Here is a 70,367-nt window from a genome sequence, read left to right on the forward strand (position 1 = left end):
ACCTTGATCCCAAAACCATACAAAGACCCCATCAAAAAAGAGAATTACAGACCAATATTTTTGATGAACACAGATGCAAAAATTCTCACCAAAATGCTAGCGAATAGGATCCAACAGTACATTAAAAGGATTATTCACCATGACTAAGTGGGATTTATTCCTGGGCTGCAAGTGTTGCTTCAACATCCACAAATCAATCAATGTGATACAATACACTAATAAAAGAAAGAACAAGAACCATATGATACTCTTAATCAATGCTGAAAAAGCATTTCACAAAGTACAGCATCCTTTCTTGATCAAAACTATTCAAACTGTGGGAATAGAGGGTACGTACCTCAATATCATCAAAGCCATCTCCGAAAAACCCACAGTAGATATCAATAAAGAAAAACTGAGAGCTTTTCTGGTAAGGTCAGGAACATGGCAGGGAAGTCCATTATCATGAGGGCTATTCAATATAGTACTAGAAATCCTAGCCTCAGCAGTTAGACAACAAAAAGAAATTAAAGTCATCCAAATCAGCAAAGAAGAAGTCAAACTATCACTCTTTGCAGATGATATGATACTTTATGTGGAAAACCCAAAAGACTCCACTCCAAAACTGCTAGAACTCATACAAGAATTCAGTAAAGTGTTAGGACATAAAGTCAATGCAAAGAAATCAGTTGCATTTCTATACACCAACAAAAAGACAGAAGAAGGAGTAATTAAGGAGTCAATCCCATTTACAATTACACCCAAAAACGTAAGATACCTAGGAATAAACCTAACCAAAGAAGCAAATTATCTGTACTCAGAAAACTATACAGTACCCATGAAAGAAATTGAGGAAGACACAAAGAAATGGAAAAAATGTTCCATGCTCATGGATTGGAAGAACAAATATTATGAAAATGGCTATGCTACCTAAAGCAATCTACATGTCTAATGCAATCCCTATCAAAACACCATCGATTTTTTTCAAAGAAATGGAACAAATAATCCTAAAACTTATATGGAACCAGAAAAGATGCTGAATAGCCAGAGGAATGTTGAAAAAGAAAGCCAAAGTTGGTGGCATCACAATTCCAGACTTCAAGCTCTATTACAAAGTTGTCATCATCAAGACACTATGGTACTGGCACAAAAACAGACACATAGATTGATGGAACAGAATAGAGAGCCCAGAAATAGGCCCTCAACTTTGTGGTCAACTAATCTTTGACAAAGCAGGAAAGAATGTCCAATGGAAAAAAGACAGTCTCTTCAACAAAGGTGTTGGGAAAATTGGACAGCCATGTGCAGAAGAATGAAACTGGACCATTTCCTTACACAGCACACGAAAATAGACTCCAAATGGATGAAAGACCTCAATGTGAGACAGGAATCCATCACAATCCTTGAGGAGAACAAGGGCAGCAACCTCTTTGACCTGCTTTTCCCTCTCCTGCTGTGATCTCTCTCACGTTTGCTCTCTCTCAAATAAAATCTTTTTTAAGAATATTTAAAGGGCTAGCATCCAAAATCTATAAAGAACTTATCAAACTTAACACCCAAAAAATAATCCAGTTAAGAAATGGACAGAAGAGGAGCACCTGGGTGGCTGAGTGGGTTAAGCCTCTGCCTTCAGCTCAGGTAGTGATCTCAGGGTCCTGGGATTGATCCCTGCACCAGGCTCTCTGCTCAGTGGGGAGCCTGCTTCCCCCCCCCCTCTCTGCCTGCCTCTCTGCCTATTTGTGGTCTCTGTCTGTCAAATAAATAAAATCTTTAAAAAAAAAAACACACACACACAGAAAAAGAAATGGACAGAAGATATGAATAGACACTTCCAAGTAAGACATCCAGATGGCTAACAGACACATGAAAAAATGCTCCACATTACTCATCATCAGGGAAATACAAATCAAAACCACAGTGAGGTATCATTTCACACCTTTCAGAATGGCTAAAATTAACAGCACAGGAAACAACAGGTAAGATAAACATCCTTTATCTGCAAGGATGCAGATAAAGGGGAGACCTCTTACACTGTTGGTGGGAATGCAAATTTCCAGAGTGCAGCCACTCTGGAAAAGAATATGAGGGTTCCTTAAAAAGTTAAAAATAAAACTAACCTATGTATGATCCAGCAATTGCACTAGTAGATATGTACCCAAAGGACACAAAAGTACAGATCCAAAGGGGTACCTGAACCCCCATGTTTATAGCAGCATTATCAACAACAGTCAAACTATGGAAAGAGCTCAAAAGTCCATCACCTGGATGTGATATACAGAGAGAATGTAATACTATTCAGCCTTCAAAAAGAATGAAATCCTGCTATTTGCAGTGATGTGGACGGAACTAGAGGGTACTATGCAAAGCAAAATAAGTCAATTAGAGGACAAATACCACATGATTTTACTCATATGTGGAATTTAAGAAAAAAAAAACAGATGAACATAGGGGAAGGAAAAAGCAAACCATAAGAGACTCTTAACTACAGAGAACAAACTGCGGGTTTCTGCAGGAGAGGCGGGTCAGGGTTGTTCTAAATGGGTGGTGAGTATTAAGATGGGCACTTGTTGTGATGAGCACTGGCTGTTACACATAAGTGATAAATCACTAAATTCTACACCTGAAACCAATTTTATCATATATGTTAAGTAAGCAGAATTTAAAACTTTAAAGAAAAAAGAATTTGTTCTTTCTCCTTATAAAGAGAGATTAAACTAATTAGGCTTCTTTGATATGTTATGTTACATGGGAAGCATTGTTAAGTAAGGTGTAATGCTAAACCTTCTTTATGTTTTATTTATACAGGTATATGTAATGTGTTCCAGAAATTATATGGAATTCCTGGGAATCTGTTATCAGTAATAATTTTTTAATCTTTTTTTAAAAGATTTTACTTATTTATTTGAGAGACAGAATGAGAGAGGGAGAGAGAGAGAGCATGAGAGGGGGGAAGCTCAGAAGGAGAGGCAGACTCCCCGCTGAGCAAGGAGCTGATACAGGACTCAATCCTGGGACTCCAGGATCATGACCTGAGCCAAAGGCAGTTGCTTAACCAACTGAGCCACCCAGGCACCCCTATCAGTCATAATTCTAGTTGTTATACTAAAATTTTGTATATATACAGAAATAGCTATATTTCCTTATCATTTGAATTCTCATCAGATCTTTAATAATGGAAATTTTTTAGTCCTTTGTCATTTGCCGAAAGTTATTGGGTTTTTTTCCTAATGTTTTTGCAAAAGTGAGATTCCTAGAAAGGACTTTACCAGCTGTTCTTGTCCACTAACATTGTGAAACAAAAGGCACTGAACCTTGGGTACAAATCTCATAGCTGAAGAATTCAGCTCTACCTGACATCTAGCCCTGTGAAATCCTAGAGACCTCCAACTCAAATTGATATGGAAGAGAAGTACCTGACATAGCGGGAGACTGCTTTCTCCCAAGATAACAAATCAAGGCTTTCCATTTTAAACATGAAACCCTTGAGGCACTTGGGTGGCTCAGTGGTTAAGTGTCCAACTCTTGACTTTAGCTTGGGTCATGATCTCAGGGTTGTGAAATTGCGCCCCCATGTCAGTCTCTACACTCAGCATGAAATCTGCTTTAGATTCTCTCTCTCCCTCTGCTCCTCCCCCCTTTCACACTCTCCCTCTCTCAACAAATAAATAACATCTTTTTTAAAATAACATATTTTCTTCTTTTCTCTTTCCCTGATTCTGACATTGGCTTGGAATGATAATGCCATTGTGCATATCTCCCAGGCCTGCTAAAGGCCATTCAGTCTTCTGGATTTGTCATCAAAAATTACAATCTGACTGAAAGAGATTATATGAGTGAAATAAGTCAAGCAGACAGAGTCAATTATCATATGATGTCACTTATTTGTGGAGCATAACAAATAACATGAAGGACATGTGCATATGGAGAGGAGAAGGGAGTTGAGGGAAATTGGAAGGGGAGGTGAACCATGAGAGACTATGGACTCTGAAAAACAACCTGAGGGTTTTGAAGGGGCGGGGGGTGGGAGGTTGGGGGAGCAAGGTGGTGGGTCTTAAGGAGGGCACTTATTTCATGGAGCACTGGGTGTGGTGCAAAAACAATGAATACTGTTACGCTGAAAAGAAATTTTTTAAAAAAAACTTTAAAAAATAAAATAAATGATTTACTATATATTTAAAAAAATTACAATCTGTCTATATTGTACCCTTCTCTTTTTGCAGCATTATTTACAATAACCAGGATGTAGAAGCAGCCCACAGATGAATGGATAAAGATATGGAGTGTGCTTTTTACACACACACACACACACACACACACACACACACACAATGGAATATTTCTCAGCCATCAAAAAGAATGAAACCTTGCCATTTACAGCAATATGGATAGACCTAGAGGTATAATGCAAGTATAATAAGTCAGTCAGAGAAAGACAAATACCATATGATTTCACTCATATGTGGAATTTAAGGAACTAAACAAATGAACAAAGAAAAAAAAACAAACAAAAAACAGACTCAAATACAGACAACAAACTGGTGGCTGTCAGAGGGGAGGTGGACGAGGGAATGGGTGAAATAAAGGAAATTAAGAGTACACTTACTTTGGGACACATGAGGCGGTTCAGTTAAGTATCTGCTTTCAGCTCAGGTCATGATCCCAGTGTCCTGGGATTGAGTCCCATATCAGCCTCCTTGGTCAGGGGAGAACCTGCTTCTCCCTCTGCCTGCCATTCCCCCTGCTTATACTCTCTCTCTAACAAATAAATAAAATCTTTTTAAAAATTACATTTATCTTGAAGAGCACTGAGAAATGTGTAGAACTGTTGAATCATTATATTGTACACCTGAAACTAATATAACACTTTATATTAATTATACTTCTGTTAAAAACAAGCAAAAACCACCTGAGATCTGTCCATGATGCTAGAGATCCCCTGGTTCTCCCTGTGACCAATTTTTCTTCTACCCTCAGTGTCATCATAAACTAAAACCAACCCCTCCTATAAGTCACTTACAGGACTTGACTTTTATGGCCAGAGCACCCAGTGCTTCGTTTTTACCTTACTCCAACTATAACTGTCATACTTGGCCAGTTAGACACAACCTACACAAATTATAGTAAATTTGCACTCCCATGTTCTTATTATTATCTAAACTGGACTACCCCCAATCATGAAAAGACCTTTCCAGCAGCACCCATAGTTTGCAAGGAATTTAGAACAACCTTTACTTCAAGCTCAGAGATTCATTTCCTGAATACGTTGAAAATATAACTAACTCCTGGCTTGAATGGACAAATCTGTTGTGAACAAATCTATTAATTGTGCCACCTTAGTGGGAATGGTTTGTGCCCCAACAGAATTTATCCTTGTCTCAGGTGGTTATCATTTTCCTTTGGCCTATGAACACCTAGATGGCTGGCACATAACTGAGCAATGCCTTTTATATTATCTAATTGTGCCCCAACTGTTCACAATCAGAGACACTCATTAGTAAATTTCCCTAAATTTATGTCATCAAGTTAGAAAGGATATACCAGGAGACATTCATAAGTCAGGATTTACTTCCTTTGGCAGGTCCTTACTTCCTTGGTTAAGAGTATGAATGAGCTATAATCAGGAAACTTTCAACTCTTGAAAACACTCCAGATACTGTTAAAGCAATCACTGCCCCCCAAAATTTATTAGACTCTCTGCCCAAAATAGTTCTTGATGATAGGACAGTTCTTGACTATCTTTTAGATGAGCAAGATGCCTATGGTATAGCTAACACCAGTAGCTGCACCCAAATTAATGCTTCTGTGCAAGGTAAAACTTAGCTACATCAGGTCACTAAACAAACCACTTGGCTTAAATGAGTCCTTCAGCGGGATCCTTCTTTGACTTAATTGATCTTAATTCGTCTGAGCCTTGGGGACCAAGGCTCTAAAGTTCATCTCAGACACTGGGAATTATCCTGCTTATAATAATTATAGTAGTCTCCCTGGAACATTGTATTCTCTCAAAAGCTTTATAGTCATGTTCACCACCACTAACCACCAAACAAATGATCTCCCTAAAACTGGAATGTCAGAAAATGAAGAGAATGACTGATTTTAAAAATGTTAACCTGAAGTTGTGACCTATGAATACCATAGAGATTCAGCAGAAAGATGTCAAGGCCTATGAATACCACACAGAGGATCAGCAAAAACTGTGAGAACTTCAGCAAAGTAGCTGGGAGGGACACTAATGCCTTAAATTTTGATCACATCTCTCAGTTAAGGGGGGAATTGTTAAAAATAAAACAAGAGACCCAAAATAGAGTCACTTATGTTAGTCCCCATGTCAGCAAACTGAGACTCACTATTTAACTGCGCTTTCAGCCTCTCCCAAGAATGGAATCTTAAACCAGTCCAATCAGAAATTACCCGTTCAGCACTAGTGAGGCAATCCACAGGACAGATCCCTGCCATTCCCTAAAGAAGGTGACCTTGCCACAACCAATCCATTTTTTGTTAGTATCGCTTCCTTGTCCTATTCCATTCTGTCCATAAAATTCTTTCGTTTTGTTCAGTTCCTCAGAGCTCCTTTCTATCTGCTAAATGGGATACTGCCTCGTTCATGAATCATTGAGTAAAGTCAATAAGGTCTTTAGACTTTACTCAGCTGAATTTCATTTTTCTAACAACTCATTATATGGTTCTTATTATTAGATCTCAAACACTGTTGGAGTCAAGACAGGGTGGGGCATGTCTGAAACAAGATTTATCAGTGATTTCCCTGACATCAGAACCATAAATCTCTACCCGGCAGTCAGCTGCAACTCCAGGAATAGACCCACACTTAGCAATCTTTTTTTGTTTGTTGGGGGGAGGGGTTCCACGTTTTTATTTAAATTCTAGTCAGTTAACATATAGTGTAATATTGGGTTCAGGAGTAGTGATTCACCACTTACATAAAACACCCACTGTTCATCCTCAGTACCTCCTTAATACCTATCATCCATTTAACCCATCCCCACCCACCTCCCTCCATCAACCCTTTTTGTTCTCTGTAATTGAGAATCTCTTGTAGTTTGCTTCCCCCTTCTCATATGTTCATCTGTTTTGTTTCTAAAATTCCACATATGAGTGAAATCATATAGTATTTGTCTTTCTCTGACTGATTTATTTCCCTTAGCATATTCTCAAGCTCCATCCATGTCATTGCAAATTGCAAGATTTCATTCTTTTCAATGGCTAAGTAATATTCCATTGTATATGTATGCCACATCTTCTTTATCCATTCACCTGTTGATGGACATCTGGGCTCATTCCATATTTTGGCTATTGTGGACACTGCTGCTATAAACATTGGGGGGAATGCATGTATCCATTCAAATCAGTACGTTTGTATCCCTTGGATAAATACCTAGTAGTGTAATTCCTGAGTCATAGGGTAGTTTTATTTTGCACTTTTTGAGGAACCTCTGTACTGTTTCCCAAAGTGGTTCCACCAGTTTGCACCTCCACAGTGGAGGTGCATCCTCACCAAAATCTATTTCCTGTGTTGTTAATTTTAGCTATTCTCAAAAGGTGTGCAGCCCACACCTAGCAATGCTGAGACAGGTCAAGATAAGGGAGAGCGTTAATATTTGACCTGGACTCAATGCCTAGGTACCTTCTGAGCATTTCTGGTACTAGCTCAGTCACCTGGATTTTCCTCTTCTTATCTCAGGTCCATCCCTCCAGATGACTACATACATCTTCATGTCTCTCTTCCTTCTCTACTTCTTTCACTTTCTCCAACTCTTGTGGTTCCTCTAGTTACAGAGTGTTTTCTCTCATTCCTCCCCACCTTTTTATGCTTCCAGATGAATTTGCCTATCTTTGAGATTCTGCCTTCTTGTCTTGTCACTTTCTCCCTGGAAGCATCTTTTATATTTTTTAAGGAAAACTAATTCAATTCAGAAATAAATAAATATCTAAAGTGGCACACGAACATACCTGGTAGCGCTTTTTAACTTTGCATTTGTGTTGGTGCCATGAAGACATAGCTTCCTCCCTCTCTAAAGGAAACAATACCAAGGTCTCATGTACTGTCTTGTTATTGGCAGGTACCCCTTCCAACTGGGTAGATTTATACAGTGTTTTCCACTAAATGCAACTGTTTGAAAAAGGAAGAGTTCGTGATCAGAGGGGCTTAGGAAATCATGTCCAAAGTGGAATTGGTGGTTGGGTAAAGATCAGCTGGAGGAAGGCCAAATGGGAGAACAAAAACCCATACTCCCACCCTGTGGTGCATGGGCAGGTGCACTTCTGGCCTCTCTCTCCAAGGAGAGTGGGAGGCTGAAACCACAGCAGTACTACTGAAGTCAGAAGGAGAAAGGGGTGACTTTGAGAGACCTTCATTCTCCCCTAGCCAGCAGCAGCCTCTGCTAGTCCTGCAGCTCAAGGAGCTTCATACCAGGAAACCCTCCGCTTCCACTGTTTCCTCCACTCCTCTTTCAGTCTCCCAACCCCTGTAAGAGTTCCTGCCTCATCTCAGGAGGACAGGCCCTGTTGGGTGTGGAGAAGACTTTTCCTATTAGCATGTTATTGCAGAAATCACAAGGAGAGGGGAAAAGGGACAAGGTGGCCTAGGACATCGCAGCAGCTAAGAAAGCATGAATTGTCTGCTCTTGACAAACTTCACAGTCCTTATCTCCATGCCATCCTAGATCAAAATGTTGTCTCAAATGGGGAAGAAACTTGTTTTTATGCCCCTCCTCCCAACGATGTTGATGAAGAAGTCAGCTGGCCTATCTCCACTGTGGGTGATAACCACTTGCCTGCCCTGAGGAAGGAAAAATCACTGCCCAAGTTCTTTGACACCACCTCATGTCCAAGCAGAAATGTCTAGCAGCTCTTTACTGCTTCCAGACTGGGCCCTAACCAACTGGACTTAGGAGTCCTCATGCTCAGACCCCATAACTCTCTACAAACACATCCACCATCTGACAGCCTTCACCAAAATACCTCTCACAGGCCCCAACCTCCTCCACCAGCCATATCATCTTAGTGCTTTTGATAAACTGAGATGGTATCTACCCAGTCTGGCCCCCCTTCTTGAAGACTGGAACACCAGAGCCCAGAGGAGCTAAGTTCCTCATCCATATGCACACACCCTTGCATGACAGGTCTCTCTAGACAGTACAGTCAGTGCTTTTCAGTCCTGGGTTGGATCTGCCCCCTTTCACACTCAAGTGTCCCAGTTTAGACTATACATGATGCATGCTCACCCTATTTTGTAGAATGTCTATTGTGCCAAGTTAAGTGTTGAGTGAGATGGAGTCAGGGACGACACCAGGAGTGAAACTGAGCCAGTCCCACAAGTCAAAGGAACCTTGGGGATTTGGTCCGAAGTCCATGTGAGCTGGGCCTCAAACCACAGGCAGAAGTCTAACAGGTTAAGCAGGGAGAAAAGTTGCACCAAGAGTAGCACAAGTATAAGCAAATCAATGGACAGATGTCTGGTGAAAAGTATCCCATGCCATACACTGAAAACACCAAGATAGGTGTGAGCCACAAGATGTCCTGTGAGCCACAGGACCTGAGCAGAGGAGCCTAGGACAACTTTGGAAGAGTAAGGCATAGGGGCAAGAGGACTGGTAAAACGGAGTGCAAGGGGAGGATTCTTACCACCACCTCTCCAGTCTGAGGACAGGGGCTGGTCCAGAGGTTCAGAGAGTAGTTCTCTGCTCAAAGTCCTCTGTTCTCTTTCTTAACTTCCCAGACCTCTCCTTAACTACAGCCCTCTTAAATTTATCTATTTGTCTGGGACACCTGGGTGGCTCAGTCGGTTAAGCATCAGACTCTCGGTTTCAGCTCAGGTCATGATCTCAGGGTCGTAAGATTAGAGCCCCAAGTCAGGCTCCAAGCTCAATGGGGAGTGTGCCTGAGATTCTCTCTCCCTCTTCCTCTGCCCCTCCCTCCACTCTTTAAATAAATAAATCTTTAAAAATAAAATAAAATAAACACCTATTTGCTTAATACCGTGTATGACCTGTTACCTATATCCACCTGTGTTCCTTAACTGGATGTCCAACCCATGATTATTATACTTTCTGGTATTCCTAACAAGCCCTACCGCAGTGTTTGCAACTCTAAAAGATACTGCTAAATATTTAACAAACTACACACTCTTGCCAGTCAGCAAAATGGTCCCCTGCTTCCCTTAATTCAGGGTATGGTGCTGTATGGCAGCCCAGGGCTCATGAACGGTGGACAAAGGGGAAGCCCAAGGCTTATGAGTTGTGGTAGAGGGAAGCCAAAGGGACTTCCCAAGAGGGGAATATGCAAGAAGGTGGAGGAAGGGTAGAGGGACAAGGCACTAAGCAGGACAAAGAAGGAAGTGAGTTGTGAGAACAGGACATCAAGAAGCACAGAACATCTGGCCTCAAATGACCTGGTGCTGCCCAAACCTGAAGCAGTTTCCACACACAACAGACCATCCCAAGCACATCAGGGATGCAAGACCACGTGGGGACAGACAGGGTTGCACTCTAATGCATACACCCCATCTCCTACCCCCTCCGGGTTCCCAGGACCATCTGCCAAGTGTGAAGGAGGCAAACCTCATAGGCCTGCAGGAAAATGAGGACCAGGACCCCGCTAACTCAGATTGCCCTCCATTCATTCACTTTCTGGTGGCTGCTGCCCTCTGCTGACGGAGCGGGACCATGACAACCGGAAAAGCCAGTCTTCACTGCACACGAGGAAAAGGGAAGGGTGACTACCAAAACTACAACCGGGCAAAGAGGTAAACCTAAACTTCATCAGGACCTTTATTTTAAAAAGAAAGAAGGGGAAGGGGAAGGGGGGAAGGGGAGGGAGAGAAAGAGAAAAGCCGCCTTCTCTAGCACTAGACCAAAGGAGGCCTCCTAATGTGAAGCTCATTTCATCTGGAAGCTAATATGGATCACTGTGGCTGACACCCACAGACCTGGCATAGGGTCAGGTACACCCAGATTTTCTCATTTTACAGTAAGTTGGAGCTTAGAGAAATTTGAGAACGACCCGTAGAGACATGGAGATATAATCACAGGGCTGTGGATACAATGCTGACCTCCTAGCAACAGTCTAACAACGTAACTTGGCATAGATTTGGACTGGGGGAAAAGAGGGAAATGGAAAAGTGTTTACTGAACATTTAGTGCCAGGCATGTATTATGTGCTGGCGAGACTGAAGCCCAACCTCTCACTTGGGAAGGACATAACTTAGAAGAAATTATTATTACCGGTCGTGTTTTGACATGGTACAGGAGTGGGGGAAATGAGACAGACAGCCCCTCAGTTTGACCATCTCTTGCTCATTTCGAAACAAAATTCCTCAAGCTTCCTGATACTTCTCACTTCCCCTCCCCAATAACACTTCTTGAGAGGTGATTCTGCCCACTCCACTTTGTCACCCCTGGTCCCTGTGGACTCAAGTCCAAATGCCTCCTTTACCTTCTACAAGGCTGGGGGCAAATTGGGCATCTCCACCTGTACTAGCATCTGTGAAAAGACAATCATGGTGCTACCTACCTCCTAAGGTTGCTGTGGGAACAGGTAAATTCATATCCTGGCACGAGTCACAGTGGGTAAGTACAAGATGTGGTGAGCCCTGCGCCTGAAAGGGGTTAATCTGATCGAGCAAAAGGCTCTCAGGTCACCAACCTGATTGAGCAAAGGCTCTCAGAGCCCCTTCAGCCAGGACACCGCATCAGGTGCACAGTCTATAAACGGCTGCCTGCATCTTTTCCCGATTGGCAGACGAACAAGGTCTGCGGTTTGGCATTGCCAGCAACACGACTGTGTTTATCTTACAGTAACACAGCCGTGTTTATCCTATGCAACTATGAACCAGGTCACTCTTTTTAGCACAAGCTCAGCAGCCCAGAGATGGTAGTCAAGGTCAAGTCACATTGCTGTGACTAAGTAAGCTTACAAAAGATGAACTAATAAACGCTATGTGGCACTCTGTGGATAATCATCCTGGTGTCCCTCTCGTCTTCTTTAGCATTCCCTTGCCCCTTGGCCCTGACACCCTTGCCGCACCGGCCGCGACAACAAGACACTTAGGATAGGGTTGGGGGGTGGGGGAGGCATATTTGCCATGGCTATTTTCTTCCACATGGAAGCAGCACCATTGGCTCTTAACTCTCCTACTAGCTCTCCATTCTTATCTAGTAGGTGATTTGAAGAGAAACTGAGTGGGCACAGCCAGCCCCTCTTTTCTGGGGCTCTTCCACACCAAATGACTTGCAGGACTGGGTAGGAAGTATGACCCTGGAGTGTCCTCTCAGAAAGCCTACTTGCCCAAGGACATAGGCCATGTATTCTCATCACAACTTTTCCAGTAATAAAGGGAATATTTTGGCACCCATCTGCCTCACTACACTTTATTTCTCAACTAGAGAGGTCAGTTGAAGGGCATTCCAATAAGCAAAATGGTAGATTAAATCCAGTGATGTTGTAATGGAAAGACAGGATCAGATACCATTTACATTGTTTATTGTGATGACGTGCTTTTGTGCTGTTATGGACTGAATTGTGTCTCCCTCAGAATTCATATGCTGAAGCTGTAACCTAGTCAGAATGTGACTGTATTTGGAGATAGGGTCCTTGCAGATGTTATTAAAGTAAAATGAGGTCATTAGGGTGAACCCTGATCCTATATGACTGGTATCATTATAAGAGAAAAATCTGAACAGACTCGTACACAGGGAAGATGAAGACACTGGGAGAAGACAGATCTGCACGTTAAGGAGAGAGACCTGGAACAGATCCTTCCCTTACAACCCTCAGAAGGAATTAATCCTACTCATGGCTTGACCTCAGGTTTTTATCCTCTGGAACTATGAGAAAGATAAATCTGTTTAATAAAAATAAAAAGTCCAGGTTGAGAAAGGTAGTCTCACACCTGGACAGTACCTGTCGAAGGGTAAACAGTGCATGTTCAAAACACAGTGGCTCCTGATGGCCCATCCGCCATCTGAGATCACCAGGGTCACTGCTCTGCCCTTCCATCCCAAATTCTGACCTTCACTCTTCCCCTCAAGGGTCTTCAAGACAACCATTTCCCATCAAGTTCCCAGTGGGTCTCCTGCCCTCCTCCCTGGCAGTGCCTTCTCCTCACCTGGCTTGAAACGTAGGCGCACCTCTGGGGCTGGGGCTGAGGGCGCTTGATCCAAAGCTTTCACTCTACACATCCATGGCTCCCGAAGTTCTCATCCCACCCCAACCTGATTCCACTAGATATTTCACAGGCTGTGGGTCCAAACACACTCAAATCCTTTGCACCCCATAACAGGTCAAGTCGTGATTTGAGTGTCACCTTTCATCTACATTAAATTTTAGATAGACAACATAAAAACTTAGTATTATGTCCTAAAAGCTGCAGGAGGCAAAAACTCTTATCTGAAATTTAAGTCTCCTACAACCCTACTTTTGTCCCTCCCTTTCCTTCATGCTCAAGTGCAGACACACCCAGGACTGGCACCTTTGTCTTTTCTGGACCACTAGAACAATGTCCTCTCCACCCTGCAGACCCCTCCTTGCCTGAAAGGGGGGAAGAGGAGGCATCTCCCCTGCCCTGACTCCCCCATCAACAGCCCCCCCAAACACACTCTGCCCTTCTCTTCCTCCCTCCCCTGACACGGACAGCAAACATTACTGATACATAAACTATTTTATTTAAATAAAATCAGGGGCATACCCTTTTTTCTCTCTCACACACACTCACTCTCTCTCACACACACACACACACTCCCCCAGCACATGCACACACGCATGCCCACGTCCTCCCTCCCTTTCTTCCCTTCACCCATGGCCACCTCAAACCCAGTGGTTCTCATAGTGACCGCCTTAGCACAGGGAGACACCCTCCATATGAAAGCCCACTCCTCCCAGGTGACGGCAGCAGCACAAAGGCCTAGGCGCAAGCTGTCCTGCCCAGAGTCCAGCTCTCAGACCTCTTAGGGCGGCAAAGGAGGAAGGACCAGTTCTCCCAAGGCACCCAGATCTAGCGTGGCTTCCCCACCTTCCCCACCATAGGGCCTGGAGCACCACCAAACACCCAGAGTTGCTCCCCATGGAGGGTGGGCCCCCTCACCCCAGGGCAACCCCTACCTACAACAGAAGGCTCTGCAGCCAAACTTGAGCATTTCCCTAAGGGATCCTGGAGTAGGTATTGTTTGGTTTGGGAGAGAGAGAGGGAGAGCAACTGAGCACCAATTTCCCTAACTCCACCCCGCAGGAGGGTGCTGAGATTCAGCTCAACATCCTCTACCCAGAAAAAGTAAACCCAACTCTGCAGCAGGAATGGCAAGGCTCAACCATCAGGACCTCATTACATGTCCACCTGCCAACATGGACCCTTGTTAGAGACCCACTAGCACCTTAGCAATGTTAACAGCCCAGCCCAGCTGGGGAAAACACCATGCACACGGGAGCCTATCTGGAGTGGGTGGTGTCCTCTGTGTTGACAGTGGGGTTGGGTTTCACCTTCTCTGACACTGGTACCCTTCGAGTCCTGCTTTGTGGCACACATAGCAAAGTGGCTTAGGTCATGAGGAGGGAGCACTGTAGGGATCAGTAGTGTCTTCCAGACGCACACAGTCCTACAGCGCATTTCAGGTTCCATATGGGCAGACCAGGACAGAGGCCTAGGGCACAGGGCTGCCAGAAGAGCTCTGTAGCATCCCTAGACCTCGGGAGATGGGGAGGTGGAAGGAACACCTATTTCCTCGAGCTAGGGCCAAGATGCCAGGACTTGGGTCCCACACCCACCTTCTCCAATGGGCTTCCCTGTGCCTTCTAGACCAAGTTCCCTGAGGGGAAAACCAGACAGATGGAAGGAAAGCAGAAAGGGGGCAGCAAAGGGCATCAGACCATGAGGAGCTAGCAGGAGAGGGCAAACGTGAGAGCCAGAGAAAAGCCTTCTGAAAGGGTAAGGCAAAGAGAGCTGCCACCTGCGAGGAGGGAGCTGGGAGGGCAGGGACAGGGAGAAATCCACCAGAGGCAAGGACCAACCTGACCTCTCCAAGGGAAGCAAGGACCTGAGGAGAGGAAGCACGGAGCCTGTCCGGCCCTACAAGGGCCAGTGGTGGTGAAAGGACAAGCCACCCTGAGCATGGACTACAGGCTGATGCTGCGCTGGTGGCGGCCCCCACGGCTCCCGCTCCGGGAACCCAGCTCCTGGCCATCCAGACTGGTGTGGTCTGAGAGGCCCCGCAGGTGCTCCACAGAGTCACATTTCTGCAGGTCCGAGGCCACGGTGCGCAGGCTCAGCAGGCTAAGCGTGTCTGTGTCGGGGGCAGCCCCAGGACCCAGGCTACTGCCCTCCTCCAGGCCCCCGCCTTCAGCCCCCTCAATGATCCCACTGTCCCCATCCTCCCCACCATCAGGCCCAGCCTCTGCCCCCACAGGGGAGGAGCGCCGCTGGCCTGGGGCATGTGGGGGCTGGCCCCGGCGCCGAGCATGAATCTGCTCGCTGATCTGCTCCAGGTTGCGCAGGGCAACTGAATAGCGAGTCTTGGCCTGGGCCACCTGCTGCTCCAGCTCTGTCACCTTGGCCTTGTGCTCCTGAGGAAGGAGGAACAGAGTGAGGTGATCAAGCACTCTGAGCCCCCTGAGCACTCTGCACAGTGCCTCCTCTCCCAGACCACCCAACACAAACCCGCAGGGCTCTACTCCACTCAGCCCAGCCCTCTTTGGTCTTCCTCTTTGGATTCCTCTTCCCCAGCCTTCCTGCCCTGCTCCTCACCTAAACCTGACCGTCTAAGACCTTCCCACCAGGTCCTCATTCCCACCCACTCCTCCTCTCCCCACTGTTCCCTTTCCCTTTCTGGCCAGTTCCTGATCCCCATTCTCCCTGGTTTCCCAATTCCCACTTTCTCTCACTTACCTCCTTTCGACTTCATTCTCTGCCAGCACCCATCCTCCAAACCCAACTCCCACTCCTGTAGGTCATTCTAAGCACCTGTCCTACCACCTGTCCCACCACACTGGTCTGGCAGATGGCCCGGAGAGGCACCAACATCCCCTCTAACTGCCCTCACTCTCCATGCCTGTCCCGTTCCTGCCTGTTCACAGACCCTCCCCCTCTCCCACTCCTCCCCTACCTCCAGAATCTGGCTGAACTGGGCCTTGAGCTCGAAGTAGGGGCGGCTCTTGCCAATGGCCCGCCGGAGCGTCTTCTGCAGGGCCTGGACCCGAGCTTCAGCCTGCTGGCACAGCCGGGTCACCCGCTGATGCTCCCGCTCACCACGAAGCCGCTCCTCTTCTGCTTCATTCACCTGGCCCAGATGGGGCAGAGGACATCCGTCACTGACCGAAGACCCATGCTTTTGCCTCTTGAGATATGATCATCCTTCAGGAGCTGGCATTTGCTGCTAGAGACTAAATGTTTGTATCCCCCCAAAATTCCTATGTTGAAATCCTAACCCCTAAGTGATGGCATCGGCTGTGGGCCCTCTGAGAGTTTGGGGGCTCAGTTTAAATGTGATCAGTGCTCTGGACCTGGAGAGCTCCCACTCATCCCTTCCACCTCAGTGAAAGCTTTTTCACCACACTGAAAAGACCTCCAGCTGTCCAGGAATCAGGAAGCAGGCCCTCACCAGATACCAAATCGGCCTGCACCTGAGCTTGGACTTCCTACTTCCTAGCCCGAAGAACTGGAAGAAATAAACTGTCACTAACGCCACCCAGTCTATGTGATTCTGCTGTAACAACTCCAATGGACTAACATCTTCACAAGGTGAAGGTGGCTGACTGGAGCTGACGCCAGGGATCCTCCCATAACCCCCTCTCTTTGAGTAGCTGAGAAATGATACACAAACTACACTTCAAAAGGTACACTAGCAAAGCCCAGACAGGACAGAGAGCAAGGAAGAGGTTTGGCCTGAAACAGAATCAAGGCTGAGGGAAGGCCTGAGTGGAGAAGAGAGAGAGGAGGCAGGAGGGCGATGGGATGAAAGGACAGCAAAGGAAGCAGCTGAACCTGGGAAGACCTGCTGACACAGCCTGGCTCACCTTGCAGGTGGCATGGTTGAGCATCTCCTGCCAGGTGGGGTCTAGCCGGTTCTTGTCAGCCATGACACCCTGCTCAGCCACAAACACCATCTCCCGGGCAGCATTGTGCATGCTCACGGCCCGCTCGTACCGCAGCGCTGCCTTCTGAGTCTCTTGCTGGGCCTGGGAAGAGAGGGCCATCAGGATGGGGAGCCCCAAGGACCCCCGCCCGCCCATGGAGACCCCGCTTAGATGAGGACAAGAGAAGGAGGAAGGCCGGTTGCAGTATCGGCTTCACTTCCCAAACTGCACTGAGCGTAAGGGCCAAAAAAGTAACATTTTACCTATAAAGAGTATTTTGTAAGGCTATGACTTAAATAAAGAAATGTAGAAACTAAGATTGGAAAATGATACTGCCACTAGAGGGTGAGTGTGTGAAATCGGCATTTGCAAAGGCCACTGGCCTTTTCTGCCCTGCAGAGAACAAAGAAAAATCCCCACCACTTTAGATGCAAGATGGTTAGTGACAAAGACCAAGTCTTACAGAAAACACACCCCTGATTTCATCAACTCCAGCCCAGCAGGCAAGCTGAAGGAAGGAAAACAAGCACTCAGAAACAGTCATCACAGCCATGCTTACCAGAAAACAATGGAAACCAACCTAAGTTTTCAGTTACAAGGAACTGATTAAATGAAAAATAATAATAAAAGGAGGAAATATTAGGCAGTTCTTAAAAATTACAGCATGGGTATATATTTTTTGACATGGAACCATATCATAATATAAGTAAAATAAAGGAATAAAAATAGCACATGCCATGTCATCTCATTTTGGCAAAATATATACCCCCGCCCCAAAAATTAAGGGGTTATCTGTGCTGTATTAAGTATGTTTTTTATTTTCTATATTTTTTGATGCTTTGAAATCTTGGGGGCCTTGTGGCCCTCCCAGGGCTAGCTAACTCCTAAAAATAGTAAACTCCCCTATAAGCACACCTCTCAAATGCAAACCAACCAATCCAAATCCCACCACCCCCTTTATCTAACTCTCACACACCAGCATTTCCCCTGCCCTGTGTTACCCCAGGGCCGGGCACCAAAACACAGAGACCACCCCCAGAGCCCAGAGCCCACGATTATTCGAGCTATCTAATTCTAAATTTGCTAAAGGTTGCCTACCACCCGGCCTTACCCATTCCTTCCCATTATAAGCACAATAAAGGCTCTAAGCCAAGGTTTCCTCTAGTACCTTCCATCCCCTACATGGTGTGGCATGTCCTTTCTTCTTGGAAATGTTAAGTAATAAACTCTCCTTTCAAGGCAGCTGTCTCTGTGTCTGCCACCCTACCATACTTGACCAAAACAAATCCTAGGTACAAAAAACATGAAACATGCACATGGTAGGATTTGGGGTGGTTTTGGTTTTCCTCTTGTCTTACAATTACGGTTACATTACAGTCTTCCAATAATGAACCCACAGTATTTGTGCAGAAAGAAAGAAAAGAAAGAAAATAAGGGGAGGGATGGGGAAGTGGAAGGGGAAGGGAGAGAAAGGAAAGGAAAGGAGAAAGAAAGAAAAAGGAGGGGAGGAAAAGGGGGAAGGAATGACGGGGTGAGCAAAGAAAGAGAAATGAACCAAAGGGAAGAGACATAAAAAAGATATGAGAAAACGTTCCGTCTCACACCCCACACAGAGGCAGGAGAGTCCAGGGCCGGGCTCTGCACACGGCCATTCTGGAATGCACACCGGCTGGCCATACCTCCTTAGCAAGCCGCCGAGCCTCATAGTAAGGCCGGGCCTTCTCGATGCAGCTCCCCAAGTGGGAGCCCTGTGTGTTGAGCTTCCTTGCTGACTCCTGCAGGATCCTCCGATAGGTGGTCCTGGCCTCCTGGCAAAGGGATAGGGACACAGGGCAGAGGGAAGGCATATGTGTGGGTCCCAGCCCCTCGCGCTCTTCATACATGCCCCTTCCCTGCCGCCATATTGAACAGGGAGAGGAGACACCTCCGAGACCAGCCCAAGGGTGTGAGGAAAAGGAGCAACACTCACATCCAGCTGCAGCTCCACCTGGTTGATCTCCTCGCTGGCCTGGTTCAGATGCTCTAGCTCTTCCTGCCGGAGAGGGGCAAAAAATTAGAGCAGTGGAAAGTAGCCTCATGCAAACCACGTGGGCTGGAAGGGCAGTGCAAGGAGGAAAGTCCACCTGACCAGAGAAGGGAAGAGATGCAGGAGGCTCTGCAGAATGGCTCCTTGAAGGAGACCTAATAACATAGTCTCCTGCAATCCTCCCCAACTTCATCTCTGCATCCGATCATTAAACCCCCATTTTAACAATGAGGAAATCAACATTCAGCAAATGGAACACACATGCACCCGCAGCAAAATGGCAGCAAGCCTGCCCTCTCTTCATCAGATCGTGTCACCTTCTCTTCACACTCCAGCCAGAGGTCTCTGCGGAGCTAAGTCAGAGAACGCTACCCCTCGCTACTCACCCATCACAGGTTTTCTACATATGCATCACAGCTCAGCATTGCTGAGACCCCAGCACTCAGAAAACAAAGAGGTGGCCACTCTCGGCCCAGTAAGCAAGCAACAGGCCTTGAGCGGTGTAAGCAGCTCTAAGAGGTGGGCATGGTGGGGGCAGCAGGGTCATCTGCCTCGGCAGGAAAGGCCAGGGCAAGATGCTCAAAGTACTTGCTCCTAGGCTGGGTCTTGATGGATACAGAGAAAAGAAAACCACCAGTGACAGGAAGGAGCCAAGAATCAGAAGGAGAACAGGTGCCTGGGGCAGGGAGCTTGTCAAGTAAGAAGCCAGCAAGGCTGGGACATACAGAAAGGATACCACAACTTTTCCCAGTGGCAGGGGAAGCCCTTCAGAGCATGGCACCACCTGGTCTGTGGTTCAGGAAGGCAAATCTGAGCAATACGAGGGACGTTTACAAGAGCCAGGGAGAGGCTGTCTGCAGTATTCCAGGTGGGCATGGACAAGGAGGATACCAGACAAATGCAGGACACAGAATTATGAGTCTGATAGGTAAGGTCAAAATTAGGGAGTATCACATGACTCAAGAGGCTTCTAGGCCTGCCTGAGCAGTGGGCTGTCAGAGACCCCAGGTCCTCACATAACAGAGTCTGTGGCAGGGAGGGAGGGAGAACCTCAGGGAGAAATCATGAGCCCACCATGCCAAGGACACTCCTGAGAAAGAGCAATGCCCAGTGAGATTCCTGACACTCAGCTACAGGATCCTCTCCCAGGGGCCTTGCAGCCCCTGGACAGAGTGATGGAACCCAGCCTGAGTCTGCTTGCTGCCCACGACCCAGACATGACCTGCACTTGGCAGTGAGTGATGCTGCCATCACTGCCCCCACACACCTCATCTGGCCCTTCCAACAACCCAGTATATGATCCCCTTTTAGTCTTTTTATTTCTATGCCTTTCCTCAACCCCTAAAAGGTTTGAGACAGCAATTAAGAATCCAGGAAACCAAATTATATGCCCAAATTACAGTGAAAGGAAGAAACATATAACAGAACCAGGAACAAGGATAGGGAAATATGCACGCCAACAACAATGCACGCCCTGCCTCAAAGAAGGCCATAAATTTGGCTCCAAACTTTACAGAGCAGAACAATCCAACAAATATATACATGAGCCTCACACTGAATTTTTAGTTTTCTGGCAACCATTTTTAAAAAATGCAAAAGCAAACAGGTTAAGTTGTTAACAATACATTCCATTTATCCCAAATACCCAAAATGTTAAAATTTTAACATGTTATCAACATAAATTATAAAACATTTTTACATTCCTTTCAATCTATGCCTTTGAAATCCTTGTACATTTGAGTCTTAGGGCACATCTCAACCTGACCAGCAGCATGTGGCTCCCACCCTGGCACTATGGGTCCAGAAGCTGGTGCACGTTAGTCACACAACCCAGTGACCATAAGATCTCATCAAAATGCTATGGAACTACAAGCAGGTGACATGGCTCAAAGGACCCCTGAAGAGGACCAGGGGCAGAGCCAGCACCACCTGACACACACAGCTCTGAGTTTCACAGAACTTTCCTACCCAGGACATCACCTTCAGTCGATGGAAAGATTCCTCAAAAACCACAGTTCTTGTCAGGATGAGAGGCAACCTCTCCCACCGTGAGCCTACTCTCCTCTAGCTTGATTAGGCCTGCAGCGGGTTTCAGGCTATCCAGAAGAGAAGGTAACAGTGCTTTCAGCAGCTCCTGCAAGAATACGCTTTCTCAGCTCATTCAAATTTGCTAGATCGGAAACAATGAAGCAGGGAATTAGGGGCAGAATTGAAACTGGACCTAGGACCTGATGAGGAATTTGGCTTTCCCGCTACTGTGACCACCATCCTAGAACTAAGGACATCCTAGGATGGATGCCTCAGAGAAGACAGGAGTATAATCACCTAGAAAAACCACAGTCTTGGTAGGAAAAGGACATGCAGGCCTCAGGAGGCAATAAACTGAGTCTAGAGGAGCAGAGGAGGTCAGTAAAGGCCATCCTGCAACATTCCCGTGGGCAAACCAAGGTCTGATACTGGATCCCACTCAGTTCCATGGCCCAGCATGCTCCTAGATCCTAACAAGATCATCACAGGAGTGAACGGCTCTCCATAAATCATCCCACTGGGAAAAGGATGTGAAGGGCTCCGGCTACCGGCAAAGGGCAGGAGTGGGTACATCTTCCTGTAAGGGAACTTGTGGCCACACAGCACTTCCAGCAACTAAAATCTTTTGATGATGAGGTCCACCACTTAGTAGCAAAGCTCTTTCTAACAGGACCAGGAGACCGGGGAACAGAACAGGCTAGAGGGCAGGGTGGACAACCAGGCTGGGGCAGACCCAGTGCAAGCACTCAGGGCTCTGTTTGGGGAAGCTGGCAACACATTCCTTTTGGCCTGCTCCACCAGGGACTCCTGGCACCCGGATGAAACGGAATTTGAACACGATGAAGTCTGAGTCAGCACACATCATCCATCAGGGAGGCCGCAACCGGCAGGGAGGGTGACCTTCCTGGGGCACACCGGGCACATTCCAAAGATGCCAGGCCACTGAGTCAAAGGCACGGGTGCTCAGCCAACAGATGCTCCTGACCACCTTGCGCAGGCCACTGAAACACTTAAGCCCATGGTGATACAGAGCCAGGGTGATGCATGGCCCAAGGACTGAGAAATAGGGGAAATCTGACTGTCCTGTGAGAGCTAAACTGATACTTGGGAGGAGGATGAAGAGGTTACAAAGTCACTCTGAAGAGCCTACAGAGGAGGTAAGTGACTATGTCCACTCACCTGAGGATGAACATGCCCATCACAAACAGAACTGAGAAAGTCGCAGGGGAAGAAACACAGACCCATCCTAGCACCACCCTCCTTCATTTCTTCCCTCCACGGGGACCCTTGCAGAAAGCCAAGTACCAGACTGAAGGCCTCAGAGAACTATGCTGAGGTCAAGGCCTAGAGAAAAAGCCAGTGGCCTTCCCTGGGGGACAGCACACTCCAGGCAGGCCTAGAGCTGGCCTCCAGCTGGCTTCCCTCCAACTTCCAGAGGCATCCCACCAGACAACAGCGACACAAACTGCCCGCCAAGAAACCCTACTCCCCACAGGAATAAGAGCCTTGCCTTAAGAGTGACCATTTCTGGGAGTTTCAGAAAATAACTGAACAGAGTCCCTAGACTTTGGGATATCCCCTGGCTCAGCAGAGACATGTAGGCTGCATGTCAGATCCACTTCTCACCCCACCAACACCAGAATTCACATTTCTGGGCATGGCTCAGGGACAGGTCTTTTTAAAACCTGCTGGTGGATTATGACAGGTCTGTTAGTGGAGACCCACAAAATACACTGAGAATCCATTTAACGCACTGAGACAGTTACTCCCGAATAACATGGTCTTGTGTACTGTCAACACCAAGAGGGAGCTCACATGACACATGTCCCAATATCTTCCAAACGCAGAAGGGCTGAATGCTACCAGCTTTCTCTGTGAGAAGTGCCCCTCACATCAGGCTACCTCTCCCACATGGCAAGAAGATGCAAAAGCCCAGCTAAGGGCAGAGCACTGGCCCAGCCACAAGTGTGCCATCCAAGGTAGAGGCCCCTACAACAAAACCTTCCCTCCATACATGACCCACACCATTCCACAATGTGCCTCCCTGTTTAGCAAGAGAGACTACGGTCTGCCTGTCCCTCTCGCTCCGGTAACACTGTGAGCTCCCTGGATTCAAGGCAAATCTTATGCCTTCGTGGTACTCTCCGACCCTCATCCAGTAGGACTCTGATGGTGGAAAACTGTTCTACCTCTGCAATACCAAGGGCAGCTGGAGAACTGCAATTCTATTTTTTATTTAATTTTAATTGATCTTACTGAAGTAGCCACATGCGGCTAACAGCTACTTTATTGAACAGCACAACGTGAGAGTGCCTCTTCGTGCTGCGGCCTTTGCCTGTGTGGGCACTGGAAAAACACACAGGAGCAGGAGAGACTGAGCAAAGAAACCACCCACAGCAGATTCTCCCCTGGAGCAGAGCAAGGAGCACTGGAAGGAGATGCATGAAGCGCATCACCCAGCCGTCCTCCCCACAGAACAGAGAGAGGTCTCTTTCCCAAAGTACTACCTACGAACTTTCACTGAGAGATAAGCAGAAGAGTTGTGAGAGACAAGAATCAGGACCACGGCAGAGCAGAGCGAGGAGCTGAGCCAATCAGCTCCACCAACTCCTCACTTTACAGAGGAAAGAGGTGAAGCTCAGAGATTACATAACTCGCATGAGAATCACAAAGCAGGGGGCTGGAGGTTGCTCCAATCTCGGCCCAACGCATTTTTCCCTACAACTTACTTCCTCAGTAGACGACGAATCTGTGGAATTAGCAGGAGAAACTGAGCTGTTTTCAATGCGACACCCATGAGACATGGCAGAAATAAATTACTGGCTCACGCCAGTAAACAAACGGCTCACCACAGCTCCAGTGTAAGCGTGGACACAGCTTCCTGTCCCCACCTCCAGGGAACCCCCAGCAATACGGCAGGAGGATACTAGGATCAGATTTTATTTCTTCTTGACTCACAGAAACAACCTAATAAAATCCTGTTGGCAGAGAAGCCCAGGAATGCAAGCCCTGAGACGCTCTTGCTCATCTACAGGTGTGAGTCACCTCTACATCCGAATTTTGGAGATGCTGCCAGACCCTACAGCAGACTCAGCCCCCAACACACGGGAACCTCCTGCCTTCACCCACCCAAGCAGCTTTCCCAGTCATTGCTCGGAAACACTACAGTCCCACCTCCGCTGACCAAGCATCTCATCCACACCCGTGGCTGTCCTCTTCCCCCACGGATCCGAGGTCCCCTTCAAAGATCTGCCCATCCTAACAACTACTAGCCTGTCGATACTCCAAGGTAATAAATCGGCTTCTCTGTTCATTGGTTGTAACCAGCATCCTCAGAACTGGGAATCTGTGTTATTAAGGACTGACCATGGCTCACGACCACTCCCTAAACACATAAGAACTTCCCTGGAGGCCTCCCTCTGTGGATCCACTGCAGAATGTGACATGTCCAACCGTTTACAATTGCGACCGTCCCTGGGGAGGCGCTGATATGGAAAGGAGAGAAGGGAAGATACGAAACTGCCTCCCAATCCCAAAACCACCGCGTTGCACAGCGCATCTCTGAGCTGAGAGTCCCTTCACTTGTCTGGAAAGGAGAACAAGAGTCCTCGTCTCCGCTGACCCAGAGGAGGCCCTGCATCTGAGGCCGGTCTGCGGCTTCGCGCGGTCGGGCCCTCTCTGCCCTGGCATCACACACAGCGCTCTCAGCACCGGCCACGCCGTCCTGCAACGACCTGCTGATAAGCCTGCCTCCCTTTCCTGCCCCAGTGCACAGGGCACGGGACAGGGGGTCAGTCTGACCCGTCGCTCATCGGACAGCTCCTCCGGAGAGCTGGAATCTGGGCGCCCTGCGTCTTCTCACCTGTATCCGAGGATCCAGCTCTTCCTCTTCCCTGGGAGACAGTTTGGCCTCGCTGCCGTGGCTGCCGCCTCTCCCGGGCTCCTCCGCGACCGGGCTCCGCGGGGCTTCATCCTCTACCACCTCGGCCCGAAGCTCCCCCTGAGGGGTCTCCCGCCCCCCTGGCGCCGGCCTGAATTCGGCCATGCTAACGGGGAGAGGGCACAGCCCTATGCACAAGAAAGGACTGACATGCTGGGACCAGGGCCCCAGCTTGGGACCTCCCGGGCTCTGGGCTGCAAGAAGAAGGGATTCTCCTCTCGGCGGGTGGAAGAGGGAACAGAGGGACACCCCCACACCGGCTTAGAGGCCGAGAGTCAAGGCGTCAGAGGCGCTTCTGCAGCGATAGCCTTGTCTGTGGAAAAGTTCTTCCCTGCCCGCCACGAGCAGTCCACCGGGGGAGACCCGGAGCAGCCGCTCCGAGGCAGGGGGCAAAGGGGGTCTGGATCCCGGGCCGAGGCCTGCGAGGAGTAGCACCATTCGGGAGGGCGGAGGCAGGCGCCTCCAGGCTGTGGCGGCAGCTGGAGAGACGAGGCTGGGCCCGAACCGAGGCTGCGGGGTGCCGGTCTCGGGGGAGCTGCGGGGGAAACAAAGGCCAAGTGCACGGGCAGCGTCAGAACACACTTGGGCCACCAGCTCCGTCCGCACCCTCGGCCCCCCGGGAACGGCACGCTTGTCCTCACAGACTCCCACATCCTGAGCAGACCCCGGCGCGACTACTTTCCCCGGCCCTCAAGGGCTAGAGGTCCGACACCTCCCGCGTCCCAGCCCCTCCCCGACTTCCCTCCGAGCTCCCGTCCTCTCTCCACACCCCCCTTCCTTCAGCCCGCCCCTACTCCACCCCACCCCGGACCCGGGCTCTGCAATTCCCCCAGTAACCCCCCCCCAAGCCCCGCCCCACCTCCTCTCTTCAAACCTGAGGACAGCCTGCGCCTCCCGCTCCCAACCCCACTCGCTCCCTCAAATCCCGAAGACCCTGCCCCAGTCCTCTTACACAGCCGGGTGCAAAGCCACCAGGCCCCCACACACACGGCCGAACCTTACCTCAGTTTACCTTCCCGTACACTGAGCTCCTCCACTGCAAACAATCTTCCCCCTCCCTCCCCGCAACAAGCCCGTCCAACCAAATGCGACGGGGCCGAGAGGAAGCGGAAATACATCATCCGCTAACCCCCGCCCCCCTCCCTTTAGCCCCTCCCCACACGCGCTCTGGTTCGCGCGGCCTCGTCTGGACACCCCAGCATCTCGTCCCCGCCGGGCCTTTGGTCTCCGTACAAAATGGCGTCCTGCGGCGCTCATGGTCGCCGCCGTACATTGCCTCTAGCCCATCCTGCACCCCGGCTGAATGAAATGGAAACATTAGCATGTTGTGCTGAGAAACGCCGGATCTGGGATAGCAGTCGAGAGTCCCTGGTGGATGGGGAAGGAGTAGAAATAAAACGAAGATCGGACATTCCCTTCGAAGAGAGTGCTGCCATCTTGCTTCAGGCGCGGCGGCGCAGGCATCCGGAAAGCTACTTCCGGCCTCGCCCGGGAACTCCGCAGCGGCGCCTGAAGTGAACCTGTTGGCTTCCGCCGCAAAGGCGGTGTGGTGGCCGGAGTGCTGGGATAAGCCAGCTCCGCAGTTAGGACGGAAGGTCGTGGTCCTGAAGTAACTGATCACTCCGGGAAGTCAGCGGTGCCTTAGTAATGAGGGCTGAACGGACAGCTGTACTAGGTAAATGTGTCCCCTCGGGGCCGCTGGCCGGCGCCATGACAGTGGTCCCGGCGCTGCGCCTCGGCAGCCCCGTACGCGGCCCGGCTGTCTCCCACAGACGGGAAACGATGTTTCCCGCGTGAGCACCCGTTAGAACCCTAGGCCGCCTGAGCTCGGTGCTTCAGAGCCCGCGAGGAGTTTGTTATCTTGCCTTGTATGTCGGCGAGGGGACCTGACCTGAACGACCCGGGGAGAGGGGGGTCACTTCTAGGTACCGGCAGGCGAGGCTTACGCGGAAGACTTGAGGGCTCCGATCTTATTTTTGCAAAAGACCTAACTTACTGAGAGCCGCCTCAGGGGTTGCCCTGATCTTCTCAGGGAAGGCGAATGAACTGAATGTTCTTCGTCGCCTTTGGATTTCGTCCCTCCGTTCCCTCGCCGCACGAATGACCACATCCAGGAATAAATGAAGAAGCGGTGGAGCCAAATGTATCCTTTTAAAAGTAATTTAAGGAGCGCCTGGGTGGCTAAGGTCATGATCTTGGGGTCCCGGGATCGAGCCCCACGTGGGGCTCCCTGCTCAGGGGAAGCCTGCTTCTCTCTACCCCGCTCCAGTTCTCTCTCTCCAATAAATAGATAAAATCGTTTTGTTTTATTTTTTTAAGATTTTATTTATTTATTTGACAGACAGAGATCACAAGCAGGCAGAGAGGCAGACGCGGGGGGGGGGGGGGGAAGCAGGCTCCCCGCTGAGCAGAGAGCCAGATGCGGGGCTCGATCCCAGGACCCTGGGATCATGACCTGAGCCGAAGGCAGAGGCTTTAACCTACTGAGCCACCCGGGCGCCCCCTAGATAAAATCATTTAAAAAAGAAAAAGAAAATAAGTGATTTAAAACGGATTTTTTTTTCCACAAAGTTGGAAATTTTATTTTTTTATATTCTAGAAGTGACTTCTCCACTGAGTCATCGGAAAACTGAGTTAAAGCGTCCAAGTGGACGGATCTCGTGGATAATGATACCTGGCTTCCCTCACATTCCTTTTTTGTTACTAAGGCAGCCAGGAAAATTACAAACCGAAATTAGAAACAATGTATTTCTTTGTCCTCTGCTAGTAACTGATTTTTTAAAACTGGAATTTCACCGTAATGACTCCCACTTTACCCACCGTCTTCTGTCTAACCTGGCCTGAATTCTCCAGACCTTTTCTAGCCAGCACTACTGCCATACCTGTCCTCCTTACACCTTGTGGTGCAGGTCCTTTTCCCTGTGCACTCGGTCGTTAGCAGTGGTGAGCTGCTTCTAGTTGTCAACATATTTCTGTTGCATGGGGTGGGATAACACCGGGTGTAACCTAGATCACATCCTCAAGTGCACTAGCCTCCCTGTTACCTCCACCGGCCTTTCCTAGGGTTAACTCTTACTGAGACCAAATGTAGTATCATTGATTGATTGTCATTTCTCCAGCAGTTTTGGGATTTTGGGGGCGGTGTTTTTTGTGTTTTGCTGGATTTGGATAATATTTCAAGTAGGAGGAGTTTGGGAGCGGTGTACACTGGCTTGTTTTATGGAGGCCAACACAGACATGATGAATTAAAACTTTTCTCTAGAACAGCACTCTCTTACTGCAATGACAAATGTTCTGTGTCAGCTCTGAGTAGTATGGTAGCCACTAGCCATATGTGGCCATAGAGCAGTTGAAATGGAGCTAGTATTATTAAACAACAGCATTTTAAAACTTAAATCTAGGGACACCTGGGTGGCTCAGTCGGTTAAGTGTCTGCCTTCTACTCAGGTCATGATCCCAGGGTCCTGGGATCAAGTCCCATGTCAGGTGTCATGCTCAGTGAGGAGCTTGCTTCCTTCCTCTGCCTGCTTTGCCTGCCGCTCTCCCTGCTTGTGTGCGCGCGCGCGCTCTCTCTCTCTCTCTCTCTCTGACAAATTTTTTTAAAAAGGTGACATTTCAACTCATCATAGAAAGTTTTTAAAAAATTAACTCTAATTTAAATAGCCACGTATGGCTAATGAATGGAATCGTTAGTTCTAGAGCATGTCTTTCCTACATCTCTTCCAGGCACATACTCAGCTTTCACATCTTCAATACAAAACAGATGTCTCTCCATTGTCATTTTCCTCCTTTCTACTCCTCTCCCATTTACTTCGGCAGTCTAGCTGTCAGTTCACAGAAATTCAGACATAAGGTCATCACCCATGCTCTGAATATCAGCAATTCACTGACATCTGATACTAGGTTATTTATTCTCTCTCACCCTTCTTTAGCTTCTGAGTCACCCTTGTCCTGGGTTTCCCCTTCTCCGGCCTGTTGATTATTCCTTCATGTATTATGTCTATGAGTGTCTACTCTGCCAGGATTTTATGTAATGAAGAAAAAAACACTTGTTCCAGTTTGCATGTAGCTTATAGTCTGAGGTACTTGTTTTATAAATCAGTGACATTCAAACTAATGGGACCACAACCCAAAAATATGTTTTACCTTGTAACCCAATATATGTATATTTGTGTAAATATAACAAAAGTTTTAGGAAAAGATCTTTACAAATTACCTGCAAAGCTTAAGCTTATTAATATTTTCTGTACTTTTTTTTTTTTTAATGCTGGTGGAGACCTATGCCACTGATTTTATGACCCACTCATGTTTGAAAACCTTGCCCTACATGCCAGGACTTCTCAGGCTCTGATGCTAGCCTACGACCATCTCATGCATCATGCAGCCTGCTTTCTCTGAGACCCCTTGCTAAAGCACATGGCCCCTACCCATGGGTACTATTCCTTTCTTAGAACACTATCTCCACCCAGACCCCCCATAAATCACATTTTGAGATCCAGCAGCTTCTTTTTTTTTTTATTTTTTTTATTATTAACATATAATGTATTATTAGCCTCAGGGGTATAGGTCTGTGAATCGCCAGGTTTACACTTCAGAGCACTCACCATAGCACATACCTTCCTCAGTGCCCATAGCCCGACCACCCTCTCCCTACCCCCAGCAACCCTCAGTTTGTTTTGTGAGAGTAAGAGTCAGTTATGGTTTGTCTCCCTCCTGATCCCATCTTGTTTCATTTATTCCTTTCCTACCCTCCAAACCCCCCACGTTGCCTCTCAACTTCCTCATATCAGGGAGGTCATATGATAAAATTGTCTTTCTTGATTGACTTATTTTGCTAAGCATAATACTCTCTAGTTTCATCCACATTGTCGCAAATGACAAGATTTCGTTTCTTTTGATGGGTGTATAGTATTCCATTATATATATGTATATACATATATGTGTGTGTGTGTGTGTGTGTGTGTATATATATATACCACATCTCCTTTATCTATTCATCTGTTGATGGACATCTAGGTTCTTTCCACAGTTTGGCTGTTGTGGACATTGCTGCTATAAACATTTGGGTTCACGTGCCCCTTCAGATCACTACATTTGTATCTTTAGGGTAAATACCCAGTAGTGCGATTGCTGGGTCGTAGAGTAGCTCTATTTTCAACTTTTTGAGGAACCTCCATGCCGTTTTCCAGAGTGGTTGCACCAGCTTGCATTCCCTCCAGCAGTGTGGGAGGGTTCCCCTTTCTCCACATCCTCGCCAGCATGAGATCCAGCAGCTTCTCAGACCAGTGGCCTTTGTAAGGATTACCTCTCACTGAGTACGAATCTGATTTCATCCCCTTTCGTAACTCCTGCTTCTATATTTTGTTGGTGAAAGATTCTACCATCTACCCATTTACCTGGGGAGAAACATAGAAGACATTAAGAGACAGAGTGCTAGTAGGGGTGGAGGGGGTGGGGAGAGGCAAGGAGAGAGGGAGAGAATCTTAAGCAGACTCCACACCCAGCATGGACCCTGATGCAGGGCTCAGTCTCACAACCCCGAGATCATGACCTGAGCTGAAATCAAGAGTAGGACGCTTAACTGACAGCCACCCGGGCACCCCATCAGGCTTTCATTGGTAACTTTTATTTTTTTAATTTCTTCACAGAAATATTTTAAATTACCTTCATCTTTAAAAACTTTTTTTTGTGGTTAATTACCCTTCTATGTTCTTTGATTTTTTTTCTCTACCTTGAGTCAAATATTTAATACATACCAGCATCTGCCAATGAAACATAATAGTTTACTAATGGATAGTGACAGAAGACAGATAATGGTTGCCATGGGGAGAGAAAGGAAGGAGTACAAACTGGTACAGAGAAATTTGCGGGTAGTCGATGTGTTCTCTATCTTGACTGTAGTGAGACTATGATTTGTATATACATGTCAGGACTTTTCAAATTGCGCATTTCGCAGTGCAGATTACTAAGCACTGTAGGAACACAGGGAGCTACCAGGCACCTGTTCAAATTGTACATTTCAGTATGTGAGATTTTATATGTCTATTATACTTCAATAAAGTTTTTTTTTAAATTTGGTTGGAAACTTGCTCTGGGAAATATATAATGTAAAATTTGCTAATAAATGTTAATTAAAGGGGCAGCCTATATTACTAAAATCCCTGAATTATTTCTACTCTTGTTAAATCTGCTGAGTTTTTGAGAAATAAATTATTTTCCCCTTAGCTCGTCATCTCACTGAGTAATAAAAACACCAAACACATATGTTGTGTTAACCCTCTACAGGTACTGTTGAGTGGGTTTATATCTACCATTGTTCCTCACAACAACTAACTGAAGTATATTGTACCTCCATTTTTTAATTGAGGAAATATAAGGACTAAAGTTTAAGTAACTTGCCCAAGATCATACTGCTGGTAAGTGATGGCACTAGTCTTTGAACTAAGACAGTCCAGGCCCTTAGTTACAATGATAAATTGCCTCAATTAAGCTTTATACAGAAAAGTATTTAATATTACTTAAAACGTTTTCAGTAATACATCATATATTAAGTTTAATGGTACCTACTTAAATTTTAAATGCCTCAAAATCTGTGAAGGGAACTGAAATCAAAAGATTTTCTAGAGATAATACAGTTTGCGTGTGATACTAGCAGTGTTTTACACTTCTGCTCCTAAAGTGCCTTTAAAGTGATTTCAATCATAAGACTCGATTTTATCCTTATCATGTATTTTACTTCAATTTTCCCCTAGAAGTTATGCCTCATAATTTTAAGCTCATTTTCCAAATCTTACTTTGTGAACCAATGATTCTTCCATGTGAGTTTTGAATATAATTTTTATCTTACATAACATTTTTAAATTCATTTAAATTCAATTTAACATGCACTGTATTAATACCTTCAGGAGTAGAATTTAATAATTCATCAGTTGCATATAACACCCAGTGCTCATTACGTCAAGTGTCTTCCTTAATGTCCATCATTCAGTTATCCCTTCCCCCTGCCCACCACCTTCCAGCAAACCTGTTTCCTAGAGTTCAGCATCTCTTATGGTTTGCTTCCCTATTTTCATCTTACTTTTTCCTTCTCTTCCCCTTTGTTCATCTGTTTTGTTTCTTAAATTTCACATATGAGTGGAATTATATGCTATTTGTCTTTCTCGGACTGACTTATTTCTCTTAGTATAATACCATCTAGTTCCATCCATGTTGTTGCGGATGGCAGGATTTCATTCCTTTTGATGGCTAAGTAATATTCCATCATGTATATAGACCACATCTTTATCCATTCATCTGTCAGCGTACATCTGGGCTCTTCCATATTTTTTTTTTAAGATTTTATTTATTTGTCAGAGAGAGAGAGAGAGTGAGCACTGGCAGACGGAGGCAGAGGGAGAAGCAGGCTCCCTGCCGAGCAAGGAGCCCGATGTGGGACTCGATCCCAGGATGCTGGGATCATGACCTGAGCCGAAGGCAGCTGCTTAACCAACTGAGCCACCCAGGCCTCCCACTCTTCCATATTTTAGCTACAGTGGACACTGCTGCTATAAACATTGGGAAGCATATACCCATTTGAATCACTATGTTGGTATCCTTTGGGTAAATATGTAGTGCAATTGCCTGGTCATAGGGTAGCTCTATTTTTAACTTTCAAAGAACCTCCATACCATCTTCCAAAGTGGCTGCAGCAGTTTGCATTCCCACCAACAGTGTAAGAGGGTTCCCCTCTCTCCACATCCTCATTAACATCTGATATTCCCTGAGTTGTTAATTTTAGCCATTCTGGCTCGTGTGAGGTGGTGTCATTGTGGTTTAATTTGTATTTCCCTGATGCCAAGTGATGTTGAGCATTTTTTTCATGTGTCTAGCATAACTTTTTTTTTTTTTAAGTTAGCACTAAGGACTAAGAAATTTCAGGGGAAAGGGAAGAAAAGACTAAGAAATTTCATCACTAAGGACTGAGACATCATCCATATCTAGTTTACTAGAGCTTTTCACAATTAGTTTACTTACATAAATGTAAAAATAAGTAGCAGTCTCTGAATCAGCAACTGAGACTTTTAAGTTGGCTGCAGAATTTGAGCTGCACAACTTCCAATCACTTCCTATTAAGAGTGCTGTTTATATTTTTCGATTTTTTATTTAAATTCTAGTTAGCTAACATAGACTGTAATCCTGGTCTCAGGAGTAGAATTTAGTGATTCATCACTTACATATAAACATCAATTGCTGAATACAAGAGCCCTCCTTAAACCCATCAACCATTTAGTCCATTCCCAGCCCACTTCCCCTCCACCAATCCTCAGTTTGTTCTCAATATTTAAGATCTCCTACAGTTTGCATCTCTCTAAGAGTGCTGTTTAAATTAAAAGACATTTAGTCTATATTGCCCAAAACAAACTACACATTTAATGCAATCCCTCTCAAAATACCACCAGCATTTTTCACAAAGCTAGAACAAACAATCCTAAAATTTGTATGGAACCAGAAAATACCCCAAATATCAAAGCAGTCTTGAAAAAGGAAAGCAAAGCTGAATGCATGACCATTCCAGATTTCAAGCTATATTATAAAGCTGTAGTCATCAAGATATTATAGTGCTAGCACAAAAACACACACATAGATTAATGGAACAGAATAGAAAACCCAGAAATAGACTCACAACTACATGGTCAACTAATCTTCGACAAAGCAGGAAAGAATAACCAATAGAAAAAGACAATCTCTTCAACAAATGGTGTTGGTAAAACTGGACCAAGTACTTTTTTACACCATACACAAAAATCCAAAATGGATGAAAGACCTAAATGAGGAAATACATAGAGAGCTAGGCATACTAGAAATAGAAATAGAACCAGAAATACTAGAGAACATAGGCAGCAATCTCTTTGACCCGAGCCATAGCAACTTCTTACTATTTAAGATTTTATTTATTTATTTGAGAGAGAGAAAGAGCGCACACACAAGCAAGGAAGAGAGTAAGAAGCAGGTTTCCTGCGAGCAGGGAGCCCAATGTGAGGCTGAATCCCAGGACTACAGGATCATGACCTGACCTGAAAGCAGACGCTTAAATGGCTGACCCACCCAGGCACCTCTGTAACTTCTTACTAGACACGTCTCTGGAGGCAAGGGAAACAAAAGCAAAAATGGACTATCGGGATTTCATCAAGACAAAAAGCTTCTGCACAGTGAAGGAAACAGTAAAGAAAAGAAAACTAAAAGGCAGCCTGCAGAATGGGAGAAGCTATTTGCAAATGATGTATCTGATAAAGCATTAGGATCCAAAATCTGGAAAGAACTTAACAAACTCAAAACTCCAAAACCAAATAACCCAGTTAAGAAATGGGCAGAAGACATGAACAGACATTTTTCCAAAGAAGACATCCAGGTGGCCAACAGACACGCAAAAAGATGCTCAACAACACTCATCAGGGAAATACAAATCAAAACCACAGTGAAATACTATTTCGCACCTGTCAGGATGGCCCAAATTGACAACACAGGAAACAAGAGATGTTGGCAAGGACTTGGAGAAAGGGGAAACCCTATTATACTGTAAACTGGTGCAGCCAGTCTGGAAAACAGTATGGAGGTTCCTCAAGAAGTTAAAAATAGAGCTACTCTATGACCCAGCAATTGCCCTACTAGGTATTTACCCAAAGGATACAAATGTAGTGATTCAAAGGGGCATATACACCCCCAATGTTTATAGTAGCACTATCCACAATAGCCAAAATACGGAAAAAGTTCAAATGTCCATCAACTGACAAATGGATAAAGAAGATGCGGTGTGAATGGAATATTACTCAGCCATCAGAAAGAATGAAATCTTGCCATTTGCAGTGACACAGGAACCAGGGTGTATGATGCTAAGTGAAACAAGTCAGAGAAAGACAAATACCACAAATACCATATGGTTTCACTCATGTGGAATTTAAGAAACAAAACAGATGAGCATAGGGGAAGGAGAAAAAAGGGGGGGGACAAACCGTAAGAGACTCTTAACTGTAGAGAACAAACTGAATGTTGATGGAAGGATGGGGGGTGCTAAATGGGTGTTGGGTAGTAAGGAAGCAGTTGTTATTACAAGAACTGGGTATTACATGTAAGTGATGAGTCACCTAAATTCTACTCCTGAAACCAATATTACACTATATGTTAACTGGAATTGAAATAAAAATTTGAAAAACTATATTTAAAAGACATTTAATCCTCTGTGTCACATCATTAAAATAAATATGTATGTTATTGATGCATTTTTAAGTTGTTTCCCTCTTACTTCCTGAAAATCAAAATAAAAAATTTTGATTTGGCTTTACAAGTTGCAAACGCAACTTGAAATTAATAAAAAATAAAAATTCTCATTGCTTAAAAAAATAAAATCTGCAATTCAGAATTTTATTAGGTCGCCTGTTCTTTCCTGTCTTCATTATAGATTGTTAGATTTCACTTTTCCATCCTTGGTTCTTTCTACTATTGGAAAACTGTCAGTTGACATCTGTGGAGTTATCTGGGAAGCAAGAGAAGTTATGTTCTAGAGGCCAATGTTTTTATTGTAAATGGGACTGAAATTGGAATACTTGAAGAATAGAAACATTGTATTTAGTAATACAGGAAGTAAATGAAGTTGAAACTGTTCTCAGTCTTTATATCACTGTAATAGCAAGCCTTCCAAATTTTATTTGATCAGGCTCACATTTCAAATAACAGATTGAAATAGTGGTCTATACCTTTAACTCTGCTTATTTACCTTTCATTTTCCTCTCAACTGTAATGCAAAGCATGTGCTATCTGCCACATGCCCACAATGAATATTAAGTTCTTTTACTCCCCTTTCTGTCTGTCTCTTCTTAAACCACTAACAGTGCCCTCTGGCCAAACCCAATGGACTGATGTTGCCATGACATTACTGCAGTTACGCAAGCTTTACGCACTGTTTTCTCACATGGGATCCAAAACCTCACCCTGTCTTGGGGTGCCAGGGTAGCTCAGTCAGTTAATTGTCCAAGTCTTGGAATTGTCCAAGTCTTGGTTTCAGTTCAGGTCGTGATCTCGGGGGCCTGGGATTGAACCCCGTGTCAGGCTCCATGCTCAAGACAGAGTGTGCTTGGGATTCTCTTCTTCTCTCCCTCTACATGCACCCTCCCTCACACACAAATAAATAAATCTTATTTTTTAAAAAAGGGGGGTGGTGCGCCTGGGTGGCTCAGTGGGTTAAAGCCTCTGCCTTCGGCTCAGGTCGGGATCCCGGGGTCCTGGGATCGAGCCCCCACATCAGACTCTGCTTGGCAGGGAGCCTGCTTCCCCCTCTCTCTCTGCCTGCCTCTCTACTTGTGATCTCTGTCTGTCAAATAAATAAATTAAAAAGAAAAAAAAAAAAAAAAAAACCTTAGCCTGTCTTGACCCTTCTTTTTCTCAAAGTCTTTACTGCTTCTACAGCTTCCTCCTTTCAGAGACTAGTACTAGGGTTCTTTTTTTTTTTTTTTTTAAAGATTTTATTTATTTGACAGACCGAGATCACAAGCAGGCAGAGAGGCAGGCAGAGAGGAAGGGAAGCAGGCTCCCTGCTGAGCAGAGAGCCCGATGCGGGGCTCGATCCCAGGACCCTGGGATCATGACCTGAGCCGAAGGCAGAGGCTTTAACCCACTGAGCCACCCAGGTGCCCCTAGTGCTAGGGTTCTATCCTCAGTCTCTTTCTTATCCACAGCCTCTCTGGGAAATGTCATCCATTCTCATAGCTTCATCTTTTCACTTCTAAATTCCTGGTCCTTACAAAACCTGATGCACCGTGGCTCTTCCCCTGCCCAATGAGAGAAGTCCAAACTCTTGAATGTGGCATCAATTCTTCTAACTGTACTGTAAGGGCATGTTATGAGCACATTTCTATGTGCTCATTTCACCCAGGTAAAACTGGGTGTGCCCTCAATTAAAGTCTTGTGGGAGGGAGGGATTCTTTGAATTAGCCAAAGTACTTGGAGTTTCCTTTCTCAACACATCTTCCCCCTCCATTTCCTAGAACTCCTGCCCTGTCCCACTCATGATCCTCCACAGAATTCTGATCTGCATCTGCTTACATTTTGTCCTCATTCTAGAGCAAGAGTATACAAATTCCTTTCCTGCTTATTCCATCTCTCTGTCCCAACCCAGTCCCAGCATCTCTACATTGGCAGAAAGCTCCCACGGTGTGGAAATCATTATCATCATCATCCTAATACAAAATCTTGGCTAGGTGTTAAGTCTTTGAAATTTGCTGATGACTTATAGCAGAATTATCCCGTTCTTCTGTTCTAGCTTTATACCACTTTACACTTGACATATAATGGGAAAGCATTAATCATGGAGGTCTGTCTTCCCATACCACTCCTCAAGAGACTCAATTTCTGTTTTGTCTCTAATACTCAATTCACTTCCTTGAATGTAAGCAGGCATTCAGGAAAGTGCACTCAGTAAGAATGCCTTCAAGATTACAATTTAGTAGGGGAGATAAGATATGTACATAATTCTAAAGTGTATGGTAAATGATAATAAATACAGACGGCATCTTACGCCTCTTGTGGCCTGTAAGGACAACAAATGTACTGAAAGGCAACCATCTGGGTCAGATATTTTCAAGTTGACAAATATGCACACAAATTCTTGACCTTCTTTCTTTCACTAAACTCAGTATTCCTGTTTCAGTTACTGTCCCCCTCTGTAATGACTCCCACAGGAAACAAAAATCCACACACACCCCCACAATTTATCTCCACTGAGTTCTTTCCTCCATAGTTACAGGAAAGAAAGTTATCTGATCCAGACCTCTTTCATATGACAGTTTGTCAGATTTTGTGTACAGTCATTAACATGTTTCTCCGTTGCAGGTTAAATATGCCCAGACCCTTCAATTATGTAATGTATTTATCACTATCCTAATCACTCCTCCAGAACTGGCCGACTGTATCACATGTCATCAGTGATGAAAAATGAGTCCAGAAGTGTCCTAATTAATCCTTTTCTCAGGCCTGAAAGTCTTTGGAATTATTCTCAACTAGTCATCTTCTGCATAACTACCTTACCGGCATATGGCACTTGACAGGAAGCACGTTTTTCTTTCCTACTCTCCCACCTCTATCCCTTCCTGGTTCAGGCCCTCATCACCCCAGGCCTGCATCCTGTGTCCGTTTTTTGCTTCCTTGCCTGCTGGTGCCATCCCTGGACCTCTTACGCAGCACTGTCACGTGTGAGTCAGCGAACACTCGTTGAGCTGAGCATCACTCATTGTGATGTGCAGTGCTCATGCTTCAGAGTATCAATTATGAGCAAGACAAGGCCTTTAACTACAGAGGTGACGGACGTCATCTGACTATACCAACGTGTAGAGAGGGTTGCATTGTAGCATGGGTGCACACCCAAGACCGAGGGTGGAAAACGGCATTCCGGCATAGGTTAGTGGAGACCGCATTTGACTAAACTTTTAAGAATGGTTGGAATTAAAAGCAAGAGAGCATTCCAGGCTGAACCAAGAGGTGGGGCCTGAGGGGTCTCATGTACAGTGGTTTACGGGGCTTCTGAGCAGAGCAGAGGGACGGAAGCTCTGTATGTGCAGGAGGAGCAGTACAAAGTGTTTTCGAAAGGAACATTAGAGCAGGTAAAGAATGATCCTGAGTGCCATCCTCGAGAGTCTGTTCTGGATAAGCCTTGAAGAAGGGGTGTTGGGCTCCCAGTTGCATTTCCATCTCTCAGTGGAAGACACTGCAGTCTCAACATTTGGACAAGAAGCCCCGCCTAGCAGCTCTTGTAGAGGAGGCTGGGAAGCAGACCGGAGGCTGAAAAGCAGTTTGGGGAAAGTATCCCCAAACCTGGCAGTGCGCCCCTGGGCGAGTCACCAATTCGCGGGAACCTCCAGGGCCGAGGTGCGGGGAGGATCGCACTCTGTCAGTTTCCATAGTGTGGCCTCACTATAGACAGTCACTGACTTCCTACTGGGACGATTTGAGGGTGGCCCCCGCGGTCCGTCCAGAGCGGGAACCCGTTGGCCTGGAGGCAGCTGCAGGACTCCCGTGCGCGTCCCCGCGGGCGTGCGCAAGCAGCGGGAGGAGCGGACTGGGCACGTGGAACTCCGCCACAGCAGGCTGAGACGGTGCGCAGCGCCCTTTCCTGGGATTGGGCGGAATCATTCCCGGAGAAGGCAGAGACTGGTTAACCCTGGGAAGAGGGCGGAGCCTCGCCAGGGAGGGAGGCGGGACTTGGCTCCCAGTGGTAGCCCTGCCCCCTTGCGGCGTCTCGGGCCCGGGCTGGCGACGCTGAGCAGTCCCTGGAGAGTTCTTGGGCCTTCTAGTCATCCCAGCTACCGGTGACGCGGCCCTCATGAGGCCCACCACTGGCCAGCCGGGGAAAGCGGGGCCAGAACGTGACTCCCTACCCTGAGGAGCCTCCCAGCTCCCCACTCGGTGGCCGCGCGCTCCGCCAGCCCCTTCCTCCCTTCAACGCCCTAGTCCCGAAGTCCGGGAGGCGGGGGTCAGCGAGCCAGCCGAGTGGGAACTGCGCGGTGTACAAGGAGCCTGTCGGCGACCGGTGAGGGGACTGGGGCTGGGAGGGCAGGGTTGGCGCGGGGCGGCGATCCCCAGCTACCGCCCGTCTTCCCTCGGCTCCCGGCGACTAGCGTCTGCGGCAGAGGCGAGCGCCGCTCCGGCAACGAGTGACGCTGAGGCGGGGCGGGACGAGCGATTGGCCAGTTCCCGCTCGCAAACGCCGGGCGGCCTGCTCCTCCCGGGCCTTGCCCTCTGCCTGTCCTCCCCCGTCTTCCCCTGCTGACCTTCGGGGCCGGCGGCCCCACGACGCAGACATCGCCGGGCTAAGACGGACTAAAAGGGTAGTGTCGCCCGCCAGGCCCCGTCGGCGTTAATCGTCCCCGACTCCTAGCTAGGTTTTCGATGGGCGGGCGCCGCGGGCGAGGAACTGGGGTAGGACTGTGGGTGGGAAGTTTCGCCCATGGAGAATCTGCCTAGCGACTCGTGATGAAAGTTGGCTGAGGCGCTCGGATTGGCTGCCCTGCCACCTCCTCAGGTGTGGCGTTCCTCTTTCGGTGGATACTTGCGCGCCCTTTTCCGGTCAGGACCAGGTAACAAGCCTTAAACTAAGTGACCCGGCTCTCTGATTTCCTCTGAAAGCTCCCAGGGTGTGTCGTGGGGCTACAGTACAGAATGCCCACGCTGTTCTAACCATGTGAAGCAGGGTTCTTTAGGGGTCGGAAAAGGACTTAAAAAACTTGCAGAACGTTCAGAATCCTTGAAGTAGAGGTAGGAGTCAGCCCCCGTGCTCGGGTTCCCTCTTCAGAGGAACTGTCCTGAAGAGGGTAAGACCTAAAAACGCAGCAACCGCAGTTCTCAGACTTACACATATCTCAACCTTCTTTTCATATGAAATGTTATGATAGCTTCCTTTACTGAGTTCTCCCAGACAGGAGTGTCCGACACCTGTCGTCCCCTGTCCAAGGTTACACAGCTAATAATGGAAGAAGCAGAATTTGGACACTTGCCTCTGCGGTTCCCATACGCATGTTACGGTTCCATTTCAGTAAACCAAAGCAGAGCATTTGCAGCATATGCGGTAGATAGGGCTATGGAGGATAAGCTGACTGGTGAGAGGCCTCCTCCTCCAGTACCCTGCCATTGGGGAGAATTGTATTCCAGATTAACACATGTTTAAAAAGCACTGGATGCCCTCTGTATGCCCAACTTCTTGCTAGGCCCAGGGAAGTTGCAAAACACCATGTATCATCCCTTCCCACATCCCGGTTCTGGAATGCTCTGTCCCCCTTTGGGTTGCAGTTTTGCCCATGTGTCAAAGGAAGTAAGGAATAGACTATCCTACTACGTGTGTTCTCTCCCTGCCAACAACCCGAACTTCTCCACGGTTTCCAGGTCACAGGAAAATCTGTGTGAAGGCAAAACGTCCAAAACAGCGTACTTGGATCATGATCAGGCTTGGGCACTTGGGATGGAAAGCAGCTGTCATTCCTATTTCTAGCAGTTCCTTAAACATGCCAGACTAGATCTGAAGCTGAAACAGGCAACTTGTTTTGAAGTACTGGACCTTGTTTCTGTTAGGTCAGGAGTGGCTATTTTGGTGCTCTAGATTCCACACTCCATCCTTACCTAGAAAAGGGGCTGAAGCCTTCCTGGAATGGATGGGACTACTATTCCCTGTTACTTTCATTGATTATTCAGAATAAAGCCAAGTAAGGGGACGGGGCTGTGGGGTGTGAAGGTGCTCAGCAGAGTTTCTCTGAGGAGGGGTTATTGGAGCAGAGCCCTGAATAAAGAGGTGAAGGGACTTTACAGCCCCAAAGTAGGCAATTAATTTAAATAATACATTTCATTTAGCCCAATATATCCAAAATATTATTTCAATATATAATCAACATTAAACATTATTGAGATATTTTGCATTCTTTTTTTCATACTAAATCTTTGAAATTAGGAGTGTATTTGACCCTTACAGCCTATCTCAATTTGGACCAGCCAGCCACATTTCCAGCGCTCAGTCCTGTATGGCTCATGGCTACTGTAGTGCACAGCACATCTGGGGACAGCCCTCATCCCCACTCCTGCACCAGCTTTACCCAGCTGTGGCTTCAAGATGGAGGAATTGCAAGATGATCACTTGTCTCTTCATCCTGCCCCAGAAGTATTGGCCTGGCAGAACAGATAGCCAGAAAAGAAAATCTTTGTACTAACTGAAGGACACAACTCAGAAGAAAAAGAACTAAGCTGCTCTCATAGTAGATTGTTAGTTAATGTACTAAATCCTAGTTAATTACCACACTCTTGATCTGTAGTTATGTTAGATATGGTTAGATGTGGAATGAAATACCTGCAATATCTATTAAGAAACAAAAATAAAGTGATATATGAAACTCCATTTATTTTTAATCAATTGTGAATGTTAATTTTTCATTAGCTTATCTTACTTAGTACCTGTTTTCAGTTACATATATAATATTTGTAAATATTTGTACTTAGAACTATTTAATATAAATGCTTGATAAGTACTAAAATATTTTAAGTATTGAACGATTAGGACTTTTCACCAACTCACACATTATTACCTCCTTCCCTCTTTCCAAGCCCTCCTGTACTTATTTTTTTTTTCCTCCTGTACTTACTTTTTTACTTAAAATGAATTTGGTAGTATAACAACTTGAAAACTCTCAGTCAGAAAAAAAAAGAAACTCTCAATTGGGAAACTGGTTAGGATAGTCTAGAAATCATTTTTTTTTTTTTGGTACAATAATATTATTTTTTTTCTTTCAGATTTTCTCCCAAGCATAGACCCCTTTGCTTCCAGGGCAAACTCCAGCATGGGGTGAGGTACAGAAGAAAGACTTCAGGGGTGTACTCTGGCACTCAGTTACCAAACCTGCCCCCTTGATCAGGGTCTGTCTCACTGCATCTATAATGGGGGGAAATTATATCTTTGTTTATATGCCATTTATGTATGCATGTTTGTGTTTGTGCATTTGTCTTACCTTCCTTGGGCCTGTGCCCTGGGAGGCAGAGGGTGGGTTCCCAGAAACTTGGCCTGAGAGGTGCCATGGTCCCTGGTGTCCCTCAAGTGAGGTAGAACCCTCACCAGCATGTGCATTGCTCTCTTTGGCATTTGGATCAAACACTGAGTCCTGAGGGAAAGTTTTATTCACATGAGGGCAAACATTTTTTGAAATGACAACCCAGAATAGACAGCCCAAGTATCTGGGCTGAAAGTTCCCTCTGGAAGAACTGAGACATTCTCTGTAAAGACTGCTTTCAGGTCTGCAGAGGGGCTCCTGTCCCTGCTTTTGGCTTTTGCCTAAACTCATTCTCTGTGAATAAGATATCTGGGATTTAAAATACCGCAGGCCAAAGAAAAAAAAAAGTGTGTGTGGGAGAGGAGTGTGATAGATGAAACGGAATAGCAAAATGTAGATATATGCTAAAGGTGAGGGATTCATGATATTATTCTTCAGTTTTTTATATTTGAAAATGTCCATTTAAACAATACTCTCCTCCAAAAAGTACTCCCCTCTTCTTTCTTTCCCTGCCTCTGTCCTCTTTGCTCAATGTAAATTCATGTTGTCCCTCTTACTTCATCCCTGCAGGGTACAGAACATTCTGCTCCAAAGGCATGAGAAGAGAACATCGTAAATTGGCCACTCCTGCCCAATGTGGAGGGGAGCAGAAACTCCAGAGCCCACCCCTGAAGGTTTGTGGCTTTCAAGGCTTTTTTTCAATGGATCCCATTTTTGGGGTGTTTTAACCAGAGCTCTGGGTATTTATGATGTTTCCATCTGCCAATAAGAAAAAGACTGCTGATCATTTTGTTTGCTTCCTCTCCCTGACCTATTGACTGACACGGCCTATAACTCATAACAACTATACCTAATCTCCACTGAATTTAGCTGGGACCAATCCATGAGCCTTGAGGAGAGTAGTCCGTGATGAGGCCCACAGGAGGTTCTGTACAGAAAGGCTGATCCTGCTCCCAGACAGCCACCTGGACCAACTTCTCAAAAGGACTCAGAGATAACATTTGAGATAAAGAGGGTATCAGATCAGATCCCATCCCCATAAAGGGGTTTCTCTGCTACTCTCAGTTCTCAGATCCCTGGAGCTAGGGCAATGAGAAAGGTTTGCAGAATGTTTACAAACAACTTGGATGACCTGAGAATTAGGAAGGAATGCATCTTCCTTCTCCACAGTTTTCCTGAAAATGTGAAAAGCACTTCTAGGCTAATGCCATTAATTTTAAGTATTATTCTTTGTGGATTATTCATGTTCCTTTTTGGCCTTTTCCTGGGTCCTGAGTTGCTTTCTCAAGGCTAGGCCAGGAAACTTTGAGGCTGTGTACTGGTGTGGAGTGATTATCAGCTACTGTCCAAAGCCAAGGCAATACTTTGCCATTTCTTGGATAACCATCCCTTGCCCAGGCCCCAGCCCTTTCTGAGACTTTTGCCCAAACTGCCACTTCTCTACAGATTTATGCTTCATCTCATTGCCCTCCTTGTCCTTGCAGCCCAGATTTGTCTGGGTTCACATTGGTGACTTTAGAAATCAAGGTCTCAGAGGAAGGTGTAGATGTAGTTGAGGCCCAGGGGCCCTCTCATTGCCTGTCCCTCCTTGGTGTTTTCTAGCGCATGTCCAGGCCAGGACCTCTGATCTAAGAACAGAAAACAGGCTGCTGGGTGCTCCTCATTCCCTGCCAAGCAGATTTTTGGAAGCAAACTCCCTCTCTGAATCCCTCCTGCCCTTCCTGATGACATGAGGACTGCCCCCCAATACTTCTAGGAGTCCTATGGCTTTGCCTCCTCTTGGAGAGTGGAATCCAGGAGATGGCCTAGCTGAGGAAGTTACAAGAAATAGGGGCCCTGTGCTTGCCTCTCCATTCCCCAAGGTGTAGCTGTTGCAGCTGTTACTGTGGCTTACAGTGACTCTCTCCCTATAGGGTGAAGGGTGAAGGGTGAACCTGGCTGCAGCCCACCCTAGAAAAAGCTGCAGAGCCTGCCCACAAAAGAAGGAACCTGGCATCTGCAGGCCAGTTTTCCAGGCCTCCCGTTCTTCCCTCTGCTACTCCCTTTGTAGGCCTTCAGGAAACTGAAAATAACACGCAGTTTGAGGCGGTGGACCCCGGCGTGGGAGTGGCACACGTCCCTGCCAGCCTGGCCCCCAGCCTGCGTCCCGAGGGCACCCCAGCCTAGCCCTCACCATGTTCGCTGCATCAGAGGCAGCGGCGGTGGCCGCGGCAGCAGCAGGAAGGCCTTACATGTGCAGTGAGTGTGGCAAGAGCTTCAGCTACAGTTCCGTGCTGCTGCGCCACGAGCGTGCCCATGGCGGCGACACCCGCTACCGCTGCCTCGACTGCGGGGAGCGCTACGCACTGGCCGCTGACCTCCGCGCGCACCGACGCACGCATGCTGGCCAGACGCTCTACATCTGCAATGAGTGCGGCCAGAGCTTCCGTCATAGTGGCCGCCTGGACCTGCACCAGAGCACACACAGACAGCGCGGCCGCTCCTGCCCCTGCCGCGCGTGCGGCCGCAGCTTTCCACACCTCTCAGCTCTGCTGCTGCACCGGCGCCGCCGGCACCCCCCCGAGCGGCCCTGCCGCTGCCCCCTGTGTGCGCGCGCCTTCCGTCAGAGTGCCCTCCGCTTCCACCAGGCGCGGGCACACCCGTGGGGGACACCCATCCCACCTCTCGACCCGCTCCACCACTGCGCGCAGTGCCCACGGGCCTTCCGCAGCTCCGCAGGGCTGCGGAGCCACACTCGCATCCACGTGAGCCAGCGTCCGGCTCCTGAGCCGCACGCGCCGGGTGCGCACCAGTGCAGCGTGTGCAGGAAGAGCTTCGGCAAGAGCTCCACGCTAACACGACACCTGCAGACGCACTCGGGTGAGAAGCCCTTCAAGTGCCCGGAGTGTGGGAAGGGCTTCTTGGAGAGCGCCACGCTGGTGCGCCACCAGCGAACGCACACGGGGGAGAAGCCTTACGCGTGCGGGGACTGCGGGCGCCACTTCAGCGAAAGTTCCACCCTGTTGCGCCACAGGCGCAGCCATCAGGGGGAGCGGCCGCACGCATGCGCCACGTGCGGCAAGGGCTTCGGGCAGCGCTCGGACCTGGTGGTGCACCAGCGCATCCACACGGGCGAGAGGCCCTTCCCGTGCACCGAGTGCGGCCGCCGCTTCAGTGACCGCTCTGACCTCACAAAGCACCGGCGCACGCACACCGGCGAGAAGCCCTACCACTGTGAGCTGTGTGGCAAACGCTTCACATGCGTCTCCAACCTCAACGTGCACCGGCGCAACCACGCCGGCCACAAGCCCCACACGTGCCCCGAGTGTGGCAAGGCCTTCAGCGTGGCCTCCAAGCTGGCGCTGCACCGCAAGACCCACCTGGGCGAGCGGCCGGCTCAGTGCGCCGAGTGCGGCAAGTGTTTCAGCCACAGCCGCTCGCTCTCCCAGCACCAGCGGGCGCATACGCGCGCTCGAGCCGCCGCCGCCCAAGCCACCGCAGGAGCTGCACTCATCCTTGCTGGGCGGGCAGAACAGGAAAAGCCGGACTTCTTGTGTCCCAGCTGAGGGACACTTGCTGAGAAGCTTTTCTGTAGTAGGCTGGGCACGTACAGATGCACTGCCACAGGGAGGTCTTTGTAGAGACAGCCCGGCCGGCTGTCACCTTTCCCCCTCTTCAGTGGTAGCCCTTCACCTGGACTGCGGCCAGGCCCCTACATCTACTTTCCTGGTCACCTCTTCCTGTCCTCCATCCTTCCTGTCCTCCCCCTGGGGTGTAGGGAGGGAGGAAAACCTCCTAGACAGGAAAGAGAGCCCAGGTATGGGTATATTCCACTGCTGCTGTTGTGCCCTCCAAGGTTTCTTTTCTGCTTTCTGACCTGGGTTCGAACTTCTCTTGTCCCATCCCCTTTTCCAGCCTGAGTCTCCTCTAGCTCTCCTTCCCGTGTTGGTTTGTTGTCCTGCCTCTTCATGTAATGATCACAGATGTGGCCACAGGGACAACCCACCCACCTTGTGGTCTTCTTGACTCTTGGTTCTACTTGAGTCTCTGCTGCTTTCTCCCTAGGCTCAAAGATGGGAAATTTGTAGGCAGAGAGATGATGGGATAGCTCATTTCAGTGAAAGACATCATGCCAGAAGCCACCAGCCTGCTGCCTGGCAGAGAAGGCCCACCACAGTGAAGCTGGGCAGGAGCCTTCAGCAAAGCAGCACCAGTCCCATGGAGCACACCTGATGGTGTCCAGATCAAAGTGCCTCTCAGGGCAATATTCCCCAGCTAGGTGGGGGGACATATAGACCCTGTGGGCAATATTCTCCAGCTAGGTGGGGGGACATATAGACCCTGTGGGGTCTATAAAGCAGAGTACTGCCAAGGGGAGCATCAGAATACTATTTCCAAATCAAGCCTGGAGCCATGGGTAAATGGAGCTCCACAGAATCAATAGTGCAGGGCAGGAAATCTGGAATTGGCCAGCAGTTGTTTTGCTTACAACTGGTGAAATAAAGCTTGGTTTTTTTTTGGGGGGGGGGGGTTTCCAGAAGCCAAGAGCCTCCTTTGTCATACCAGAGGCTACCCTCTTTGCAGAATTCAGGAGTGATCCAAGAGCCAAGCCCTTTTGAAGTTCTAAGATGTCCCCTCCCAAGGTAGCTCAGTGATCCTGCATGCACAGCCCGCTTGATTTTGCACTGGAAGGCAAGACTCTTCAAGCATGTACGTTTGGTTCTCTTGGTCAATGCAGAGTACGAATGTGGCTCAGGCTCACATACCTCCATTCCTGTTCCAGCTAATCCCCTGGAATGACCCAGTGCTGCTCTTATGTCGCAGCCTGCCCTTCTTGAGTGCAAGAACAGGTATGACACTCCACAGAAAAGGACTGCAAAGTGCCAAAGCAAACTGAGAAAGAAAGCTGGGTCCTTGAGGTAGGGGCCTGCAGAGAGAGCAACACAGCCCACACCTATGGTAAACTCAGGCATATTCTAGCAGCGCCTGCTTCTAGAGGAATCAGGATTCCTGCACTTCAGGTGCCAAAATACTCACTCTGCCCACATATGTCCATGTAAAATACTGGGTTTATTCTGTCCTTTAGGAAGACTAAAGTAGCCTGGCTTGTTTTTCTGCCCCCACCCTAAACTCCCTGTCACCCTGGTTTCTGGGGACTGGGCGCCTGGCACTTCTCTTCCTTGCTCTGCTTCAGTCTCCAGGGTCTGGTTCCTCAGAGCTCAGGAATGCTCACTGCTGAGGGAGCACGGTCAGAGCCTGAGGAACCACAGAGGGCCTGGACTCATCACCAGACCTCGGGGTCACAGAGGCAGAGATGCTGGGACAGGGCTCCGACGGGCCGGGTGACTCTTGTGGGGCTGGGAGCAGGGCTGGATGGCTTTTGCTGCAGTGAGCTGCAACGCTGTCTGGCTTCTCAAAACGCTTGCCGCAAAACTCACAGGGGAAGCGCAGAGTAGCGGCTGTCTCCGCGTGCTTGCGCCGGTGCCAGTTCAGGGAGGCCTTCTGGCGGCAGGTGAACCCGCAGATCTCACACCTGAGCCAGGGACAGCAGAGGGAAGGACAGGGCTTCGGCCCATCGTGACTTCCCCAGGGGCTCCCCCTCCTCCAGCTCTGTCTTGCTGGCTCACCCACAGCCCAACCTTCCCACCCTCCTCCCCCCACACTCACTGCAGGGGTTTCTCTCCAGTGTGGATGCGCCGGTGGATGACGAGGTTGCTGCTGGTGCGGAAAGACCGGGCACAGAACTCACAGATGTAGTCCCGGGTGTCTGCGGGTTCACAGGGGTCACCCCAGCATCTATCCCCAGGCCGTGGCCCCTCCTCAGCCCAGCCCCCCTGCCAACCCTCAGAGGAGTACTGGCCCCATTCAACCAGCTTATGCACGCCCCTCCAGCCCTCAACAGTGCCCCTTGGCTGTCAGCTGCCAATCCGCTCCATTTTCCCTGAACCTGCCTCCCTACCAGCACTGACTACCTGCCCTCTGTGCTTCTCCAGCAGCTCTCACAGACCTGCTGTGGTTTTTCTCCTATACCTCCCAAGTCTCTGAGCAGGCTCTACAGGAGGTATCCTTGCTTCTTGGGGCATTCTTTGGACATCTGTCTCACCACCATGTGTATAACCCCACACGTACCCCTGCAGCCTTCTTCCCCATTACTCCATCACATTCCCCAAATCTCCGGCCCCAGGTCCTCTCCTCAGCCATTACTCGTGCCTTCTACATTGCTTTGCCTTCTACACGTCCAGCACTCCACATTTCTGTTCCCGGACCTGCACTGACCTGGTCTCCCACCCCCCTCAGCCACCACTCCCACGGCATGCCCCATCACTGCACCTCCTTGAAATCACCATTTCAAGCATCCCAGTTCCAGCAAGGGCCTTCTACTCTGTCCTGCTACAATAAGCCTGTATCTGCAGGCTGCCAGTCCAGCAGCCTGTTGCCTTCCCACTGTTCCCCTCCACACTCCTTACCCAGATCCCTTTCTGGGGTGTCTTTGGAGCCTCCTTCGATCACACTATGAATTCACTGGCCATTCTCTCCCTTAGTTGTACCAAGGTAAACACAACCCTTGGCCTGTTCCAGGAATACACAGGTGTGGTATGGGGAGCAGAAACACAACCCACAACCCGTTCGCCTACCCCTCAGCCTTTCCTTTTCATTCACAACCACAAGTCCCAAGGGCCCACCATATGCCTCTGCATTTCGTGACCAGTTCACTCTGCCACTCTAAAGAGTCCAGAAGGCCATTTTCCATACCACCTCCTCTCTCTGCTAGCTCATCAGCAGTGGTCTCATTCTTCAAGTCACCAGGAAGAGAGAACCCGGAGAGAATAAGCACATAGTCCCCTGACCTGATCCATTCCCCAGCTCGCCTCTGCCCATATACGTGACTATTCCTTGCTCCGTCCACTGCAGTCGCCCTCCAGCTGTGCAGAGACCCACTGCTTCTCCCTGACCTTCCCCCCAAGCCCAGACATCAGTAAGCCTTTTCTCTCAGTGGGATCATTTCCACCTCTGTACCCCCAAACTCACAGCCTCCAGCTAAGACCCCATTTCTCTACTTGTCTTCACAGCAACACTCCAGAGAGTAGCCCCTACTCGCTACCTCTACTCCCCCAGCTCCTCCCTGCCTTGAATTCACTTCGTTCTGGCTGTCCTCCCTTGTCACATACCACCTTGTCGTCTAGTCAAAGGTGGCTTTCCACCACCACATCCAGTGGCCTGTCCTCATCTTACTCAGTCTCATAGCACTGGCACAACCCACCCCCTCCCCCACAGAACACTCTCTCCACTTGGGTCCTCAAATACTGCTCTTTTCATCTGCTTCACCAGGCACCTGGGAGCTGCCCTTCCCACCTGCACCGCTCAGAACTCTCTTCTACCTAAGCTCACTCCATGTAGGTACCCTCTACTCTCAACCCCAAAGACCACCCACCTGCTTGTGATGAACATATTTTTCCCCCATCATCTCAGAACTCCAGATTCACATCTTCTGGGATGTCTAAATTAGCATGTCCCAAATAAAATGTCCCTTTCCTAAAGCCTGCCTCTCCCTTATTTCCAGGAAATCTCATCACCTCAGCCCAGCTGCTCAGGCTGGAATCCTTCAAGTCAGCCTTGACGCCCTCCCGCCAATCCACCTGTGGCCAGTCTGTCCTTCTCACAGTGGCCTCTGGGCTCTACCTTCACACTCCCATCAGCCTCTAGCCACATCCCCCCAACAACCCAACTGGACCTGCTGTCACTGTGCGCTGCGTGTTCCTACAGTCCCATTTCTCCACATGGCAGTCACTTTGCTCCTCTTAAAGTCAGTTGTGTCCTTCTGCCATACACGACCTATCTCGTTTGGCCAGAAGCCAAGCCATGCTGATGGTAGCCTTGGAGACCCCCACCACCTGTCTGACCTCTTTTCCTTCCTTTCTAACTTCCTGGCTTCCTCTCCCTTCCTGAAACACGCCACACAGTAGCCAGGTCAGGGCCTTCCCAGTGCTGCCCAGACATGGACAAGCCTCCATTTCTCCCTTCACTTAGGTCTTTGCTCAAAGCATCTTCCCTTTCTAACAGAGAGACTCCTCCCTTGTGCTCTCCTTCCCCTTACGGGCTTTTACATCTCTTTATACCCCTCTTATCACTAGAGTGGACATCTTATGAAGTAAGGATTTCCTTCTTTGTTCACTTTTGTATCTCAGCACCTAGAACAATCTCAGGCAGGCGGGTGCTCACCACACAGAGAACTGAGTATGAGAGTCATCCCATGGAGGGGTGATGGGACATGCAGAAAGGAGGTGATGGGCCCCACAGGGAAGTGAAGGGACCCATAGGGGCAGGGGACAGCACCTACAGGAGGGAAATGAGGAGTCATTTCTACCACTCACCACTGTGCAGTTTAACATGCTCCTTCAAGTGTTTCTTAAAGTTGAAGGACTTCCCACAGGCTGGCTCTGGGCAGGAAAAGGACTTTTGGTGGATGTGCTGGTATTTCTTGTGGTGCTAGGAAAAGAAACAGGTAATGTCAGGGAGGCCACCAGAGCTGGCCCAGCAGGCAGGCTCCTCTGCCCGCCCCCTTTCCTCAATAGTTCTGTCACCACCAGCTCCCATCATCCTGGCCAGTCCTCATCCGACTGTGAGCACCCCATCCCATCCTGACACCAAATTCTGCCCTCATCCTATCCTGTCCTTGACTTGCATTATCTCACATTTCTGCCACAACCTTCCTTACAAAGCCCAGTTCTCTGAACAAAGGGCCATTCTGGTGACGCTCTTGGTTCCCTAATCATGAAGTTGCTGTCTGCTGGGAATGAGAACACAATCTAGGTAGGTATGACTACCTTTTTCAATATCAATGTACAACAATATTACCCAGACTGCCTACTTTATTAATAGCTCATCACGGGTATATATTATATGACGTTTTCCTAAATCTGCTTTGGAAACATACATACACACACACACATGCATATTCTCAACCTGGAACACTTTAAGGGTAGTCTGTTCTTTAACTCCCTGAGTATGTCTGGGAAATTGTTCTCCTGTCTGACCGAATTTTACATCCTGGTTCCGTAAACTGCTGCTTGAGGCTGCTTCAGTCTTCTTCATTAACAGGCTCCTGTGTTTGACTAGCCCCACTAAAGTCCTTATCCCAGAGCTTTCCTACCACGGCGGGATGACGTACCCATTTCCTCTCCCAATTCCCATCCACCATCGCTTCGCCATCCCTCTGGTCTGGGCTCTCCCTCAGCTTCAGGACGTCATCTGGGAGGGCTCTGGGTTAAGTGTGGGTCTGTGTGGCCCTTTCCTCTTTGTTCTCAAACCTTTCCTGCAATTAGGCTGCATCTTCTGGTCCTCTGGCACTAGAACTACCCACTCCAGCCAGCAGGGCCCAGTGGCTGAGTGCGGACTTTGGAACCCCAGCGCGACCACGCACTAGCTTTTGGTGTGCCTCAGTTACCTCACCTGTAGGAGGAACAATCTTGGCACCTACTCCCTAGGGATGTTTTGGAGACCAAAAGACTTGATCCACATGAACTGCTTAGAAAGATGCCAGCACTCCAAGAGCCTGAGGAACGCCACTGTCATCCCCATGTGACCCCTGGAGGGCCCACACAACCAGCAGTGGCGAGGAGCAGCTGTGCACCTGACGCTTGGTTTTCTTCCTTATCTACAGCTGTCTGGTTTAGTGATTAACTCTAGGTGAGCTCTGCAGATCCAACCCTTCTCTTCCTATCTCCAAATCCACCTACACCCCGAGCTTCTTTGCTTCAGCTTCTCCTTCACCTCCGCATTTCCTTAAGCCCTTCTCATACACCTCTGAGGCCACATAGAGCCCAGTCTGTGACACTCATGTCCTCACATTCAAATACTGCCGGTTGGAGAAGATCCTTCCACAGCCAGGGAAGTCACAAGGCAGCAGCTCTCTTTTGGCAGCTTTCCTGGGGGGGAAGGATAGGCAGGAGCATAAGGACTCCCACAGGCTCTCCTCAGCCCCCTCTTCTCACTCCCCTCCCCAACGCCCCCTCCCCAAGGCCTACCTAATTCTCTTGGGGCCGATCTGTGTCGTGTCCTCCTCCCAGGCCAAGGTCAGAGTAGACTGGGCCTGACTCCCAGGGCTATGGGCAGCAAAGAGGGAGCAGAGGGCCTCGAGGGTGGGCCATGTCCCAAGATGCCCCTGCCCTCTGTCTCAGCCATCAGGTTACCTGGCCAGGGGCTCAGTGTGCTGGGCTGCTTGAGGGGTCCCTCTGAGTTCCGGCTGTACCCCAACTTCCGTAGGCAGAAGAGCTCCAGAACCCGATGAGGATGTTGATGAGGATGGTACAGCAAGAGGATTGAGGGGAGCTGCTGGGGCCGGGGGTGACTCCCCGTCCTTAAGTGCATGGGTGACAGGGGAAGGAAGTACTCTGGGGGCATCTGGATCACTGCTGAAAAGAGAAGGAAAAGGAGAGCATTATCTCCCCGGGCTCTCAGCTAGCCTTCAATCCAACCCCAGCCCCTAAATTGCCAAGATCCCAATCTCAGAACAACGCTACCCATACCCTAGGATCTATGTTCACACCTACTTTCATCTTCCATTCTCCACTAAGCCTACCTTCACCCCCTTTCCCCAATTCAGAGCCTCCAATTCTTTCTGCCTTTCTTTCTTATTGGTGGGGAACCACCAATAAGCCTTTCCCTTGAGTCTGGAAAGCCTGGGATCCCTGACCAGCTGTTCCCTCCCTGCTGCTCTCTTCAACATCTTTCCACAGCCCCAACTTGCTCATCTGGGGAGGAGCTGTAGGTCCATGGGCTGGCATCACTGAGCATCTCCTCTTCATCCTCATCTTCCTCCTCCCCGTCTTCTCCTGGGGTTGGGAAGGTCTCCAGTAGGGGTCCCACTTCCCTGCTGGACCAAGAAAGGGAAGCCTCAGGCTCTGCTCTCTCAGCTGCGATTTTCACCCAAGTCTATACTTTCCCTCCCACCCTCAACCTCACCTGGGCAACTTGGCCTCCGGAGTCCTCTCGTCATGCTCAGATTCCAAACCTGTTGGCAAAGTAGGGTCAAAGGGGAAGGAACTCTGGGCTGGGGGGATGAAGATGCATACATTTCTAAGGTCTGAAGTGGTGGGAGGACTCTTGGGAAGGAGGAGGAGGGTGCAGAGGCTACAGGGATCGGAACGGGTATTTTCTTTAGAGATGATACATTCACATGGTTCAAAAAATGAAAGTATAAAAAGGTACACTTTGAAAAATCTCTTTTCTGATACTGTCCCCCAATCACCTAGTTCTTCCCACAGAAAACCTGGTTTCCTACATGCCCTTCCAGAAAAATTGTATATGCATTCATAATATATATATATTCATTCTCCTCTTATTTTTCCACCAATGGTAACACAACATAAATCTTATTCTGTATTTTGCTTTTTATACCTAAAAATATATTTGAGGATATACTTCCTTGTCAGCATAGTTTTCGCACTGAGAAAGGATCATTTTTAGAAAATGGGGCTCTAGGCCACAGAGGTGGGAACCATTCTCCCTCGCTTTTCTTCGTAACTCTTCTGAAGCCTACCTGCAGGCTCCTGCCCGCTCCTGGCCTCCAGGCACCAGCTTCTCCGGGCAGTATTTGGACAGGAAACTGGCTTGGGCTCCTCTGGAGATATGGAGCCTGAAGAGGGGCCCCAGGAGAAGGTGTGGCCTGCAGAGCACTCCCACACAAGCCCCCCATCTTGGCCCCCGGGCCCCCGAAGCCCCGGCACCAGGCTGCACTCTCGGCTGTGGGCATGAGACAGGAGCACCAGATACTGCAGACCCTTGGGAGGCAAAGGCTCAGGACCTGAAGTGGTGAAGGCAACAGTCAGGACAAGCTAGGAAGCGTCCCACTCTCACCCTGGGACACGCCCTCACAGCCCTGTCCCCCAACGCCCTGGGCAAGGCCAGTCCCTAGTTCTGTTTACCATTCTTCGGAGCCCAGAACCCCCAAGGTCCTGAGACGTTGCTGTCTTCTCCGCAGGCTGCCCCCATCAAAGTACCCTGGGCTCCCCCAACTCCCCCACCTTTTCCCAAACTCACCCAGGGTCCCCTCTGCTCCAGTCCTTCCTAAGGCTGTTTCTGGGTCACATCACTGCCTGTTGCCCCCTCCCCTCCCTGGCTCCAGACCCCCTACCTCTAGTGATCTTCTCCCTACCTGCACAGAGCACACAGCCTGAAGAAGTGTACCTGCGAGGGGAAGGGGGCGTGGGGGGGGGTGGAGAAGACAGGCAGTTTAGGGAGGGATCCCGGCCAGCACGTGCCCTCAGCTCTCAGCACGCACACACTTTCGGGCGCCCTATTCGCTGGGGACCAAGAGGAGGGCAAGGGACCCACAGAAGCCGCCAATCGCACAGGCTGTTTGGCCGAACCGAGGCCCGTGCAGGCGGGGAGGAGCAGAGGGCCGGCACCGGACCCGGGGAGGGGACTGGGCGGGGCAACCCGGGCGCCCTCCCCCGCAGCCCCGCGCCGGCCCCTAACCGGTCCAACAGGAACTTAGCGAGCTGCGAGTGCAGGGAGAAGCCCAGCCGCTCCTTGAGGAGGCACCACTGCTCCATGTGGCCGCCCAGGCGGATGCGGCACTTGCTGCGGCGCGCGTCCAGCTGCCGCCGCTTCTCCTGCCGCCTGCGGGACGCGTCCACCGGGGAGGAAGCCATGGGCACCGGGACCTACCGGGCGGAGGAGACGCGCGTGTGGGCGGGCCCGAGGCCCCGGCTCCGCCCGCCGCGGGGGCCGCAGTTGGCTCGTCGGCGACCTGGGAGCCGGACCGAGTCATTCCGGCGGCGTCCGCGGCCTCGGCGCCCTCACCGCCCCGGCTGACGTTACGGCGCGTGTAAGGCGGCGCCGGGCGGCGGGAGGCAGCGAGACGGGGTCGAGGCCGAACAATGGCCGGACCCGAGACGCCGAAGCGCTGGCACGGGGCTGGACAAGGGCGTGAGACTCACGGAGGATTTTCAACTTGGGCTGCTCGGGGGGCAGGGGACAGTTTCCCCCCGAGGAGAGCACGGGCCTTTACTGGCGGGCGGGGGGCGGGGAGCTGGCGCCGCCGGGGGGCGCTCTTCGTGGCGGGGCGACCGTGGCTGGGGCCGGGTCTGGACGGCGCCCCCACCCTGGCTCGGGCCGCCCCACTTAACGCTCACTGTGCGTAGGACACGCCGATTCCGAAGGCAGCGACCAGGCCACCGAGAGCGCCAGCCGCGGTCCACCCCAACCTGGCCTTACCTGCGAGCCCCCACCCGCCCTCAGCCCGACTGCGCCTGCGCCTCCCCCGCCTCGCGCGCAAGCCCGGAGAGCCGCGGGAGGACGAGGGCCCACCTCGCGCGCACCGCCGCCGTTTCTCTTTTAAGAGGAACCCGTCCCCCTCCGCGTCGGTGGCTGCAGCCCGGAACAGGGGCCGGGGCGGCTGGGAGGGGACTAGCCGAGTCCGCGGCGTGCGCCTGCGCATTGGCCACGGGGCGCACTGCCTGCCGGGAGGCGTAGTTCCCTCAGGGATTGCTCCGGCTCTCAGCTGAGCTGCGGGGAAGCCGTGTGGAGGTGGCTTCTGTCGCGAGTCCCTGCGCTTGGTGGGGGAAATGTATAGAGCCAGGCCCTGCCCCGGAGTGCCAGCCCCAGCCCCTCCAGCCTGCTCAGGGATGTTGCCTCCACAGCTGTTCCTGTTTTGTATCTCACCAACAATTTCTCCCTCTCAATTGCCACCAACATGCAAACACGTGCCGCCGAATCAGCCACCTTGAAAACCACCTAGACGTCTCTCTAGAACCCAAGGGCCCATCCAGCTACGGACCCCTCCCTCTGGGGCATCAAAAGTCCTCTGAAAAGTTGCCCAGATTCTCTGTGGACTCTTCTTCACTTCCCATTCTCTCTTCAGATGACTCCAGGGGAGATTTCCTCCCCATCAAGCCGTTGGAATGGTTCTTCTCAAAGTCACTTGGGGCGGCCTCTCCACCTTCAGAGCAACATCTGACAATGCAGATGTTTCCCTCCATACTCCTCTACCCCAAACCCCAATGGCTTCTGGGACATCACACTTTTCCTGGTTTTCTACCTTCCTCATTCGCTCCTCCTTTCCTTTGTTGGACCTCCACCACTGTACCACCAAATACTCTGTCCCCATGGATTGGAACCAAGATCAAATATTCTCTTGGATCTTTTCTTGAGTGATCTACTTGTCCCATGGATTTTTTTTTTCTTCTAAGTTTTTATTTAACTCGCAGTTAGTTAACATACAGAGTAAGACCGGTTTCAGGTGTGGGATTTAGTGATTTCTCACATATAACACACAGTGCTCATCACAACCTGTGCCCTGCTTCATACCCATCACTTATTTCACCCATCTCCCACACCCAACTACCCTCGAGCAACCCTTAGTTGGTTCTGTATAGTTAAGAGTTAGCTTTCTGGCGCCTGGGTGGCTCTGGTCATGATCTCAGGGTCCTAGGATTGAGCCCCCACCCTGACCTGCCCTCACCCCACTTGCTTGTGTGTGCTTTCTCTCTCAAATAAAGAAGTAACTTTAAAAACAAAACAAAAAAAAAAGAGTCTGTTTTTCCTCCTTTTTTTCTTCTACCTACCTGTTAGGCTTCTTAAATTCCACATATGAGTAAAATCATGTGGTATTTATCGTTCTCTGATTCAGTTCACTTAGCATAATATACTTTAGCTCCATCCTGTTGCTGCAAATGGCAAGATTTCATTCTTTTTGATGGCTGAGTGATAGAAGTATATATATGAATATACGTATATCACATCTTCTTTATCCATTTTATCCATTCGTTAGCTGATAAAATGAACATTTGTTCTCTTTCCATAATTTGACTATTGTGGACATTGCTGCTATAAACATCGGGGTGCATGTACCCCTTCAAATCAGTATTTTTGTATCCCTTGAGTAAATACCCAGTAGTGCTATTGCTGGATCATAGGGTATTACCATTTTTACTGTTGGAGGAACTTCCATACTGTTTTCCAGGATTACTGCACCAGTTTGCATTCCCACCAACAGTGAAAGAAGCTCCCTTTTCTCCACATCCTCACCAACATCTGTTGTTCCCTCTGTTAATTTTAGCCATCATGGCACTGTGAGGTGGTATCTCATCATAATTTTGATTTGTAGTTCCCTGATGATGAATGATGTTGAGCATCTTTTCATGTGTCTATTAGCCATCCGGATGTTTTCTTTGGAAAAATGTCTTTTCATGTCTTCCACCTATTATTTAACTGGATTATTTGTTTTTTGGGGGATGTTTAGTTTAATAAGTTCTTCATATATTTTGGACAGTAACCCTTTATCAAATATATCATTTGCAATTATCTTTTCCCATCCCATAGGCTGCCTTTTAGTTTTGTTGCTTGTTTCTTCCACTGTGCAGCAGCTTTTTATTGATAAAGTCCCAATGGTTCATTTTTGCTTTTGTTTCTCTTGCCTCTGGAGATGTGTCTATTAAGAACTTGCTACTGCCTAGGTCAAAGGAAGTGTTCCCAGTGTTTTGTTTTGTTTTGTTTTTTTTTTAATTTCTTTTCAGCGTAACAGAATTCATTGTTTATGCACCACACCCAGTGCTCCATGCAATCCGTGCCCTCCCTAATACCCATCACCTGGCTCCCCCAACCTCCCATCCCCCGCCCCTTCAAAACCCTCAGATTGTTTTTCAGAGTCCATAGTCTCTCATGGTTCATCTCCCCCTCCAATTTCCTTCAACTCCCTTCTCCTCTCCATCTCCCCATGTCTTCCATGTTATTTGTTATGCTCCACAAATAAGTGAAACCATATGATAATTGACTCTCTCTGCTTGACTTACTTCACTCAGCATAATCTCTTCCAGTCCTATCAATGTTGATACAAAAGTTGGGTATTCATCCTTTCTGATGGAGGCATAATACTCCATAGTGTATATGGACCACATCTTCCTTATCCATTCATCCCTTGAAGGGCATCTTGGTTCTTTCCACTGTTTGGCGACCGTGGCCATGGCTGCTATAAACATTGGGGTACAGATGGCCCTTCTTTTCACTACATCTGTATCTTTGGGGTAAATACCCAGTAGTGCAATTGCAGGGTCATAGGGAAGCTCTATTTTTAATTTCTTGAGGAATCTCCACACTGTTCTCCAAAGTGGCTGCACCAACTTGCATTCCCACCAACAGTGTAAGAGGGTTCCCCTTTCTCCACATCCTCTCCAACACACGTTGTTTCCTGTCTTGCTAATTTTGGCCATTCTAACTGGTGTAAATTGATATCTCAATGTGATTTTAATTTGAATTTCCCTGATGGCTAGTGTGACAGTGTTCTTCTCTAGGATTCTGAGGGTTTTCTGTCTCACATTTAGGTCTTCCATCCATTTTGAGCTTATTTTTGTGTATAGTGTAAAAAAGTGGTCCAGTTTCATTCTTCTGCATGTGGCTGTCCAATTTTCCCAGCACCATTTGTTGAAGAGACTGTCTTTTTTCCATCAGATATCCTTTCCTACTTTGTCAAAGATTAGTTGATCATATAGTTTTGGGTCCATTTCTCAGCTGTCTATTCTCTTCAATTGATCAATGTGTCCATTTTGTAGCCAGTACCATTCTGTCTTGAGACTACATTTTTGTAATATAGCTTGAATTCAGAATCCTCATGCATCCAGCTTTGGTTTCCTTTTTTGAGATTGCTTTGTTATTTGGGGTCTTTTGTGGTTCCATACAAATTTTAGGATTGTTTGTTCTAGCTATGTGAAAAATGCTCCTGGTATTTTGAAAGGGATTGCCTTAAATGCATAGATTGCTTTGGGTAGTATAGACATTTTAGTTTAGTTTAGTTAGGTTTCTAGATATGCAATTAGCCATTATTAGCTTTTGATGTAGTGTTCAATGATTCATTAGTGCTCATCACCTAGTGCTCATCACATCACATGCCCTCTTAAATGCCATCACTCAGTTACCCCATCCCCTTACCCGCCTCCCCTCTGAAACCCTCAGTTTTATTTCCTGGAGTCAAGAGTCTCTCATGGTTTGTCTCACTTGCTGATTTCTCCCCATTCAGATTTCCCTCCCTTCCTCTATGATCCTCTGTGCTATTTCCTATATTCCACATATGGCTGAAACTATGATAATTCTCTTTCTCTGCTTGACTTATTTCACTTAACGTAATCCCTTCCAGTTCCATCCATGTCGATGCAAATGATGGGTATTCACCCTTTCTGATGGCTGAGTAATATTCCATTGCATATATGAACCACATCTTCTTTATCCTTACATCTGTTGAAGAACATCTGGGCTCCTTCCACCGTTTGGCTATTATGGACATTGCTGCTATGAACATTGGGGTGCATGTGCCCCTTCTTTTTCTACATCTGTATCTTTGGGCTAAATACCCAGTAGTGCAGTTGCTGGGTCATTGGTTAGCTCTATTTTTAAAGTCTTGAGGAACACCCATACTGTTTTCCAGAGTGGCTGCACCAGCTTGCAGCCACTCTTACCACCAACAGTGTAAGAGGGTTCCCCTTTCTACACAGCCTCACCAACATTTGTTGTTCTTTGTCTTGTTAATTTTAGCCATTTTGACTGGTATAAGTTGGTGTCTCATTGTGGTTTTGATTTGGATTTTCATGATGACAAGTGATGTGGAGTATTTTTTCATGTGTCTGTTAGCCATTTATATGTCTTCTTTGGAGAAATGCCTATTCATGTCTTCTGCCCATTTCTGGACTGGATCCTTTGTTTTGTGGGTATTGAGTTTGATCATTTCTTTATACATCTTGGATATCAGCCCTTTATCTGTAACATCATTTGCAAATATCTTCTCCCATTCCATGGGTTGCCTCTTAGTTTTTTTGATGTTTCCTTTGTTGTGCAAAAGCTTTTTATTTTGGTGAAGTCCCAAAAGTTCATTTTTGCTCTTTTAGGATGGAATATTATACATAGTTCTGTTAAATCTTTCCACAGAGTCCCTGTGTTTATAGTGGGGGATGGGGGTGGGAAATGGCACCTGCCAGCTCCCTTGTTTTCAGAGAAGTTCTGTAACATGCTCCAAAATCATTACAAATAGGTCTGTCTCCCATTTGCCCCCTGGCATTGTGTGAACTGCCATTTTCCTGTTGCCTTCCATGTGGACTGCTGTCTCTTGAAGGGATGCAACCCAGCTACCACTCACACTCCTGGGCGACCCTGTGGTGAGTCAGCATATTTTTAAAGCTCCAGGCTCCAAGTTGAACTGTTTTTACAAACTCATGGATTTCAGTCCCTCTGGTTTTTAAAGCCAAATGTTATTTGGTTTAGTATTACCCCTGTGAGCTCAGGATGAGAAAGACCATTTCTCTGCCTTCTCCATGTGTGTCCTCCTTGGGGCAGTCTCCCTCCACTTTTCTGACCTTCCTAACCTATGAGATGCAGCTTCTTCACAGTATTTAGTGGTGGAGTTTGTTCTGTCAGTCTTTGGATCACTTCCTACTTTATTGACTTGGATACTGATTTAGTTTTAAACACGGGATGTGCTGAGCTCAGGGTCCTCCTACTGGGTCATATTCCTGATTTGTAACTCTGTGTGAAAACATATGTAGCCCTGCCTCAAATGTTTTTCCCCAGAGTACTCTCTTCTTTGTGATGATTATGTATCCTAAGTTGCTGTCCTTGGATACAATTCGAGTCCTTGGGCTTGAATAAAAGTCTCTTTCTTATTTTTTTTTTAAAGTTTTATTTATTTGTCAGAGAGAGAGAGAGCACAAGCAGGGGGAGCAACGGGCAGAGGGAGAAGCAGGTTCCCTGCTGAGCAAGGAGCCCGATGTCGGACTGGACTCAAGGACCCTGTGATCATAACCTGAGCCAAAGGCAGATGCTTAACCAACTGAGCCACCCAGGTATCCCTCATCCTTTTTTTTTTTTTTTTTTTTTTTTTTTTTTTTAAGAAATCCTACAAGGTTTGTTCATTTTGTGTTGACAACAGTGAGTCCCAACTGTATCCAGAATTCAACTCTCTCTCACTGCTTGGCTTGCTGCCACCCAGTTTAGTCAAGGGGCCTTGTGGTAGCCTGTCAGTTGCTCTCTCTGCTTCACCCTTGCACTCTAGTGTCTACTCTCCACACAACAGCCAGGACATCCTGGGACAGCAGATCATACCTTACCACACCTCAGCTCAAAGCTGTCCTCTTCACTCCATGTCTTGCACAGACTGGCATCAGTCCCCCTCACTCAGTTTCAACCATACTATTTTTGGGCTTTCCTTGTTGGCCTTTGTATTTGCTCTTCCCTCTTCCTGAAGCCCTCTGTCCCCAGATACTTTACCTGGTTGCTCCCTGACTCTCTACAAATTTCTGCTCAAAAGGCACTTCCTGAGAGGTCTTCCTCTTCACCCACCTCTCTCTACCTTTCTTTCTCTGCTTTATTTTTTGTCACAATACTTACCACTCCCAACATATAATAATTTTGTTTCTACTGGAATATAAGCTTCTTAAGAACAGATACTTTGTTTACTTCTCTGCTGCCTCCAGGGTCTTAGGCATGGCAGAGTGAAGGCAGACCAAGCAAGCTAAGGAAAGGCAGCTAGCTCACTGGGGCACATGGGAGAGCCTGAAGTGGGGTCAAGCTGGCCAAAAGGTCACGAAGGCCAAGTAAGCTACCAGAGAACTTGAATATTATCACAAACAGTATAGAAAACACCATCTCCAGATGCTCATGTCCTCCCTTCAGTCAGGGGCACAATGTCGTAAGAAACGATTATCCAAAAGTTGTAAATAGACAACATAGATAAATAGTGACAAACATTCTCTCTGACTCAACTTTACTCAGGCTCCTCTTGTCATTGGCCTGACTCCCTGAACTCAGGAAATTTCTAGTAGAAGCTTCTGTGTAACTGTCAATCTTTCTTGTGGAAACTAAACTCCTAGAAGCTTCTGCGTAGCTGTTAGTCTTAACTTTTAGAAACAAGCTAACAAACTACTGGAACAGAAAAAGAAACATTTGAGGGAGAGCCTGCCCAGATGAATCAGAAAGTGCCAGGAACGATCAACAGCGACTTCAGCCTCATGATATTGTTAAAATCCCTTTCTGAATATTCATCAGGCACCCTAAAGGAGCCCGAGTTTCCTCCTTTGGGGAAACACAGCTTTGGAAATTACTCCCTGTCATCTCCTTATTCATACAAATAAAGATAGCCTTGTAAGGCAACTCCACCTGGTATAATCTCTGTCTGTAACTCACTGGGGAGCAGGCGCACTTTGGTTCAGTAACTCTTTGAGCCCTTTTTTCAAGGAGGCCTCAACCTTGGGCTTCCACGTTCATCCTTGCAGAGTCTATTTTTTTTTTTTTTTAAGGTAAAGTGGTATTTACCCCAAAGATACAGGCGTAGTAAAAAGACATCGAAGCCTTCGGTTTAGGTCATAATCCCAGGATCCAGGGATCCAGTCCAGGGATCAGGTCCAGGGATCGGGCCCTGGATCCGGCTCCCTGCTCCCTGCTCTCTCCTCCCTTCTTGGCAGGGAGCCTGCCTCTCCCTCTGCTTCTACCCCCTGCTCATGCTCTCTCTCACGCTCTCTCCCTCTTTCAAACAAATAAGTAAAATCTTAAAATAAATAAAATACAAAACCTCTTTCTACAAATAGTAGAATAATGAACAAATTAGGAGTTGTAGTAAAACAGCACAAGGGGCAGAAGAAATCAGAGAAGCACATCATAGTTTAACTCTTTACTGTAACACCTGAGGTTGTCAAAAAGTAAAGCCTCTCAATCTTAGAAAATACAGGTAGTCCTTCATCACGCATCTCTGTGTTTTTACTTCCTATTTTATTTTTGTTTTTAATTTATGTTAGTTAACACATAATGTAATATTGGTTTCAGGAGTAAAATTCAGTGATCCATCACTTCCTATTCTTGAGGTTAGATTCTAGAACCTAAAAATATTCAAATTAGTATTATATCTAGTTATCTACTGCCAGAAACATCTTTTGTTATGTTGTCCACAGCAGCTGATGCTACTGAAACCTCTTTGATTAGACTCCAGTCATACCCCCTCAACTGCTTAGGTACGGGACCCTAACAGACAAATCCTAGGAGAAGTAATACAGCCACTACCCAAACTGAGATTGAATCATATGCTCATTGTCACACATCTCCAGGCTGTATGCTCACAGAGTACTTCAGGGAAAAACATCCATTATTTGCTGGGTACTAAAATACTGGGCAGTTTGCTCTTTTACACTATGGCTTCCCCAGCAGTTTTGAAGTTGGACCCCAGATCGTTGACAGAATTTTGCTGGAATTGGATCTGGGGCTACAGAGATTCCTCTCCACAGCCGACTGTTCCATGCCTGGTTGTTCCAGGCTTGGCGCCACCGGGTCTGACTATTCCAGGAACAGTTGTTCCAAGATTGGCTTTTCCAGGTCTAGTTGCTCCAATGTGGGTTATACCAGGCCTGGCTGCTCCATGCTGGAAGGTTTCCAAAAGCCTTCATCAGGAATCCCTGGGAATAGGCATAGAAGCCTACGTATTCTATAATTGTTGAGCTATTCTGAGTCACACTGTTGCTATTCATTGGCCAGTTGTTTTCCTGCTGCCTCTTACATTTCATTCTCTGGTTCTGGAAACAGGTCTTCACCTGCTTATAGCAAAAGTTCAGAAAGTTAGAAAGTTCTCGCATCTGCTGGAAACTGAGGTATTTCTGTCTCTGAGATCTGTCACTGAGTACATATAGCTGGGTCCGAGAGAATATGGTTCTGGTCTTCTGTTTCTTGCTCTGGACTGTATCTTCCTTCTTCACTGTGCTCTCCTCTACGGAAGTGGGTAGAAGTTTTACTCTAGGGCTGGTGAAAAAATCAAGATGTCCCGAATAGGCAGATCCATGGAGGAGGAAAGAGGAGAGAGGGTCTCCATCTGGGTGTCTCTGTAGATCATATTTGCAAGGATGCATAATTTTCTTCAGGCCCATAAGTCTCAGGCATCGAAGAGTCCCTAGAATTGGGTGGTTCAGGATGAGGTGGGCACTGGGGCTGAGCTGTATCCACACTTACTGCAAGGCCATTGTGATGCAAAAGGTAGCTGCCAAGTTGTCCAGACTGGGTAGGGAACAGTTTCCTGGGGCCACAGAGCCTTAGTTTGCCCAGAGCTATGGAGTCTAATTTTAATAATCCTAATAATAATAATAATAACAGATGGATAATTTTAATAATCCTGATAGTTTATCCAGAATCCTTCCCCCTTGATATCTAATTGCTCTCCATATCTAATCAAATTCCTCATCCCCCAGCATCCTCCAGGTGGTATCTCATGACTGGCCTGCCTTTAGCAGATATCCTGTTAGCAAGAATCTCCCTACTCTCTCTTCTCAATCATTTTTCATCCACTGACTCTTATCCCACTCCTTAACTACAAATTCTGGCTTGTCCTTGCTGTATTTAGAATTGAGCCCAGTTCTATATGAGATTTCATATTCCCTACTACAGCAGTTTCTGAATAAAATCTGTTTTTACTACTTAACTACTGTCCAGCTCTTGTCCTCTTGCATGCTAGGTGTCCTAAGAGTGGAGTACTTAGCCTTGTGTAGCAGACCTTTTGGGGATTAACTGATTCCATGGGCACCTTTGATTAACTTGGCTATTTTATAATTTTGCAGATATAGAGGTTAACTTGGAGAAAAGTGATAGCAATACAAAACGGCTTCTGTTTGAGAGCAAGGCCAGAGATTCCTACTTAAGCAATACAAATAAAATTTGTCAAGAGATGCCCCTGAATTCTCTCTGGTAAAAAACAAACAAACAAAAACAACAACAACAAAACCCAAAAAACCCAAACCCAAGTAGAAATCACAACTTTAAGCACCATAGTTTATTACTGATCCTTGGGATCTTAACCTCCCTTCCATCTATTAGCAGTCTTTTTTCAACATTCCTTTGATTGACTCATTATTAAAAAAAAAAAAACACAATTGTTCAAAATTCCCTTTGAATTGGTCTTAGCATCATTTGTGTCCCTCATTAATGAAATGAATAAAATCTTGTCATGTGTGGATCGTATATTGCAAGAGAGTCATGTGTTTTACTTTTCAAAATTGCTTTTGCAAATGTCACCTCAGCAGGCCTTACTGATCATCCCAGTCTAAAGATACAACTTGATACTTCACTGCCCTACTTTTGTTCCCACAGCCCGTGTATTCATTGTGCAGATTGTTTCCCTCACTAGCAGTCAGTTTTCTGGGGCGGGGGCTTCTGAGTTTGTTCATTGCTGTATTTTCATTGGAGCCTCAATACTCAGTGAATGAATGAACGAACGAGTGAGGGTCTGGAGCAGAGGAGCTGGGCCTTCCCACTGGTTGCAAAAACACACCAGCTGTTTTTGCACTCTTTTGTTAACCGTCCCCCTAAATTCTTTTCCGGCTAGGCCTGACTTTTGACTTCCATGTCTGTCTCCGCATTGTCCAGTTTTAGCAAGATTCCTGCTGGATCAGGTTAGCCAGAATCTCCCAACCTTGATATCTGATCATCCTGGATATCAAATGAGGGTTCCTCATCCTCCACCACCCCCCAAGGTGGTATCTTACCACCCTGTCCGGCCGTTTGAGATAGAATTTCCCCCTCACCTTTGATGATGTTTTCTCTTACTAATCTTCCATCCACTGACCCCCGCATCTGGGCTCCTTAGCTACAAAATTTCACTTTTCTTTGTTGTCTTCCGAATGGAGTCCAATCTCTCCCCCCACCCCCAATGCAAGACCCCACTGCAGTGGTCCCTACACCTACCCTGACAGCTGCCCTTAGATAGTCTTCCTTACTGTACTTTAACAAGTGTCGTGAATGAATATTCTTTTTTCTTTAATAGTTAGCATAATCGTTTTCTTTAGCACTGTTTCCCCGTTATCTCCAACCACGAGTGTGAGACTTAGCAAAGGACAAGCGGATCTTGAAGGACAGCTGGGCAGGGACAGGAAGGCAGAAATACCGAATCACAGTGAAAACTCGCCCTTGCTCTGTGGCGAGTATATTTCCACGTGCTCTCCCTGGATTAACTGGCCGGGATTTCACCAGCGAGGGAAAGGGACGAGCGGCGGAGCCAGTGTCTGGACGCAGCAGCTGGCCGTGTCCTGCAGGAGCCGAGATTTCTCCTTGCCTTTGCGGCTGCGCCTTCGCTGGGTCCGACGCCTGCGCAGAGGTCGCCAACCCTTTTGGTTTTAGTTTTCCAAGGGGTTTGGGTCCGACGCCTGCGCAGTGGTCGCCAACCCGTTTAGTTTTCCAAGGGGTTTGGGTCCGACGCCTGCGCAGTGGTCGCCAACCCTTTTGGTTTTCCAAGGGGTTTGCGCTTGCCTCTCTTTTGGCTAGTTCGATTCCCTGCGCGGGAGACCAAGGTTGGACGGTTCCGGGTGCATCACAGACCCCGCACTCTTCGGAATTCTAGGCGAGCCGCAGGCGGGAGAGCGAGAGTCAGTCCGCGCGGCGGGGTAGGGGCGGGGCGGGGCGGGGCGGGGCGGGGCGGGGCGGCGTGGCTACCCTCACAGGAAGCGGGTTCCACACAGCCAGGTTTCGTGCCGGGTGTCAGGATGGCCGAGTGGTCTAAGGCGCCAGACTCAAGGTGCTCACCTTCCCTGCGGGTGTTCTGGTCTCTGAATAGAGGCGTGGGTTCGAATCCCACTTCTGACACATACCCTTTTTCCTTCCCCTAAAGGACTCCAGAATCATCCAGTGGCTGCTGACGCTTTCTTTTTTCTTTTCGTTTCATTTCATTTCATTTCATTTTTTTTTTTTTCTCAGAGGGCAGTCATTCTCAGAATATCATGCCGCCGCAGCCCTCCGTTACCTCCCTTTCCAGATCTGCGGTGGCGGAGGGACTGCTACTAGGAGAAGGAGGAGGTTCAGACACCTAAAATTTAGCCAGTAGTGTTCACGCCCCCGATTTGTGTCATACAGCGTATATTTAGTCTAGCTTACCAGAAGAGGCGCAGGCAGGTCTTCCCTGGTGGTCTAGTGGTTAGGATTCGGCGCTCTCACCGCCGCGGCCCGGGTTCGATTCCCGGTCAGGGAATGAGCTTTTTTCTTTTTTTTTTTTCTTTCCACTGCAAAACCTCTAGCTATATCGGGTAACTTTCACTTTTGGCAAAAAGTAAAGATCAGAGGACGGTACTACGGTTAGTGAGCGCTGGCGGTGTGTCTGGCATTGTCGCATACCCCGACGCAGGCAGCACCAAATGATGCGAAAAGATATCCCTGGGGTTAAGAAGTCTCTCCGGGTGTCCAAAAGACATTTAGAACGGGACCTGTCACCTAGAGGGGGCTTGGCTTCTCACAACGACTCAGACAGTTGTTACTGGAAAGCAGTCTGGTCATTCTCCCCCATCCAACATCTACCTTTTTATTCTGAAGATATGTTGAATAGTTAAAATACTGATAAAATACTGACACAACAAACACCGGTGTTCTCTCTACCTAGATACGACATTGGTTAATATTTTTGCCGAATTTCTCTCTCTTTCTTTCTTATACTTGCATCCCCAGCTTGGCACCCATGTGAAAGTTGCAGACGTCATTAGGCTATTCAACATTAACATATCATCATGTGCCAATTCATATTCAAATTTCTCCCAATTGTTCCCAAAATATCGTTTGTATCTTCCCCCATCTTCAAAACGAATTGGAAGGAAGCCAAACACATATAAAAACAAAGGAAAAAGAAATTTGAAAGGACAAACATCTAAATGTAACTTATGATTTTTTATGATTTTCTATAAGTGGTACGATTATGAAAAGTCTTAATTTTCTTTGTTATGATGTTATGCATATGCTAATTTTTCTACCATGGGTATATAAAATTTATTAGCAGATGAATCATTTTATTTGAAAAACTCACATTTTACAAAAAAATCAGCTCAAAATGAATTACATATTTAAATATTACATATAAGACTATAAAAATTTTAGGAGAAAATCGTCAGGACTTAGGGCTTAGTGAAGAGCTCTTAGATAACAACAAAAGTATAATCCATAAATGAAAACATCATTAAATCAGACCTTGTAAAAATTAAAAATTTATTCTGCAGAAGACCTCATTAAGAGGATGATAAGACAAGGTATAGATAGAAAAAATATTTGTAAACCACATATCTGAAAAAGGACTCATACATAGGATACATAGAGAACTCTCAAAACAGTGGTAAAAAAGTAAAACAATCCAATTAAAAAAATGAGCCAAAGACATGAAAAGACATTAATGTATATTTTATTGAAGTACAAATTAAAATCACAATGAGATACCACCACTCTCTTTGCAGAATGGCTAAAATAAAAAGTAGTAAATCCTAGTGAGGATGAAGAGAAACTGGATCACTTACTCATTGCTGGTCAGAAGGTAAATGGTACTGCCACTCTGGAAGGAGTCAGGCAGTTTTTTTACAATATTAAACATGTATTTACATTACAACTCAACAATTACATTCTTAGGCATTTATCTCAGGATTGATAGAGAAACAGAGAAATGAAAAACTTACATTCACAAAAAAAAAACCTTTACACAAATGTTCATAGCATATTTATTTGTAACAACCAAAACCAGGAACAGCTGAAATGCCAGTCAGTGGGTGAATGGTTAAACAAACTGTAGAATAGGATTCCATAGACTAACACCATAGAATACCATAGAATGCTACTTAGCAAAAACAACACATGAATTATTGATATAGGCAACAGCCTGGATAGAGAGCTCAGGTAATTATGCAGAGTGAAAGAATCAGTCTCAATCTCAGAAGGTCAGGTACTTTTATAACATTGGTGGGAGTAGAGAGTCCCTGCCCAGACAAGTGCTGGGAGGAGAGAACTTCGGAGGAAGAGATGAGACACTGACTCACGCTCTTCAGGGTTATTAGGAAGACAGCTTCCCGTATCTCCATCTCTGCTGACTCTTTCTGACCTCAGAAGCCCTCTTCTGAAGCACTTAATGGACTGGTTAAAATAGGAAAGACAGGAAAAGTACTCATCTGTCTGAATGATGGGCTGGAAACTGGCTCGAAGGAGGCTTTGTCATCTTCCCTGGACCTTCCTTTTTCCTTCCCTCATTCCTTCATTCACAGTTAAAGACTGATGGAGGAAATCATCAACAAAGTGCCAGGCTCTGTGTTACCTTAAATGTCTGTTGGAACAAGAGGCAATTGAATGAAGAAAGGAGAGAAGAAGCAAAGAAAAGAGACTGGGAGGAAGGGAAAAGGAAGGAAACAGACAGGGAAGGAGGAAGCGAGGGGGAGGGAGGGGGAAAATGGCCAAATGGACATGCAGAGTCAATTAAAGAGTAGACACATAATAGTGTTTATTGAATCACTGAAAAGAATAAGAAAAAGCCCCTACCTTCAAGACCTTCTTATTTGCATAAGTAAATAGCTGTACTGAAAAACAACTCAACCACTCAATCCATCCTTCATTCAAATCTCTTCATTTAATTACTCTGAAATCTGCCTGAATACCTGTGGAGCACAGGGACTCTCTTCCAGGAGGTTGCACTACAGTTGCTCCATCTCTGACCAGGCTTCTAGTGCCCCCCTGGAATTCCCGGAACAGAAGGAACTCAGCAGGCAAGGTCCTCCTTCCCCATCTCAGGGCTCCTTCCTCAGGCCCAGGCACCAGAGTACCTCTGATTCTCCATCAGCTTGGTTTGGGTGGATGTGGGTGGCGAGAAGAGGGTGTGGTGGGTGATTACATGGATCTCTGGGGTGAGCAGGGGTAGCGTTGTGGGCTTGGTGTGGATGTAAGTCTACATTACTTGAGGTAATTATCATGTATTTTGTGTTGAATAGAGAGATGGTGGGTAGACGCAGCCGCCTGTCTGTGTGAAGGTGTGTATGTGCATCTCTGG

The 70,367-nt window shown here is 47.7% G+C and overlaps 3 protein-coding genes across 17 annotated transcripts; 1 reads left to right on the forward strand and 2 right to left on the reverse strand.

Annotated features, from left to right (window-relative positions):
* Nucleotides 1-13,637: 13,637 nt before the first annotated feature.
* Nucleotides 13,638-26,144, reverse strand: SH3BP5L (SH3 binding domain protein 5 like). Its single transcript, XM_080803492.1, has 7 exons — nt 26,055-26,144; nt 24,975-25,587; nt 19,028-19,090; nt 18,738-18,866; nt 16,999-17,160; nt 16,089-16,262; nt 13,638-15,549 (listed from the first exon to the last, which is right to left on the reverse strand). Exons 2-7 carry the CDS (start codon nt 25,155-25,157, stop codon nt 15,103-15,105), a joined length of 1,158 nt encoding a protein of 385 aa, XP_080659618.1. The 5' UTR covers nt 25,158-25,587; nt 26,055-26,144; the 3' UTR covers nt 13,638-15,102.
* Nucleotides 26,145-26,532: 388 nt separating this feature from the next.
* ZNF672 (zinc finger protein 672) lies at nt 26,533-46,795 on the forward strand. Of its 6 annotated transcripts, none has more exons than XM_080803488.1 (4): nt 26,583-26,727; nt 42,348-42,470; nt 43,172-43,275; nt 44,515-46,795. In XM_080803488.1, the coding sequence occupies exon 4, from the start codon at nt 44,776-44,778 to the stop codon at nt 46,144-46,146; it is 1,371 nt and encodes a 456-aa protein (XP_080659614.1). In that variant the 5' UTR covers nt 26,583-26,727; nt 42,348-42,470; nt 43,172-43,275; nt 44,515-44,775; the 3' UTR covers nt 46,147-46,795. The 6 variants fall into 6 exon arrangements, with proteins under 6 accessions (XP_080659613.1, XP_080659615.1, XP_080659614.1 ...); XM_080803490.1 differs by having other exon boundaries at nt 44,652-46,795; XM_080803486.1 differs by lacking the exon at nt 26,583-26,727 and adding an exon at nt 39,324-39,606.
* A 488-nt stretch (nt 46,796-47,283) lies between these two features.
* On the reverse strand, nt 47,284-57,085 carry ZNF692 (zinc finger protein 692). Of its 10 annotated transcripts, none has more exons than XM_080803481.1 (12): nt 55,892-57,085; nt 55,058-55,245; nt 54,735-54,766; nt 54,120-54,383; nt 53,543-53,591; nt 53,328-53,450; nt 52,771-52,989; nt 52,606-52,683; nt 52,428-52,506; nt 50,953-51,067; nt 48,248-48,347; nt 47,284-48,113 (listed from the first exon to the last, which is right to left on the reverse strand). In XM_080803481.1, exons 2-12 carry the CDS (start codon nt 55,231-55,233, stop codon nt 47,810-47,812), a joined length of 1,539 nt encoding a protein of 512 aa, XP_080659607.1. In that variant the 5' UTR covers nt 55,234-55,245; nt 55,892-57,085; the 3' UTR covers nt 47,284-47,809. The 10 variants fall into 10 exon arrangements, with proteins under 10 accessions (XP_080659607.1, XP_080659605.1, XP_080659606.1 ...); XM_080803479.1 differs by having other exon boundaries at nt 52,771-52,992; XM_080803480.1 differs by having other exon boundaries at nt 53,328-53,453.
* Between the last annotated feature and the right edge of the window lie 13,282 nt (nt 57,086-70,367).

The sequence above is a fragment of the Martes martes genome (assembly GCF_963455335.1).
Source record: "Martes martes genome assembly, chromosome: 5".
Classification (NCBI taxonomy): Eukaryota; Metazoa; Chordata; class Mammalia; order Carnivora; family Mustelidae; genus Martes; species Martes martes.

What these genes read in the sequence shown, in the direction of transcription:
- SH3BP5L (XM_080803492.1), bottom strand. Translation starts at nt 25,157, where the DNA reads ATGGCCGAATTCAGGCCGGCGCCAGGGGGGCGGGAGACCCCTCAGGGG. An exon ending in AGCTGGATCCTCGGATACAG is followed by an intron (nt 19,091 to 24,974) that starts GTGAGAAGACGC and finishes CCTCTCCGGCAG; the next exon opens with GAAGAGCTAGAGCATCTGAA. An exon ending in AGTTCAGCCAGATTCTGGAG is followed by an intron (nt 15,550 to 16,088) that starts GTAGGGGAGGAG and finishes CTCCTTCCTCAG; the next exon opens with GAGCACAAGGCCAAGGTGAC.
- ZNF672 (XM_080803487.1), top strand. Translation starts at nt 44,776, where the DNA reads ATGTTCGCTGCATCAGAGGCAGCGGCGGTGGCCGCGGCAGCAGCAGGA.
- ZNF692 (XM_080803475.1), bottom strand. Translation starts at nt 55,352, where the DNA reads ATGACTCGGTCCGGCTCCCAGGTCGCCGACGAGCCAACTGCGGCCCCC. An exon ending in GCTCCTCCCCAGATGAGCAA is followed by an intron (nt 52,993 to 53,323) that starts GTTGGGGCTGTG and finishes TTCTCTTTTCAG; the next exon opens with CAGTGATCCAGATGCCCCCA. An exon ending in CACACTGAGCCCCTGGCCAG is followed by an intron (nt 52,684 to 52,770) that starts GTAACCTGATGG and finishes TGCTGCCCATAG; the next exon opens with CCCTGGGAGTCAGGCCCAGT.